This window comes from Papaver somniferum, chromosome 7, assembly GCF_003573695.1.
Source record: "Papaver somniferum cultivar HN1 chromosome 7, ASM357369v1, whole genome shotgun sequence".
NCBI lineage: Eukaryota > Viridiplantae > Streptophyta > Magnoliopsida > Ranunculales > Papaveraceae > Papaver > Papaver somniferum.
The window spans coordinates 40209774-40281862 of record NC_039364.1 but is presented as its reverse complement, the minus strand read 5'-3'; the positions used below and the strand labels follow the sequence as shown (position 1 = coordinate 40281862).

At 37.7% G+C, this 72089-nt stretch overlaps 3 protein-coding genes and 1 pseudogene across 7 annotated transcripts; 2 read left to right on the top strand and 2 right to left on the bottom strand.

Moving 5' to 3' along the window:
* The first annotated feature begins 29993 nt into the window (after positions 1–29993).
* Positions 29994–38784, top strand: LOC113297058. 3 transcript variants are annotated; one of them, XM_026545459.1, is made up of 13 exons: positions 29994–30471; positions 30989–31196; positions 32017–32146; positions 32238–32340; positions 33528–33648; positions 34925–34990; positions 35264–35302; positions 36012–36092; positions 36185–36232; positions 37089–37139; positions 37281–37349; positions 37500–37727; positions 37952–38784. In XM_026545459.1, the coding sequence occupies exons 2-13, from the start codon at positions 31050–31052 to the stop codon at positions 38210–38212; spliced, it is 1344 nt and encodes a 447-aa protein (XP_026401244.1). In that variant the 5' UTR covers positions 29994–30471; positions 30989–31049; the 3' UTR covers positions 38213–38784. The 3 variants fall into 3 exon arrangements, with proteins under 3 accessions (XP_026401244.1, XP_026401243.1, XP_026401242.1); XM_026545458.1 differs by having other exon boundaries at positions 30788–31196; XM_026545457.1 differs by having other exon boundaries at positions 29994–30499; positions 30788–31196.
* Positions 38785–51088: 12304 nt separating this feature from the next.
* On the top strand, positions 51089–52519 carry LOC113297057 (annotated as a pseudogene).
* Positions 52520–52616: 97 nt separating this feature from the next.
* LOC113297056 lies at positions 52617–57296 on the bottom strand. 3 transcript variants are annotated; one of them, XM_026545456.1, is made up of 2 exons: positions 56899–57296; positions 52617–55058 (listed from the first exon to the last, which is right to left on the bottom strand). In XM_026545456.1, the coding sequence occupies exon 2, from the start codon at positions 54969–54971 to the stop codon at positions 53211–53213; it is 1761 nt and encodes a 586-aa protein (XP_026401241.1). In that variant the 5' UTR covers positions 54972–55058; positions 56899–57296; the 3' UTR covers positions 52617–53210. The 3 variants fall into 3 exon arrangements, with proteins under 3 accessions (XP_026401241.1, XP_026401240.1, XP_026401239.1); XM_026545455.1 differs by having other exon boundaries at positions 57010–57296; XM_026545454.1 differs by lacking the exon at positions 56899–57296 and adding an exon at positions 56629–56865.
* Positions 57297–58812: 1516 nt separating this feature from the next.
* On the bottom strand, positions 58813–61853 carry LOC113294554 (protein FAR1-RELATED SEQUENCE 5-like). Its single transcript, XM_026542947.1, has 7 exons — positions 61788–61853; positions 61240–61683; positions 60278–61100; positions 59451–60143; positions 59249–59373; positions 58980–59144; positions 58813–58854 (listed from the first exon to the last, which is right to left on the bottom strand). Exons 1-7 carry the CDS (start codon positions 61851–61853, stop codon positions 58813–58815), a joined length of 2358 nt encoding a protein of 785 aa, XP_026398732.1.
* Between the last annotated feature and the right edge of the window lie 10236 nt (positions 61854–72089).

Sequence of the window (72089 nt, the reverse complement as noted above, 5' to 3'; positions counted from 1 at the left end):
TGTTTCTGCTGATTTTGGTAATTTTGGGTGTGTGGATGAGAAACGAATCTAAACCCTAAACAATGCACTGCACGGGAGTACTTTTGATTCGAGAGATCAATCTGTACAATCCTGGCCTAAACCAAGAAATGGTCGTTCCAGGCTTGCTTCGGTCACAAAGTGAAGGAGAAGGGTTGGTCTTAGGGAGAGGAAGCAAAGAGAGTGTTGAGACCAGAATGGTTAATTCTGAAGATGTGGATTGTTTTATGACTTGTATCAGAAAGTGGAACTGGCTTGCCGAGTGAAAATCTTATCAGTTCTTGGTGATTTCTGGATACTATGTTGTTGCCGACCAAAAATTTGTTTTTTTGTGGAAAGAGGTGAAGCCTATTTATACAAGTCATATTGAAACGTACCCTGGTCTCATAGGAAGTGGGAACGATTGGGTGATGGAAGTGTGGAGTAACGTATAACCGTCAGAAACCCATGCTTCCATGATGAAGGAAGTGGGTCCATTTGCATCTGTTACTTCTTGACGCCACTAATTGTCCCGCTTCATGACACTTTCTTATAACGGGTGTATTGCACGCCGCACGCTGTAAACCGCCAGACCAATACCCTGATGAGTATCCCCCAGTTTGTGACATGTTTGATGTCTTGAGTGTTTTCGTGGAAAACGTGTAGCAGGTTGCTATGTGTTGCAAGACAAGAGTCTTGCCGCAGGAAAATATCATGTGATGCTATTAGGCACGTCTTGGCTGGTCGCCTAAAGCTTGGCACAAGTCTGTCAGTTCGGTGGTGAACTTGGATGGCTGAGATTGCATCTCATGAGGAAGGGTAGCCGTTGATTATGGCTACCTTCTGTTGGCGCCTGGTACTGGCACAGTGGCATTTTTGGTGTATGCCAGTGGCACTGCGGCATGACTGGTATAGCTTGTGCATGCCAGTGGCAATGTGGTATAAGTGGCGCCTGGCGTAGCCATGTCGACGAGATTTAAGCGGCTGGTCGCCTGAAACTTGCCACAAGTCTGTCAGTTCTGTGGCGGACTTGGATGGCTGAGATTGCGTCTCATGAGGAAGGATGGCCATTGATTATGGCCATATCTTGTCGTATAGCAAAGTGGCGCCATTGGCATAGTGGCGCCTGGCGTAGCCATGGCCTAGCGGCATGCCAGTGGCGTAGCCGTGGCTACTGTTTTTGTGTATTGGTGTTAGACCCAAATATGGCTCCGGAAACATTGGACATGTTGCCACATCAAACCCAATGCTCTGGGAAACGTTACTTGGCTTGGTTGGCGTAGCAACTTTGCCTAAATTAGGGTTTGGCGTGCCAAATCCCTAATTAGTGCATGCGGCATGTGGCCGTGGCGTATCGGCGTTTTGTGCAAATGGTACCATAGCCACGCCAAAGGAACCATAGCCAGGCCATCATGTGGAAACGGCCACAGGAGTAAGGATTACCACGGGCGGCTATGATATGATGTCTTTTTAGGGTTTCCTGGGTCTCACACGGCTCGTGGCATGTTGTAGGCCCGAATTGGCATAATTTGCACCACGACTGGAAATTAGGGTTTCGACCATGCGGGGTCGTGTTTCTGGTTAGGATAACCACATTGAAGTCTGTTATGGCGTTGGCCACGAACATAAGATGGGTTGGCACGTAAGTGCACTATTTATGGTATGTTGCCACGTTTGGCATGCTTTTGTGGAAAAGTGGCACCTCTGGCATGTTGGGCATGCACGTTTGGCATGTTAGTTAGCGCATTGGAGCAACTTTTGGGAATCCAATTTTTGCATCTCTTTTTAATACTGTGGCAGGTTTTGAGCAACCTGATTGGTCGAAAGAGAGGGCTGACCAAAACACGGGCGTGGCAACACTTCTGGTGTAACTGTGGCAAGTTTAAAGCGACCTGATTGGTCGATGGTAAATAGGGACGGCAAGTATGGGCCCATCCACAACTTATGTGTTTGTGTGGCGGGTTTAAGGGACCTGATTGGTCGAGGGAAATAGGGCCGGTTAGGTAGCATGGGGCGTGGCCAATGGCAAGTGGCGCCGGCTGGCCTAAGGCATGGCCACGCCTCCCTTTGTTGTTGTTCCTATTCTGCGGTTCTTCTACTTCTTGTTTTCTGTTTTTGGGTAGGATTTTGTACCTACTAATCCATGGCGGATTAATTACCTAGTTCGTCTAAGCTTAATTTCGACAAGCAAGGTCTGATATACTGCGCAAGGCGCAAAACCCTAACTTTTGCAAATTAGTCAGGGTAATTGATTGAATTCTTTGTGTTGACGTAGAGTTCTTTTAAGTTGATTTCCAGAGAGCAACATGCTTTCTGATTGAATACCCTATGCAAAGACCTTATCTTAATACTTGGAAATTCGTGCTACTCTGCTGCAAGTGAACACAAATCGTCATGCCATATCAACATTAAGGGTTCAGCCGGGGAACATAGCACATAAAGCATTCGAAGAAACTTATATTAAGTGAATATAGGCAAGGTGCCAAAATATACAGAACATCTGGGATTGTTGCTACATGCACCAGTCTGGATAGATTTCATGTAAATATATTGAACGGCTCAATAAATATGTCAGTGGAGAGGTTAACACTCATGGCTCCGTTTCCTTACAGAGTGACATCACATCAGATGCAAGGTTTTACAATTTTAACCCTAAGCTAAAAACCACCATCAACACTTGGTATCTTGGATCTTAATGATAGAACTTAACGATGAATTAAATAATATTATCTTTAGTATTGTGATTCGGTAGTGAGTGGTTACCAAACAGGTTGGTCTTTTACTGTTTTGAAGACATTTTGAATGATTGGGTTGCATAAGTCTTCATGATGGATTATGAAGCAACTTTTCACAGTGGATAGATTCACATGTATTGGTCAGATTGGTTATAGGCATAGGGTACTGAGAAAATTTAGTATCTATGGGTAGTTTATTCGGTCTCAACTACACGAGGTTGCCGAGTAACATTTGTATAATGGCTTAATAAAAATTGTACTAGTTCCTAGATTTTTTTTTTTGCGAAGCAAGTTTTTTTTATTAACAGAATCTTGTGTATAATGCCATTACGTTACTTTCCGCATGATAATTGTTGTCTGATAATTAAAGTAATTACACTTGTACAGTAGCCCATACCTTAAATCGATTCTTTAATCTATTCTCTTGATCGGAATGAATATTAAGCCAAATATAGCCTTATCTAGTTAATTCTTAATATTTGTATGGTCGAAAAAAATATACAAGGTTTATCTTGATAAGTGAAAAGCAAAATAATTGCTGATGTGCTCGGTAAACCTTGTATTTTCAGGAACTATGATGATCAAGATAAGATACCGGATACCAAAGATTTATCAAGTAAAAAATAGTTTGATCAGTGCTTTACGTATCCCAAGTGAAGAATTTAAGTTGTAACCTAATCATGTTTCTCAAGGAGACCCAGGCTTATGGTGGACAACTCTTTGGAGTGATAAAAATGCATGCGTCCAGGGATTAAGAATATTATTTATTACAAAAAATCTTTTGTTTATACCGGTTATTAAGGCTAAGTTCCTTAAAACTCAAGCAACTCTTAATCCCTAAGTAAGTTCGTGAAGTGGTTGTCATGTCAGAAATTCCTTTTTTCCCAAGTAACCTCAATACTACTTAGAATGGTTGATACTTTAGTTTCAGCTAAATATTTTCCCATGATTATAATGTTCTCCTTCTAGATTTCTTTTCTTTGATTAAAACCGTAAGAATGAAAACCAAGTACTTTCCAAAAACAAGTACTTCTAAAGTTTAACTTCTACACAATAACATGGTACGAAAAATGGAAATTATTAAGCGTGTGAGAAGCTTGCGTTATAATACAAAAAACAAAGTGCGTACGCGAATAATAAAACTGGTTCGCGAATAATCGAGCAAATTGATACAATTTGCGAACTAATAAATACGATTCGCGAACTCAAGGTGTTTTGGAGTCAACAGAAACAACCAAATATTGCATAGTTTGCAGACTCCCAAAAGTGGATTGCAAACTCAAGTATATTATGGGGTCAACAAAAAACGTCAAAAATTGCACATTTCGCGAATATAATAGTGGTTCGCGAACTCAAATGCTAACTGGAGTTCATAAGTGTCCAAGTTATGCATAATTCACAAACTCACAATTTCAATTTGCGAACTCAATATGCAACTTAGATTCTTAGGTATCATGCGCCAAAATAGACTGTTGAATGGAATATAGGTAATTGTCCGTCCTTTCTTAACATCAAGGTCTTTTCAGCGCAATTGACTATAGAGTTAGGAAAAAGCTTCGCAATTAAGCGTGCTCGACAGGAGCAATCCAGGGATGGGTAACCTCCTAGGAAGGTGTTGTTGTATGACTTTAGCAGTGCCCGTTGAAAACCTCACAATGATGGATAATTGTAGTGGCTAAGCGAAGACAATATCGGTGGAGGGTCGGGTCATTGTAAAGATTGTACTACCCTGATTTGGCAGGTAGTTTTCGCCGAATGGAAGTAATGGTTTGTCCTTTCAAAACACCGAGGCCCTAGAGTTGGTAAAAGGTTCTGCAATTAAGCGTGCTCGAGCTGGAGCAATTCATGGATGGTGACCTCCCAGAAAACTGTTGTTCGATGACCACAACGGTGCCCTTTAAAAATCCCAAACTACCGGATAATCACAGTGGCTAACTGGGTACAATATCAACGGAGTGTCGGTATATTGCAAATGGTACCAGATCCGACGATGGGTCACATGTCGTGGGTGATAGAGTACGACGGACAGGTTGGGCAAGGTACTGGTCTCATGAGGGGAAGGGAACATCGAAGATTTGGGATTGAATAGATTTTGAAACCAATGAGAACTTCAATTTAAGGTGGTCCTACTGTAATACCTCGAACTGGAAGGTAGGGTTAGCCGAACGAAACATAAATAATAGTTTTTCCTTTCAAAACACCGAGATATTTTCAGCACAGTTGGCTCCAGAGTTGGAAAAAAATTCTTTTACTAAGCGTGCTCGGGCGGAAGTAGTCCGGGATATGTGACCTCTTTAAAGGTTATTGTTCTATGACCATAACGGTGCCCGTTAAAATCCCCACACTGCTAGATTTATGTGGTGGCTAAGTGGGGACAGTATCGTTGGAGGTTCGGGTCATTACGTGACGTCATTTACATGCATAAGAGTTGTTTCAGCCAAAGTGAAAACTTTAACTGATCTGCATCTAACAGATAGCCTATTGATTTCCTTCAGAAATATATTTGAAAATTCGGGGGTGCCGAAATACACCACCAAATTTTTCTTTGGCAATCTGTATGGACAAACTTAACACACTTCCGGGAGTTCAACTTAATAAATCTCAATAAAGGAATAATATCTAGAGTTACATCTCTATCTCTCACAATCAGAAAGATTACAGAGACTAGTCCGTGAACCTGATTTATATGCGAGAGTACTTGGGTGATTCCAAAGATCAATTTCCCAAGTAATCAATCAAGTCGTATCCATCAAACAGGGTCGGATGTATCTACTATGATTGATTTACTTACAACCTGTGATATTACAATTATAAAGATAAACAATATAATACGAAAAAGAAATAACACAGACACCAGAAGTTTTGTTAACGAGGAAACCGCAAACGCAGAAAAACCCCGGACCTATTCCAGATTGAACACCAAACTGTATTAAGCCGCTACAGACACTAGCCTACTACTAGTTAACTTCGGACTGGAATGTAGTTGAGACCGAATTAAACCCTCACAACAATTCAGTTACAGTCGCGTTCCTTACGCCTCTTGAACCTCAGCAGGACTCCGCGTAATTGATTCTCTTAGCTGACACCACACCAACTAAGAGTTGCTTCAACTCAATTAAATACTTTAAACCAATATGCCTCCCACAAATAAGCCTATATATGTGATTTCATTTTTGATCAAAGATCAAGGTAATGGAAATCGATAGCAATATACAAAGTCTAGCTAACCTCAAAATCCGAACTTATGCAACCCGAAGTGCAGCCTAGATTATTATTCACCTCACAAGATAAAACTTGTGGAATCAACAAAGTTTGAGACGAAGAGAACTTTGATGATTACTATTTATCTTGATGAAGCGAGCAGCTCAACGATCGATCAATATCAGGATACTCGAGTTATCAGATAAACAATAGTTGGACCTGGCTTCACGAATCCCTATGAAGTCTTTATAGTCGCTAAACCCAAAAAAGGTTTATGGAGAGGACGACTCTAGTAACAACTAGGATACCCAAAAAGTAATGTCGGGATTTGAAGATCCTGGTCGTTTGAGATTCCCCTTATACAGACATTCAAAGCATAAGTTGCTTTAGGTTTAAGCTAAGATAGCTTTGGAACCAAGCAAACAACATCCACCGTTAGATAAATCTTTGAATCTTATTTACATAATCAAGATATATATACACTCTGGTTAGGATGAAACGTAACCGAACCGTGTATAAGACCATACTCATGAATGGTTAGCCGAAGCTAGCCAACTGAACTATAATCTTGAGCATTTACATAAACACTTAAGACTTAACTCGAGTCACAATCAAGTGATCAAATATGTCTATGGTATTTTATAAATAAGAATAGAGATTATTCAAATGCTAATTATCTCGGAGAAATAATTTTATATGCATAATAATTTAATCGACATGGTAAATAGGCGTACAAAGTACAAGTACTTAACATGACCGTGAACAGTTATGTCACGGTACGTGTACCGGTATGTAAACCTCAAGACATAACCGAGTTCCGGAGTTCACAAAACTATTTCGGTATACGTACTGGTATGGATACCATTCAAACATAACGAGTTCCGGAGTCCACATAAAATTTGTGATATGCGTACTGGTATGGGTACCCTTTATACATAGCGTTCTAGAATCCACAAAACTTTTCTGGTACATGTACCTGTATGGATACCAAACCGGTTCTGTAACCAACAGTTCCTTTCTGGTACGCGTACTAGTTTGCGTACCAATCCTGATTCACGAGTTCCTATTTGTCGACATATAGCTAATAGGCCACGTGTACTGAGTACATGTACTATGGCTTCAGACTTATAACAGTTTTCCCAGTTTGTAAGACTGATATGTACATTGTCTTATATATGAATTTATAGTAGTTCTATATTTCTCTAAATTGATTCGAAACATTCCCGAATAACATCAGTGACACATACCACTATTCCAGGCTATTTTCGAATGATAATCTTGAATCATGATTTTGATTTCAAACAATAAATTATTTGAAATTCATCAAGTATTAAATATTCATTAAGCTTAGTCATATTTCGAGGACTAATTACAAGAAGAATCTTGACTCGAAATTCTTGATATGCTTACGATAGTATAATTAGTTATGCGACAACGTCTCAAAGATAAAAAGGTGAATATAACTTAAGAAATAGGTGGTTCGGTCTTCATTTACCTTTCGTTGATGAAGTTCTCCAAAAGATTCGGTTGATCTTCGCCTTCAAACGGTAGAACGCAATGATGACTGCCGTGATGTCCGTTTCTCAACTACATCTTTTATCCTAATCTGAGACTGAAAAAGCGAGGGTACCCAAATATACCTCAAGCTAAAACTTTTCCTACCTATAAGTCCTTTCTCCGAAAGTGATTGTCTATGGACTGAGTCGAGACAATGCAACTAATCGTTTCACACTTCGTGTGATCTTCTATGGATACGAGATCGAGACAATACAACAACGAAGTATGTTTACTTGATAAAAAGGTTCGGACTTAACCAAACACAATAGGATTGCTTATTAAGTAAATAGGAATTAACGTTTGTGTGATTTACTTTAATTATAATAAAACAATTATAATGCGGAAAATAAAACTAAATGACACAGCAAGATTTTGTTAACGAGGAAACCGCAAATGCATAAAAACCCCAGGACCTTGTCCCGAATTGAATACTCTCAGGATTAAGCCGCTATACAAAATTAAACCAACTTCGTATAGTTGAGACCAAGCAACTAAACATATAGTTAACCTAGTTCCGTCTGTATTCCCACGCCTCCAACTTATGAATAAGTCACGTACTTGGAATAATTCCTTTGGTTCGTATTCCAAACAATAAAGGAACAACAAATCTGTTTGGTATCAACTCTCTTCAACCAAGTGATGTGAGTTCGACAAAGGCTCTTCTGTTTTTCTAAATAAACTCATTCGTCAGGTTCTTAGATCTATCTTATTCTCAACTACCAAAGGTAATTGTTAAAATTTTGCAATCAATACTTTTAATCACAAAGAATTGCATTGATGCCGATCTACACAACTAATCAATCCAATCTACCACAAGGATAAACCGATTATAGTTGGATCCTCTTATACCGAAACAAGTATTGTGCACACCAAAGATTATGAACCCCAAATCAGAAATCTTCAATATCTTCTTTGTCTTCAAATCTTCTTAGATATTCAATAAACACCTGCACACAACAACTTGAATCTCTTGTGATCAATCACGCACAGAATGGAGTCTGTTAACGATGGATTATCACAAGATTGTCATTAGCACTAACAACAGTCTAAAGATCCCTGTCAAAACTTCGATCTAGTTTGAGTGAATCTTATATCAGAAGAGAAGATTCTCAAGCATAAACAAACTAGGTGCAATCAAATTTCAACCACCGTTAGTCAATCAAATCAATCGAAAACACAAGATAAACCACAATTATCTAGTTTCCCACCAACGGTACTAATAGAGCTTCTCAATCCCAAAGAAGACTTTAAACTGAGCGGCCGTAAGAGATTTTACCTAATTAGGTTACTCTCCTCTCCAAATAGGCGGCTTCACCAGTAACAACACAACCGAGGAAGTTTGTTGTCATGAAGGATTAGTTTGCTAGAAATGCAAACTTCAAGTATTTATAGACAAGGAAGTTTGGACACCAAGGAATTTCCAAAACCGAAAATATTCTCAAGATATGCAATATAATTCCAAATTCGGTTTCCATAATTCCTGGAAATGCTCTGTCCAAAATAATGACCGAAAATCTCTTTGGAAAATCTTTAACTAGTAAATGCACATTATTAATTCTCATTTTCCTAAAATAAAATTAAGACCTTAATTAAAAGATTCTTAACTTATTTATGTTTCGATCCTGGGATTTTCTTCCTTTAGCTATTAAGGAATAACTTTGAACAATTAAAGATAAACATTACTGTCTGTGTTCAAAGTGTGTCGATATCCTTACTTTGTAAGTCCTCTTTCATACTTACAACCTTGAAACTGATTTGCCACACTTTCAAACAAGTTTAGAATTGGTTCATCTGACTTTCAAGAACTATGTGATTGATCAAGAACACTCAATCACAAATCATGGGTTTAACGGTTCTACCAAAACAAGTTTCGGTTCTACCTCCATGTGAGTATTGTGCATAGTCACACTAGCTTTCCAAAATTCGGTTGACTAGTTACTAGGATTGGTTCCCCACATATATATGGTATCTAACTTATATGTGTTGCACATGTCCATAGGATCGGTTCCCCTTTGCCTAATGTTTGTGGGTAAAAACTGTTTCTGTCGGTTTTGGTAAATTCGGGTGTGTGGATGAGAAACAAATCTAAACCCTAAAAAATGCACTGCACGGGAGTACTTTTGATTCGAGAGATCAATCTGTACAATCCTGGCCTAAACCAAGAAATGGACGTTCGAGGTTGCTTCGGTCACAAAGTGAAGGAGAAGGGTTGGTCTTACGGTGGGAAGCGAAGAAAGTGTTGAGACCAGAACGGTTAATTCTGAAGGTGTGGTTGTTTTATGACTTGTATCAGAAAGTGGAACTGGCTTGCAGAAAGCTATCAGTTCTTTGGTAATTTTTGGATACTATGTTGTTACTGACCAAAAACTTGTTTTTTGGTGGAAATAGGTGAAGCCTATTTATACAAGTCATATTGAAACGTACCCTGGTCTCGTAGGAAGTGAGAACGATTGAGTGGTAGAAGAATGAAGTAACGTATAACCGTCAGAAACCCATGCTTCCATGATGAAGGAGGTGGATCCGTTTACACTCCGCCACTAATTGTCCCGCTTCATGACACTTTCTTATAACGGGAGTATTGCACGCCGCACGCTGTAAACCGCCAGACCAATACCCTGATGAGTATCCCCCAGTTTGAGACATGTTTGATGTCTCGAGTGTTTTCGTGGAAAATGTGTAGCAGGTTGCTATGTGTGGCAAGTCAAAGTCAAGAGTCTTGCCGCAGGAAAATAGCATGTGATGCTATTAGGAACGTCTTGGATGATCGCCTAAAACTTGCCACAAGTACGTCAGTTCGGTGGCGAACTTGGATGGTTGAGATGGCATCTTATGAGGAAGGGTAGCTGTTGATTATGGCTACCTTCTGTTGGCGCCTAGTAATGGCACGATGGCGTTTTTGGTGTATGCCAGTGGCACTGCGGCATGACTGGTATAGCTCGTGCATGCCAGTGGCATAGTGGTAAAAGTGGCGCCTGGCGTAGCCATGGTCACGAGATTTAAGCGGCTGGTCGTTTAAAACTTGCCACAAGTCCGTCAGTTCGGTGGCGAACTTGGATGGCTGAGATTGCATCTCAAGAGGAAGGATGACCATTGATTATGGCCACATGTTGTTGTATAACAAAGTGGCGCCATTGGCATAGTGGCGTCTGGCGTAGCCATGGCGTGGCGGCATGCCAGTGGTATAGCCGTGGCAACTGTTGTGGCATATTGGTGTTAGACCCAAATATGACTTCGGTAACATTGGACCTGTTACTAAGTTAATCTTAAGGACTTAGGAGAGTTACTGAACTTAGTTAGAATGGCAACTTTTGGCTAAATTAGGGTTTGGCGTATCGCAACCCTATTCAGCACGTGCGACATGATGGTGGCGTGGATGGCATAGTTAGCACATGCCAGTGGCACGAAGTAGCGTCTGGCGTAGCCATGGCCGCTAGATTTTGGCACATTGGCGCGGCAACATTGTCCCTGTTTCCACATCAATCCCAATGCTCTGGGAAACATTATTTGGCTTGGTTGGCGTAGCAACTTTGCCTAAATTAGGGTTTGGTGCGTCAAAACCCTAATTAGCGCAAACGCGCGTGCGGCATGTGGCATGTGGCCATTGCACATCGATGTTTTGTGCAAATGGTGCCATATCCACTCCAATGGAACCATAGCCATGCCATCATGTGGAAATGACCACAAGAGCAGGATTCCCATGGGTGGCCATGTCATGGCGCCATTATTAGGGTTTCCTGGGTCCTGTACGGTTCGTGGCATGTTGTGGGGCCCGAAGTGACATGATTTGCACCACGACTGGAAATTAGGGTTAGGACTAACGCCACTAAAGCAGAGTCGTGTTTGGAATACCCTAATTGAATATGTTATGGCGTTTGGCCATGAACAAGGAGTGGGTTAGCACATTGGCGCGCTATTTATGGTAAGTTTCCATGTTCGGCATGTTTATGTGGCAAAGTGGCGCATTCGGCATGTTTGCCATGCCAATTAGCGTATTCGCGCGACTTTTGGAAAGTCAATTTGGCATTGTGACCATCTGGCGCAACTTTGCCTCTTTTAATACTGTGGCAGGTTTAGAGCGACCTGATTGGTTGATTAAAAGAGGGGTCGGCCAAACGCGGGCGTGGCCACACTTCTGGTGTGCGCGTGGAAAGTTTAGAGCAACCTGATTGGTCGATGGGAAGGGGGCCGACAAGCAACATGGGGCCGGTCTCATTCTAAATGCGTGTGGCACATTTAGGGAGACCTGATTGGTCGATGGAAAGGGTGGACGACAAGCAAGGGCGTGGCCCACTTCCAGTGCATCGTGGCGGATTTAAAGCGACATGATTGGTCGATGGAAAGGGGGTCGGCAAGCAGCATGGGTCCGGCCTCATTCTAAATGCATGTGGCGCATTTAGAACGACCTGATTGGTCGATGGAAAGGGGGTCGTCAAGCAAGGGAGTGGTCACACTTTCAGTGCATCGTTGCGGGTTTAAAGCGATCTGATTGGTTGACAAAGGAATAAGGGTCGTTTGGGTAGCATGGGGCGTGGCCAAGTGGCGCCGGCTAGCCTATGGCATGGCCACGCTTCCCTCGTTTTTGCTCCTACTCCGCGGCTCTGTTTATTCTTTTCTTTCTGACTGAGTATTTTGCGCAAAGGCCTTAACCTTGATACTTGGAGGTCTGTGCTACTCTGCTGCGAGTGAACACAAATCCGTCATGCCATACCGATATTAAAGGTTCTGCCGGGGAACATATCACAGGAAAAGTACTCAGTGAATCTTATATTAATAAGTAATATAGGCAAGGCGCCGAAATTTACAGAACATCTGGGATGGTTGCTACATGCGCCAGTCTGGATAAATTTCATGTAAATATATTGAACGGCTCGATAAATATGCCAGTTGAGAGGTTAACACTCATGGATCTGTTTCCTTACAGAGTGACGTCACATCAGATGCAAGATTTTATAATTTTAACCCTAAGCTAAAAACCACCATCAACACCTAAAAACGTGTTGCACATGCCCATAAGATCGGTTCCCCTTTCTGCTACAAACTTGTTGCACCTCATACAAGGATCGATTCCCCTTTGTGATGTGTTGCACCTCTTACTAGGATACGTTCCCCTTTACCCAGATTCGGTCATACACAAATCACAAACTCGATCATACCATCTCAGATGATTACTTAAGATCGGTTTCACTAATAAAAGTCATACCAATACATAAGTCAGGCCTTTGTGAATAGTTTTACCAAGAACACAAACTAGTCATGAGCGGTTATACTAAATCACACATATTTGTTGTTCACAAGATATATAATGAATAACAATACCAATAACGCCTGGCGATTTCCTTTTCGATTCATAAACAAGTTTATGAACTTACTTCCTTAAAACACATGTAAAACATTGTTTCCTAGGATGAAATCCTCACCTCATACCCATACATAATCACAATAGCATTTACACGATTATGTTGATGTCTTATATACAAAGTTTAATGGTTAAGCAATAAACCTCGTATTGTATCCCTTAATACTATGTCTATCTAGAGTGTTCATGCTTCGCAGTTTTGTTTTCAATATGCACGACTTGAAAGATACGTTAGGGAATGAAACAGTTCAAGTCAAATATCACTAGCCTCAAGTGGAAGGATGATGTTGTCGTTGTAGCTTCTTACTTTTTCACTTCTTCAAGTCTTCGCAATACTTGTAATGTCTCATATCCTAATACTTTCAAGCTAACCTATACGAAGTTGACTCTAGTACATAATCAAGCGACTCTTAAAAGAGTTTTGATTCACTAAAATATGACAACCAAACTTGACATACCAACGCTTGGTGGGTTCAACCGATATTAAAAAAATGTTTAATCAATTTAAAAAAATCTTAACAATTAGGACATCTTACTCTTTGCAAAACGTTTAAAAATGTTTAATCAATTTCACCTCAAAAGATTAATCTAAGAAAAAAATATATAAATCTTGTGAAACTATAAAGTTTGGGACGAAGAGTACTTTGTATTTTCTATCAAACTTATTCCTTAATCGATAATTCTTGAATGTATATATATATATAACAGAAGAGACGAACTTTAGAATAGGCAAGAATTACGATGGTCAAGATAAAATTCCGATGGAAAAAACTATCAGGTAAAAGATAGTCTAACCAGGCTTCATGAATCCCTCAGTGAAGACTTCAAAAAGTCGTAACCGTATAAAGTTTCTGTAGAAAACCTAGGTCTTTAGAGGAAGACTCTAGTGGCAGCTAGGGCACAACGTGTCAGGATTAAGTTCTGAGTTGGATAGAGTCCCCTATTTTATAATGATAAACAACGGCTAAGTATCTTACAATCAAAGCTAAGTTCGGGAACTAATTTCCATCTTTACAAATTACTTTGATACCAAGTAAACTAAACTTCTCAATATAGATTGATCATCACCAAAAACTTTCGAGTACAGTGGTTAAGATACCCCCTTTCGTCCATAGCGCGGGGATGAGGTAGGGAAATCGATTCCCACTAGGGAAGGTTGGATCCCCAATTTTATCCAATTTCCTCTATGGATATAGATGAGATTGGGTCTTGTTGATGGGATGGCGGTTGCATTAACAATGGGGCTAGTCCAGCTTGTTAGGTCTGCTCAGGGGGGTGGGCCTAGCTGTATAATATCAATAAATAAATATATGTTGATCATGTAAGCATGTGGAAAGTTTGCCTTTGGGTGACAAAGAATAACTTGCACCCGCGAATTTATCGATATAAGCCCCATGCACAAAGATTTAGCTCAAGAACAATGGTTAAGTTGTCAGTGGACCATCAAGCATTATAGATGTTTTGGCTACGCCCTGAAACTGGATCAATTCATGAACTGGAAAAATCATTCTGTGAATGAAATAGATCTTCAGTGTTCGGGGACAAAAATTAGCACAGTCATGACAAAACAAAAGTGTGCAAGAACTTCTCAAAATTTCACAGTTCGCGAACTGGCCAAATCAGCTCGTACACATGAATTATCAAAAAAGTCCAAGAACATCTCAAAACAGCCTAGTTGGCGAACAGTTAGAATCCATTCATGTACACGCAAAATAAGAGATTCAACATTAAGAGAAAATCAAAGTTTGCAGATTGGTAAAATCAGTTTGTGAACGTGAATATATCTTATTGTCTTTAGGATCTTGTTCCGCAGTCATAGCTTGTGGAACAAAAAGTTATCCTCAACCTTTTATATGATAAGTCCTATTAAACATCCATTGCATGAATTTGTGTATCGAGATTTTTCAAGTACTAAATATCTTTTTAGATATTCATCATAAAACTTAAGCCATATGACATCATCTCAGTAGAAAGAATGGTGTAAATAATAAGTAAATAGGATAGTCAGTCTTCACATACCTTTGTTGATGAAGTCATCATATTTATGTCTTTGTTGTTAATTAATCTTCAAGGGTCATTCGGTGAATTATGATATTTAATGTTTTAATCCTAGTTTGAGACTTACTTTAGTAAACAATGAATCAAGATTCGACTACAAGCTTGACATAATAATACTTGTAGGTCCTATAACAAATAAGACTCCCAGTCTTCACTTTCCTTTGTTGATGAAGTTCTCGCCAATGTCTTCGTGTAATCTCCAGCCTTCAGTTTTCAAGCATATTCGGGGAATTATGAGACCCAACTGCCTAAATCTATTCCTGGTCCGAGATTGACTCTTGTAGACTTAAATCAAGAAACAATTTAAGTCATCTAACATTGAAAACAAGATTGACATACCAACTGTAACACCCCGAGTTCCGGACCAGGATCAATGTAACACCCCGAGTTCCGGACCAGGATCAAACCCGTATGGACATCCGAACTCGAAGCGTTACGGGTCGGAAAGAGACTTATTCATATAACTCTTCTAATTTATTAATTAAAACAAACATAATTTAGCCTTTCAATTATGAATCTAAACATATGTATTCTCTAATCATTTGTAACAACATTTCCAACAAACTTATTATTTCAAATTAAATTTCAAACAATACAATAAAACAACTCAATCACTAACCTACTCAATCCTATCTTCCGCTGCGCAACTCTGATAAATCTGCAAGGAATGTCAATTGGGGTGAGATGACAACTCAGTAGAATGCGTTCCCAATCTCAAAACAGCTTAACAAATTCAATGAGTCAAATAACATACAACATGAACATACGACATAATTTCAAGTAATCAATGACATATATTTTCTACCATGTATTATTTTCTTCAAATCATCCAATTTCATTTGTTCAATCATGATTTCACCATACCAATATCAATTATAACTAATTTATCAAATTAGATTTCAACACTTGAGTTCATAGCACCAATAATATTTTCAATAATTCATACAATTAGATTTCACGTATGAGTTCATAACACTATTAATATTTCATACAAATACTTCAATTCATATTTCAACGCTTGAGTTCGTAAAACCAATAAGGTTTCCACAAACCATTCAATAAAGACTTCAACACACGATTCACAATTTAATATTATTACCAATAAACCATGAATTTACAATACCAAAATATTTGTCAAAAAGTCATTCATCAATGGTTCAACACATTTATTCACGCATTATTATAGTCACGGAGAAACCATGAGTTCACGGTACGAAAACCTTGGTTCGTACACCCACCTATCGTTTATCGGCACAGACAACCTCCATCGACGGTCAGGAACAAAAGTTCCTATGGGGATCATACCCATCTGCTCTCGGGGATCATTACCCGTTTCATTCACGGTACGAAAACCTTGGCTCGTACATCCACCTATCATTTACCGGCACTGACAACCGCCATCGATGAAACACAAGTTCCCATGGGGATCATTACCCATTTAACTATCGGGGATTATTACCCGCCGTTAGCATGAAACATGTTCCATATAGCGGTAAAAACATGAACTTATTTCATTTTATAAATCATTTTCACAAACAACACAAGCAATCATGGCTTAACAACACGAATTTATTTCAAGCATTTATGCAAACAAGTTAACTGCAGCCATATAACATTATATGTTCCATGGTGATAACTTTATCTGATCATCTTCAAACTTTACAAGGACATACATGAATCAATAATATACAACATATCAAAAATCACAGTAAACCAACGGTTCAAACAAAAGATGTTGAATTTATAATGACAACCTAAAAACTGGGCAGATTACATGTTATTATGTTATACCAAACAATTCACCATAAATTCATATTAGTCTCAAATTAAGAAAATCCAAAGAAAAATGAAAGATAAGACTGCCCAAGAACATCAAAATCACAACATTTTAACTTTTGTTAAGACCTCAAATCATTTTAACATCATTAAGACTGCCTAAGAACATCAAAATCACAGCAAAACGAAATTGTCCAGAATTTCAGAAATTATAATCCAAATTACAAGGAACATTCAACGGTGAATTTGTATAGGAAAATTCTCAAATTTTAACAAGAGATACCTAATCATGTTTTATATCAATAGGAGAATTATGATCATCAATAAGATATATATATATTTATTCAATTAAATTGCAGAAATCTAACAATTCAAAGGCATACGAAATAAACACTAAAGATAAACACCAAAAGAGAAAGGGTTTCACATTCTACCTCAATTCCATTGATCCTCACTGATTTTCCTAATTAAAATTTCTCCTCAAGAACCCTAGCTCCAATTCATCTTCTTCCTCTCCATAGCTTTTGGTTTTCTAACTTCTCTAATACTTTTCTCCCTATTTATATTTAACCTATACTAATTATCATTATTATTAGTATAAATCTTATATCTATTATTCAACTTAATTCTTTTATTTATCTTTTCATTTTTCTCCATTTTTTTTTGTTATTAATCATGTTATTTCCACCCTAACTTGTAGTATTTCTAGTCCAAGCAACCCACATACACTAAGGAAAACAATAAGGTTAGCTAATTTGTGTAAAACCCGACTCGAAAAGACAAATAAAAATACCGGGTATTACAATCAAACCCACATGAAAATCCGAACTCGAAGCGTTACAGGTCGGAAAGAGACTAAAACGTATTTTTTTTAAATTTTTTATATTTCTTTCACCAAGCACAACTTAACTTTTAAATACATAAATTAAGTATTATAAATTCATTATTACAACATTCACAAAATAATATTTAGATAAATAGTTACACTTCAGCAATTATAGGCAGAGCAGTGCAATAGTCAATTTAACTTACTTCTAAGTCCCATATTCCACAATTTAAGAAATCTGCAAAAAATGTCATTTGGGGTGAGTTGACTGCTCAATAGATATACTTTCCCATCCTCTAAAACATACATAGAAAACACGAAGAATTTCACAAACCCAAAACATGAAATAACAATAAAAGCTTCATTGCTTACAACAACTTATAAATAATTTCAAAGGATCCAAATTCTCAATTATTATTCGAGTCATTTTAACATATTAGCTCATAGCACCAATATCATTTTCAGCAATTCATCAAACTAGATTTCACATACGAATTCATAACACTATCAATATTTCCTACAAATACTTCAAATCATATTTCAATGCTTGAGTTCATAAAACCAATAAGGTTTCCACAAACATTCAATAGAGATTTCAACACACGATTCACAAATTAATATTATCACCAACAAATTATGAGTTTACAATACCAAAATAATTGTCAACAATTCATTCATCAATGATTTAACACATCTATTCACGTATTACTATACACATAGAAACGATGAGTTCACGGTACGAAAACCTTGGTTCGTACACCCACCTATCGTTTATCGGCACTGACAGCCTCCATTGATGGTCAGGAACAAAAGTTCCTATGGGGATCATACCTATCTGCTCTCAGGGATCATTACCCATTTCATTAACGGTATGAAAACCTTGGTTCGTACATCCACCTATCGTTTACCGGCACGGACAGTCGCCATCGATGGTCGGGAAACACAAGTTCCCATGGGGATCATTACCGCCCGTTAACATGAAACATGTTCCACATAATGGTAAAACATGAACTTATTTCCTTTTATAAACCATTTTCACAAACAACGCAAGCAACCATGGCTTAACAACATGAATCTCTTTCAAGCATTTATGCAAACAAGTTACCTGCATCCATATTACATTATATGTGTCATGGCAATAAATTTATCCGTTCATCTTCAAACTTTACAAGAAATTCTAAACACATTCATATATTACATATCCAAAATTCACAACAAACCAACGGTTCAAATAAAAGATATTTGTTTTATATGATCAATCTAAAAACTGGGCAGATAACATCATATTAGAAAAATATTCACATCAAATTCATATTAATCTCAAACTGAGAAATTCCAAAGCAAAATGAAAGATTAGATATTTTTCTACAACTTTTGTTAAGATCTAAAATCATTTCAACATCATTAAGACTGCCTAATAAGAACACCAAAACTACAGCAAAGCGAATCTTTCCAGAAATTTCAGAAACATCATCCAAACTAAAACAAATATTCAATGGTAAATTTACGGTGGATTAACCTCAACTTTTAACCATAAATACCTAATCATGTTATCTATCAATATTAAAATATTGATCATCAATCGGGTGCATAAAACTATACAGGTAAAGTTCAGAAACCTAATGATACAAGATTAAATGAAATTAAAATCAAGTATTAACAAAAACACAATGAGATAGGGGATTTAACATTCTACCTCTCAATTGCTACAAGCTCCTCTTGATTTCTTCTCTAAAAATCTCTAGCTCCATCTCTTTCTTCTTCTCCTTAGCCTTATGTTTTCTAACTTGTAAAATTCTTTTCCTAAAGTTTTAGTTATAAAAACCTTAATAATACTAATATTCATTATGATAACTAATATTTATATTTTTTTTATTTCTTTTATTAATTGTATTTTCATTTTCTATTCATTTTATTTTACTTACTAAAATAAATTAGGTGACTTTATTTCCACCCTAACTTGCAGCTTTTCTAGTCCAAACACCCAACTAGACTAAGGCAAAAAGAACAACCTAAGTAACAAACTAAGGCGGTTATAACCCGACCCGAAACGGTAAATAAAAATACCGGGTATTACACCAACACTTGTGGGATCAACTGAACAATGATCTACCACTTAATCCTTAAGTCTTGAACAACCTTATAAAGACAACTTTTGAGAGAACATTAAATTAGATAAATAAGACTGCTTAACAACAAAGTTAGTCCCTAATTGTGGCAACATTTTAGCTTAAGCCTTAAGCAATATATGTTGGATGCTTATATATCAAACAAATTTGTTTATTATAGAAACAATATATCTTGATAATAAAAATAAGAGCTATTTAAGGTGGTAAGTTAGCTTAAAATATAAACAGTGTCTTGGTGTACATCAATATCAAGGACATCCTTCAGCTTTACAATGCATTATCCCTTGCTCCCATAATAGTAGCTACATATAAGTTGTTTATTCTTAAACTAAGAGTGGGAATTAAAGGCTTGTTTTGAGGATCGATCGAGAAGCTCGATAAATATATTGTTCTTGTAATTAATCTTATTCTTGAGGGAAAACCATTAGCTTGATTATAACATAAAGAGAGATATACTCTCTAAGGAAGTTTCAGTATATATGAAAATCCCAAGAGAATCTTTCAAGATAAATCATTATACTGATCATACCTAAGACGTATATTTCCGAATGAGGTTTCAGAATATGTGATAGTCCTTTAAGAGGTATTTGGGATCCACTAGTAATCTAATTAATCATGAAGATAAGTTTAATTATGAGGAACTGGACGCTCGCATGATGTGGCAACATGAACTTCGATGATCATACAAATACAAAGAAACACATATGAGAAAACTTCGCTCAGAGAAGATCGCGACCTTACACACGGAATAACTGTGTTCATTACTAAGGAGCAGTTACCAACAAACCTTTCAGAGCATCGCGAAATCCTTGGAGGTCCACTATCGTATGACCAAACACAACAATCGACAGGCTATGCAATAGCCATACCCAATTTAAATGACTGACCATCCATTTCCAAAAGACTATACGTCACCCAACTTCAAGACATACAACGAGCAATTGAATGCTCGAGAACACATCAGCCGCTTCGTGTCCTCCATGGATGCATTCGCGACAGAACACAACTTATTCTTGAAGGAATTCTCAAAGTATCTTTCTAACACATAGTTCACATGGTACTACAACTTGAAATCCGGGAGTATCGAAACATGGCAGAGATGATCCGACAGTTCCTAAAAGAGTTTTACTCCGCCAAGAAGAAAGTTACATTCATTGAGCTGGGACTAGGCAATCACAGGAGGCGCAGAGATCGAGAGATTATTACATAGTTTTGGAATTTATCCTTGGAATACGTAATGACCCGACCCTTCACCGATACTCTACTTAGACAATGTGGTTATCCGGCAGTGTGGTATTTTCAACGAGAACCTACGCGGTCATGCAACGGTAGCTTCCCGGAAGGTCACTCATCTCTGGATTACTCCTGCCCAAGCACGCTTAATTGTAGAATTTTTTGCCAACTCTGGAGCCAATTATTCTGAAAACCCTCTTATAATGTAGACGTTTCCTGTCCCTTGTGAGACCAATATCAATATAACCACCCAACATACTCTGTCACCTGAGCACAAGCAACCCGTCCCTAATTGTATTCCAAATATTATCGATATTGTTCCCACTTTTATACCGCGGTTATCCATCAGTGTGGGATTTTTAACGACACTATTGCGGTCATTTAGCACAAGTTTCCCAAGAGCTCACCATCCGGTGACTGCTCCCGGCCGAGCACGAATTGAGAAATTTTCTTCTCACAACTCATTCAAGTGTGCCTATTAGGCGTCGGTATAATATAGACGATCCTTGCCTCTTGTGAGACCAGTATCTGGCATAACAACCCAACATACTTTTCCACCCAAGCACAAGCGACCTGTCCCTAGTTATGTTCCAACTAATACCGATATTGTTCCCACTTATCCACGCGGTTCACCAGCAGTATGGGATTTTTAGCGATATCACTATGATCATCCAGCAACAAGATCCCTAGATGTCACCCATCCTCTGACTACTTCAAGCCGATCACGCTTAATTGAGAAGTTTTTCTTACAACATAGTCAAGCGTACCCATTAGGCCTCATTGTTAGGAAATGACAAGCCATTACGTGTATTTCAATCGGCGAGCCCTAGTATTACAATACCTCCACCTTAAATTGGAGTCGTACTCGGCTCAAAATATATTCAAGCCCAGATCTCCGATGTTTCATTCCCCTCATGAGAGCGGTACCTGACCTATCCCGTCCAGAGTACTATCTCACCCTCGACATGAGACCCGTCGACCATTGTCGGCTCTGATACCATTTGTAATGACCCAATCCTTCATCGATACTCTCCCCACTAAGCCACTATGGTTATCCAGAAGTGTGGGGTTTTTAATGGGGACCTCTGCGGTCTTCTAGCAATAGCTTCCCAGGAGGTCACCCTTCCTGGATTACTCCTGCCCGAGCACGCTTAGCTGCAGAGTTTTCTGCCAATTTTGGAGTCAATTGTGCTGAAAATTCCTCGGTTTAATGAAGACATTTATAGCCTCTTGCGAGACCAGTATCTGGCATAACCTCTAGTTGTATCCCAATTATCATCTATATTGTTCCCACTTACCCACTGTGGTTATCTAGCAGTGTGGGATTTTCAACGACGCTATTACGGTCATCCAGCACCAGCTTCCCGAGAGGTCACCCATCTCGTGACTACTCCAGGCCTAACAAGCTTAACTGATAAGTTTTTTTCTCACAGCTCAGTCAAGTGTACCCATTAGGCCTCGGTATAATATAGAAGTTCATTACTTCTTGTGAGACCAGTTTCTGGCATAACAACCTAGCATACTCTCCCACCCAAGCATAAGCGACCCATCCCTAGTTATATTCCAACTAACACTGATATTATTCCCACTTATCCAATGTGGTTCACCAGCAGCATGAGTGTAACACCCCGTGTTTTTAGCATAGCGCATGCTAAAAGATGCGTCATTGCTCGAGATGAAGCTTCATCCAAAGATTCCGTTGCATGTGAGATGTGTTTGGCTCAGGGCCAATATCCGGTGCCAAGTAAGGCACATCGCGTATGCATATTGGCTAAGGCCAATATGGCATTAGTTGGAGGCTACATTGGCCAAGAGCCAATTTTGCATCAAATGATGCATTAGTCCAGTTGGGTAGATGGCCTAGAATATGTACAACCAACATGGCTGGACATAGGGTGGAAAATGTACAACCAACATGGCTGGACATCGAGTTGGCAGTGGACAACCAAACACGGCTGGGCATAGGAGTGGCCTACGGGCCAAAGCTATAATACAGCCATCCTGGCTGAACATCGAGTTGACATTTGAATGGCCTATAGGCCAAAGTCGGAAATACAGCCATCACGGCGCTTCACGGGACATGGCTCAGTAAATGTTCAGCCGTCATGGCCGGACATTGAAACTGGCCTGTGAGCCAGAACTGAATGTATAACCATTACGGCCGTACATCGCAGTTGGCCAGAATGGTAAGGTACAGCCATCATGTCCTGGGGAGTTGATGAATGATTTTTGATCCCCCAATTTGAGTTCTAAAAATGTCAAATTAACATATATAAGGAGGGGTAGTTGGTTGAAGGTACATATGCGGGCCATGTACCAAGTAAGTTTCATAGCTTAGCCGGAAGAGTATAAATGATGCCTAAGGCTCATTTATAGTTGTGTAGCCTTTCGAAGAGGGCATTTAATGCTTAGGCATCACTATGCCATGTCATAAACCAAGTATTCATCACTTGGATGCATTTTGACGGAACGACCTATACGGACTAGGTCATTACCACTATTGCTTGGCCACGACCATGCAAACGAGTTGGCATAAGTTTCTGTCCCTTCAAGGATGAACTACGGTCTGTGCTTGATCCCTTTGGAGTAGGGAATGGTATGTAGGCAGCCGCAATGAGTTGCAGCATTTCCGGTCCAGCACGTTGGCCCCTCATATCATTTAAGCTCGGTAGCTCGATGCAAGAGATGACTGCAACCAGACTTGATGAGGAAAGTTGCATGCCAGCAAGTGGATGCTCATACTTCCTATCAAGCTACGAAGAGTCGGTAAAGCAGAGTAAGAGAATGGAAATAGGCTTAGAGCGGCCTATGCCTAAGTCCATGGCTTATGCCTTAAGTCTGGATATGACTCGGACGCTGTCGATTGCTTATCTAGATAGGAAATTCAGTGATGAATTCCCTACGTTGTGGCACAGCCAGAGATGCGTGCAATGCGTATTGGCCATGGCTTCTATGGCTTGAACTCTTAGCAAAGACCTTATGGTCTTATACCCTTCTTCGAACGAGGGTGACTTTGGAACCGTGTGGAAGCTAAGTTAGCTGCATCATGCTCCACGAGCATGCCTGCAAGGGCAAGATGGACGTGCATTTTCCTGGGGATGAGGCTCGGATCGTAGCTTCATCATGGCGCACCGGGGAAGTTACGGCCTGCAGGGCGACGCGCCAAAGGCGTAATTTTCCGGTCCGTCGCAATGAGATTTTTAACGACACCACCGTGGTCATCCAACAACTGCTTCCCGAGAGTTCACCCATCATGTGACTACTCCAGGCCGAGCACGCTTAACTGAGAAGTTTTTATTAAAACTTAGTCAAGCTTACCCACCAGGCCTCGGTGTTAGGAAATGACAAACCATTACGTATATTCTACTCGGTGAAACTTACCTGCCGAATCGGAATATTACATAATGTCATGAAGTCATTGTTGAAGAAGCCTTGGTAAATATCTGTGTACGAGGAATGGTCGTACCATTCCGATGAAATCTAGTGATTTCTGATTCCCTACTTTCATAGAACTTGAGGAAGCATCTGCGAGAATATCAAATTGCCCTCGCATATTGAACCTGATGCAAACTTGGCAAGCATGACAACACTCGGTCAACGCGGTCTTCGGGGGACAAAGTTACCGAGGAAAAGACCAGATGTTATTTTTGGGTAGAAAAAAATGTAATATAAAAGTACTTCTTTGGGTTCGAGAAATCAAAATCGTACAAGACAAACCTAAACACAAAATTGGCCGTTCACGACTTGCTTCGCTCACAAAGGTGCAGATGATGGGTTGATCTTAGGAGAAGAAAACAGAAAAGGTTGAGAAATCACTGTCTGACGAAGTTTATAGTATGTAGTTGTTAGGCTATGATGAAGGCTAAATTTATGAATGCTAATCTTGTTATCTCTAAAATCTCCTTATGAACAAAATAAGTCATCTATTTATAGTGTTTTTGCTCCCTCATCCTCTCAACTACTCTTAACTGTCCCACTACTTATTACCTTCTCGTCATGGATGTGTTATAAACCGCCAGACTAATACTCCAATAAAAATCCCCTATATGATGTATTTAGGGCTGGCAACGGATAAATATCCGTCGGATATTGGCAGTTCCGATTAGGTTAAGGTTAAGGGTTATCGGATATCCGATATCCGATAACATCCAGCGATATCAGAAAATCTAATTCGATAACGTTAAGGTTAAGCTATCGGATATTGGATTTTTATCCGTTAAAATCCGATAATTAGGAAAAAAACTAAAAGCTTGAAAAAAACAGAGTCTTTGTCTTTTTAAGTTCAAAATGTTCAGTGAAAAGTACAAACCCACACAATCACAATGTTTAGAGTTAAAGAGTTTACTCCCAGTCTAGTGAATGCAAAAGAAAGTACACAACAGGCTACAACAAAGCCAAAAAAGAAAAAAAAAACAATGTCTAACAGTCACAGATTGGCTGCCTGGCATGTTGTATCATTGCATCAACTTCACTTCAGTCCACGATTTCCGTATCTGCATTCACAAATCACAAAGAATCATTTGATAAGAAAATTATGACATCTCGCATTTCAGTTTCTCAAAGCTTTCACCACTATAAGAAACAATGCAACACAAGGTGAGCAGAAATTTAATAATAAAGTTGCAGATGAGAACAAACATTGCTACAAAATGTCTTTCAATGTTTCACAGAAGACAAATGCAGCTGAGGGGCCTGGTAAAACACTTGTTACCCCCAAGATCTGGTCTAGCTAGTTAAAAATGAACTGCATATGCCTTTCTAATCTAGCCAAGGGTCAATTCTAGGGGGTTCAGATTTTCAAGCTTTCACATTTGGGGTTCTACAACAGCAAATCCCAAGTCATGGGAACCTTAAGGTCATTCTCACTACTTTAAGGAACTGAATCACCTGATATACCACTACTATGAAGAGTGTAAACAAGCCAAATGCATAGGCTTTCACTAAAAAAATCGATATCTAGTCTTAATTTTTAACAAAGAACTAAGCAAAGGAAAATAAGATTTACCTGCATCAAAGAAGCCTGGCAGCCAATCACTTAAGTATAGCAATGCTTGGACTAATTCTGGACTTAATGAAGCTCTGTGTGTTGTTGAAACCCTTCCACCATCGCTGAACGTGGACTCTGATGCTACACTGGTCACCGGAACAACGAACACATCCCTTGCTATCTTTGATAGAATTGGGTATTTAGCGACACTTAGCTTCCACCAACTCAATATATCAAAATTGTATTCATCTTGGGGTAACACAGTTGGAAGAATTGGTTCTTCTAAGTATGTCTCTAACTCAGATTTCTGAACATCATATTCATCATTTTCCAACAAAAAAGTAGCATAATCTGGGTTAGTTGTACATGGGCCTCTTACATCCATGCGCGAGACGGAGTTGCTAAAGAAAGAAGGAGCTGAAGTGTTGTTTTGAGATTCATATGCCTTGAAAATTTTGGTCAAGTATGTTCTGAATTTCTCATACTCAACTGTTGCACGTTCATTATCCCAAAAAATTATCTTATATGTGAACCTTACCCATTTTGCCTTATACCTTGGATCTAAAACTACTCCAATGCTCATAATCAAATTACTTTCACTCCAATATGCATTAAAATTTTCTCTCATTTTCAACCCCATTTCTCTGACATATTCAAAAGTACTATCTACCCAACTTTTGATGCTTTGGTTAATTTTATATACCCCATTGTAATAAAGATTCGTAGTTTGATACTTAATCCCTGCAAACTCAGTTGAAATATTATTAAAAGCCTCTAAAAAATTACAAATTTCTATTCCTTGTTCCTACTGCTCACTTGATGGCAGAATATCGAAGTCAGAATCAAAATCACTAAGTCTTTCAAAACCTTCTCGCAGTTTAATTGCATTCTTAAGCATCGTAAAAGTGGAGTTCCACCTTGTGTCCACATATAAACTAAATTCTCCAGAAAATCTACATTGTGTCAAACTTCTCTTTTCTAGCTTGTGAAGATTTTACATACTTAACACAATCTCTAATACCCTCTATAAACCCAGCAACTACTTTCATGCCATACAATATAATCAAATGCAGTATGTGGTGGCTACACCTCATGTGAAACAATTTTCTTTGAAGAAACAAACAATTCTTACCATTTAGCCACTTAATAATATTTCTCATCATAACACCATTAGCTGGAGCATTATCAGCAGTCAAAGCGAAAAACTTCCTATCAATGTTCCATTCCAATGTGCAAGTTTTGATAAAATCTGAGAGAACATCTCCTGTATGCGGTGATGGCACTAAAATGTAAGCTAAGGTTTTGGCAATCAAATTCCACTCATCATCTATAAATTGGCATATAACACAACAATAACCATCTTTAGTGTGTTTGGAAGTCCACATATCAGTTGTGAGACTACATTTGGAAGTCAAATTCTCTAATTGTAATTGCAATTCACCTTTCATTTCAGCATAACACCTCAACACATCAGCTCTGCTTGTATTCCTACATGGCATTCTCGCAGCAGGGTTCAAAGACTTAACAAACTCTTTAAAATAGAAATGCTCAACCATGTTAAGTGGGTAATCATGTTTAGCAAGGCAGTTCTTAGTAACTACATGATCATACTTGTAATTAAGTAATTCAACTTGGTTAGTACCTGCTTTTTTAACTGTAGTAGTAATCTTCATCTGGTCTGGCTTGTTTTCAGGCTTCTTGGGGCAGGTTTTTAGATGTTGAGCCAAGCGGGTAGTTCCTTGTTCACTACAAGCAGGTACCAACTTTAGACAATGATGACATTCACCCATAAGGAGAGCCACTTCCTTACCCGGATTTTCTTTGTCAGGCTCTACAATGATTTTCCTAGTGAATTCATCCTATGACGGTGACCTTGTTGTGCGCAATTTCTTCAATAAATCAATAACAAGTGGATGATTTTCATCTGCTACTTCTGCTAATGAGCTCTTATTACTCGAAGAAGGTGTTGTTGAAGCAATTGTTGAAGCAACACTTTGATCTTCTTGTTCTGGTTGTTCGGAATTTGGTTGACTGCAGCTTGAAGTTCCAACTCTATTGGATGCTTTTTCACTTTGAGACATTCTGAGAACAACAACAACCCAGAAATAATCAATGAAACACATGGCTTTGTCCTGATGTCCACATCCTAGTTGACTAGATCTATCATAAAATACAATATAACTTTTATCTCTATGTAAACTACTTATTGTGAATGACTCTAGGTGCTTTAAATGCTCCTACTTCTTTTGAAATTTACAAAACATTCTATATGTTGCTTTACTAAGACCTTCTCTCCTCAACAGTTAGCATTAGACAAATCAGCTTCAGATATAACAACAAGCACTAGTAGATATGCAGATTTATGTTACAACAAGAAAAATGTATCTTCAGCTAAGCACTAACCTTCAGGCAATCCTCATAAGTTCAAGTCCAACACAATATTCAGGCAAACAATCACCAAAACTAAACATGTTAGGTTTACTTATTGTCAAACATGTTGAGGACCAAAGATTAATTCAGAGTCCACACTCTACGTACACAACCAAAGAGTAGCCCTGCAATGGGTAGTTAGTTGCCTTGTTTATATGTTGAGAGACTTTAAAAGGAAAAGGAAACTGCTTATGCCACTAAATGCATTTCAGAAAACAACAACTAGAAAGTATTATATGGCTAAATGCATTTCATATTTCAAGGAATTTATTTTGACAATAAAAAAAAGGACTCATAATTCAAGGAGCAGATACAGGGGACTTTGTGAAGTTATGCACCAACAAAAACACAGAAAAATACTAATAATACATGATAAGCTTTAAGACACATGAGAATACAACATCTGGCTAAACTTCACATCATTTTTTTAATCAAAATACTAACAACACTTGGAGATTACAACTTACATTCTTCTTCTTAAACTTCTTTGCTGCTACTAGAGTTTTAACACCTTTCTTGGGAGCCTGCAATAAACATTAACAACAAGAGATTAGCCCAACAATCAAGTACTCAAATTGATAAACCCATTTCTGAAATTGTTAAATCCAACATGACCAACTTTCCCTTGCTTGCATCAAACATAAAACACAAATCTACATAATAAAATTAATAACCATTCCGATATCCGATATGTCGGATTAAATCCTATAGGATATCGGATCTCGGATTTCGACTATCCATTGCCAGCCCTAGATGTATTTGATGTCTCGTCGAAAAATAGCAGAATCATGAGTATTTACTATTTTGATGAAATTAGGACAATATGCTAAATAGATCAATATCAAGTCTACTGAAAATAATAAGTCTAGTAAATGGCTTAGACTTTAATAGGTCAATCTTGACGAGTTTGGGAGTAAAATGTACTATTATGTCATGACTGGAACATTGGAGTTCTTGGGACAAACATTATGTTTTGGAGCCATTTGGGTTGGGTATGCAACTGCACAAACCCATGCTCTAAACTGGCTGCATCCCTGCCCTCAATTTGAAGCATTAATGGTGATGATTTTATTTAGTTGGAGTCCAGTTGTCCTCGAAAGAAATAATAACAGCGGAACGGTGGACGTCTTAGCAAAGTCGGTTAAAAAAGAGTCCATATCTAGATTTTACACGGTGTGACGATGTCTTCCATAAAAAAACAAAAAAAAAAAAAAAGCAGAAGAAGAGAACTTTGTAGTTTGCAACGGACAATGTACCAGCTTATACAAATCCAGTCTTTCGATAAAACAAGAAGAAGGAAAATAAAATAAAAGAAATGAGTGAAGGTGATGGAGTTCCAATGGTGAGACGTCATATTCGCACTCCTGTTGTGTCATTGGCTATTTGTCGTCCTTGATATCCAACCCAGATCTACCGAAATCATCAACAGAAAAACAAAAACGATATTATTCTCCTCTACCCCTCCCTCCCTGTGTTTTCTTTTCCCTCTCTTCAATTCATTGTCCACAGTAATAAACAAAATAAAAAGTGTACAGTACATAACTCTGACATTGACCGTATCACACGTTCCTCGTCTTGTAATGGTTCCAAAAGTAACTTGAAATATTCGAGTACGTATTATTGACGTATTTATACGGTGAAAATACGGACTGTAAAAAACAAAAAAAAAATAATAGGAAAAAAAATGTGGTACATCGAATTCGAAGCCCACTGCATGAAGAGAGAATAGAAAGGAAAGACATTAGAGAAGAAGTACTCGTGCTCCCCATATTTTCATTCTTCTTCTTCTTCCTTCGTTTTTCCGAACCCTGAAAAAAATCAAAACATCTCTTGGTTCTCTCTGAAATCTCCTTCTTCAAACTTCGAACCCTGAATTTTTGTATCTTCATCGTTTCCAATCTCTATTACGAACCCTTGTTTGTTTTATTTCCCTCCTTCGTTCGTTTCGATTCAAAACCCTAAATCGTCCGAGTCTGCACCGATTCGGAACGTTGTAACTCGTCTGCCAATTATTTTTCCCCCTTTTTATATAACTCTCTTGCTAATTCGTTAAACCTAGTTCATTTTTAACGGTCTAAATCTTTGCTCTGGTGTTGTTCATCGATTCCCCTCGAGTTTCGGAAGGCTGTTCTTGTTGGAATTTGAAAAAAAAAGGCGGGTTTTGTTGCTCAAATACGTAAACCTAGGTTCGTGTAAACTATTAGGGCACCAATTGTGAGTTTCTCTTGCTTATTCAATTTAGGGTTTTTCTTTGTTAGTGTCTTCTCAAATATCTAGGGCACCAATTGGATTCGTTTTCCTAAAACTAGGGCACCACTTAATCTGTCATGACATTTGATGTCTTGACTAACTCGAGTTAGGAAAGACGTTGATTGGTGTTTCTTACTACGTTGGAGCTCAAATTTGTGTATTTCTAGGGTTTCAAATTTTCAAATTTTCATGGTTGCGTAAGGTCTACACTCTTGCATGAGCTGAATTTCTCGTTTTATTTTGTTTGTGCAGGTAATTCGTGTTATTGGACATTGAAATGCGGTAGTTTTTGAGTAGTTTGTCCAAGGTTGAATTTTGATTGTGAATCTGATATTGGTTATTGAGTTAGTAGCTGGTTGATCTGCAAGTGGACGTAGTAATTTGATATTCGTTAATTGGAGAGATTAGTTGAATTTTATTGATTGTTGTCATTGGTGATTGCACATTTGGAAGGGCAATGGGAGTGGTTTAACTGATGAGAAAAAGATTTGATTCAACTGGGAGATGAGCGGACATGAGTAGGCTGTCATTTAGGCCTCGTCCTCTCGACATTCATAAGAAGCTTCCAATTGTTAAATCTGTTAAGGAATTCGAAGATGATGATAATACTACCTCCACACGCAATTCTATATTCCGACTTACTTCTGAGGTTGAGAATGAGGTAACGTACTTTATCTGGATGTCCTTTTCTATTCTTTGACAGTACAAATTGCTGCTGCTTTGTTCCGTTTGGCATTGAACTGTGATACAGACTTCCAGTTTCTGCATGAATGCTTTCGATGCTATAAGATTTATTTTTTTACAATAAACCCCAAATTTTGTACATATCCTGTTCTTCATTCGTTGATAACTTTACTTGCAAGTTAAAATACACTGGAAATCAGATACAAAGATAATATGATACTTCTATTCGTCATGTGAATTTGGTATTACCAACTAGGTTATTTATTTCTTAACTTTGTTAAGGTTAAGGTGTCAACCCTCAATTTATATTTCTTATTTTTCCGAACACCATCTTAGGAAATATTGTGCACTAAGTTTGCGATGTTTTATATAGCCTATACTGTATAACCAAGATATGATGGCAAAATCAAGCATTAAAATCTCCCTGCAACATGTCAACATCCTTATTGACAATGCTACGTGACTGAGGAGGCAGTATCAGTGTTGTTAGATGATGATTGCGTTTGAATATATATTTAGGAACTTGGTCATCCATGATTTCCAAATACATCGTTTATCTTTAGATGTCATCTCTAAATTCTAATCTTGTATCTGGCATATATATATATATATATATATATACCAGTAACATTGTGTGGCTGAGAATTCAAGTTATACTATGGCGTAGGCTTTAAGAGATGTCCTGATAAGGGTTTGGTCTTGTTTTTTTTCTTCAAATTTATTTGATTCGAATCCGTTTCTACACTGATTGGATATGCGATTTACTCTCAAGTCCTAACAGAATAGTCGTATTACAGGTTCCAGCAACGCCCACTAAGAAATATGCTCCCGAGATACCTACTCCACAGTTTGATATCGTGGATACATATGAAATTGATTATACCCCAACATTTGGTCAGCCAACATCTTATTTACGAGGAAGGGGAGGTTCGTTGCTTTGAAACATTTTGGAAAATAAATGAGATATTTTGTTATATTAGTTGCTCAAAACTAATGGGATTTTTTTTACTATCTGCAGCCCGGGCTGAAATTGGAGAGTTCGTTGAGTACGATCTGGACAACGAGGATGAGGATTGGCTTCAAGAGTTTAACAATGAAAGAGAGATTCTTACAGCTGAAAAGTAATATTTTTTTCCCCTAATTGTTGGTTGAGATGTTAAATTTACACATTCAAAGTAAAATTTATCAGTTTATGGACATGTTCTGTTTGTTCTCTTCTGTGCTCCTCTATGGCTGCTGCAGCGGCGCTGCTTTTAACAACATTGGTACTCCTTTGCTATGGATAGGTGTTGCATATCTCTTAAATACTAATGCATCAATTTCAGGTGTACTTGCATGTTCTTTTAGTATGGAATCCACATCCATAAATCTTAATGGGATTTTTGAAGAGTGACGGTTCTTTCAGATTTTAGGTCCACTTTCAGACAGATCTTTAGTTCTTATCTAGGAAAGCAAGTGCCCTGTCAATGAAAAATAAAAACGTGGAAAATGTAGATGCAGATTCTTCTAACATCTGAATTGAATAAGCTTAAATGTTTTTATGATCGGTAATAGTAGTGGGCAGTTCTGTCATCTGCTTTCCACTAGTAGAGATGTCTTTGTTATTGAGGTTGGCAATGGCATCCATGACGTTGAAATGGTTCAGTAGTAACTTTAAAGCAGTTGTTGAAAGCAAGTGCCCTGTCAATGAAAAATAAAAACGTGGAAAATGTAGATGCAGATTCTTCTAACATCAGAATTGAATAAGCTTAAATGTTTTTATGATCGGTAATAGTAGTGGGCAGTTCTGTCATCTGCTTTCCACTAGTAGAGATGTCTTTGTTATTGAGGTTGGCAATGGCATCCATGACGTTGAAATGGTTCAGTAGTAACTTTAAAGCAGTTGTTGAATCATTATCGCTAGATGGAGCCGACCCCCTCACATGTAGGCCTGTAGGACAGTGGGTAAACTAGATTGGGTTAGACCTCGAGGTCTCGAATGAAAGGACATATTTAGATAGAACAAGTACATCTATCAACGGGTTTTTAGTAAAAAGTTGGTGACAACAGTTTATATATATATATAATGCTTGATGCGGGTACTTGTATCGTCTGATGTTTGTGTAAATGCAAGGACATGTGTTTGTGACCAACTTATAATTTGAACCAGCTTAAACTAATCATTGTCAAAACCAACCTTATGATCTATTCATGTAAATTTATAACCTCATTCCTAAAATGACCACATACCGTCATATTTGTAACTTAGTATTATTACTATATTGCTGTTGCATTGCTTTTAACCATCCAAATATGCTTTTTAATTCAGGTTTGAGATTCTTCTTTTCAAGTTAGAGGTCTTGGATCACAAGACTCGAGAAAGAGCAGGAGTTATAATACCTCTTGGTTCACCAGTTCCTGCTCTTTTACAGCTTGATGTTGCCATTGAGGTGAGCTTTAATTTCATGAATCTGATGTGATAGTGATACTTACCATAAATTGTTTTTCCTTTTTTCTTCCTCTTTTCTTTCACTTCTACAGTAGTCTTTTCCATGTTCTTGTTACCATGCTGATAAAGCTCTGCTATGGTTTAAGCAGGTTTTAAACTCTAATAAGCTCAATTTTGTTGGATCTATAGAAATAATTAGACCCTCTATTGTTAAACTTGTTGGGTTGTTAGGGATTACTGAAATGGGTCTCAATTTTCCAGTGTTTTGATTGTTGTCCTTGCACAAGACACTTGTGCCTAGAAATGATAGAATAATGGTTGTCAATTTAAGTGAACATCTGTACCTAGGTTTTCATTCTATACTCATGATGTATTTCTGGTTTCATGAGTCTAATGGAATCAGGGAGATTTGGGGAAACCAAATGATTGTTATTTGAAAACCAAGCAAATGGAATCACATGTTCGCACGTATAGTCACATCCTTTTTGCCTCATATTTATGGCTAGGGTGCAGTTACCGTGATCCTTCGTTTGTAGTGTCCTTTCTTAAATCTCAACCAAGAAAGTTGAGCCACTCCTTATATATGTAGGGAAAAAGTATTTGAGGGACAGCAAGCATAGCCTTCCTCCTTGGCTTCATTATTGAACGAATGAAGAGAAAAAAATTTAACCAAATTAAAAATGCATGCAACTTTAAGGTCAATAATTGCACACCTCTGCATGAAAATACAGGGAATCAATGTGTACCTGTGAACAATGTCAAAGAAGTTTCTACGTAGAGTATTCTCTTTGATTGAACCCATGTAGCTTATGGTTATGACATTTGAAGTTTTAAGTTTAAACTTTTAAAACAAGTTATCATCATTGCCAGTCCATAAAATTTAAGCAAATGTAGAAAACTGGGCTTACACACACATTTACGTCATGAATAAGGAGTTCACAGAGTATTATGCGGTAATTTTGTTTTTAATCCAGTAAGAATGGACTACTTTTTCCAACTGATCCCCATGGGTTTAATATTTAATATGTGACTCTGGTGTGCGTGAATCTCGTGCAGGACATTGCATATGCAGAATCACTTCTGTTAGTCCGTGTATTATAGTTATGATGGTGGAGATTTGTTATTTAGGTTTATTTAGAATTATTGCAGCCTGTGTTTGACGTTAGTTTGCTGTGTCTAATTGCAATCATCTCAGGCCAATTCGATTTTTTTTCCTGTTAATATTAAATACGTCTGTTTGAATCTTTTCTTACTGGTCATATTTGTTTATTTTGCAGCTCTTGTTAGCGCAATCTGTACGATACAACGTTTGTCAATCTGTATATAGCTACTGGAAAGAAAAGGTTAGTTTCTCATGCATGTTAACTATTTTCCTTCTCAGAATCTGATAATATTTTGGTGCTGTTATCTGGGAGTATATTTGTGTTCATGGTGGTAATAGGTGCCTAGGTGGCATTTTTGTTGGACATTTAACTGTTTAGAAACTTCTTTATCTTGATAGAGATTTTCTTTTTTCTGTTCATCAATATGCATATATTGGAATTATATGGTTCAGCAACTCCACAAGTCTTATCTTTAGTTGTAAAATCTCATGTATCATATCCTTTTATTAACAGAGAGACCGGTGGCACAAGCCCATACTTCGTCGGTTGCAGGTGAGTTCCGATTTAAACTGAGAACTCTACTTTTGAATCATAGTCCAATGAGCATGTTTTTTCTCTAGTCTCTTGTTATGCATCTGAATAGGTTGATTGCATAAATTGACATCTGGATCAAAAAAGTATCAGCAGCTATTTTTATTACTACATTAGATGTTAAATAAAAAGACGTGCGTGGTACTTGTGGATGTCATTCTTATACTCAGTATGTAGCTTGTGGGTCTGCTTTCAAATGAATATGATACATTCCAGATTGGTCACATGTGCATCTTCTTTCACAAAGACTTATCTGCTACTTGATTTAAAGACGATGGTACAACCTCCTGTTTTAACTGATTTCATTTGTTTTACGTGGTTGAGTATGATTAGGTAAGGATGTTGGTGAAAACCGTAATGTTACTCAAAACTACCCGAGTTTAGGATAGTTTTGGGATGTTTTCCTTGAAGATTGGATTTCATTTTCCTTGCAGTCTTTATCTATTTTATTTATTTTGGAATTTGTATGCGGCTTATTGTGTTTCATATGATAGGGCAATTCTAGTTATTATTCCTAGAAGACGGAAGCATTTATTTGCACTCCAACTTGCCTCTCTGTTTTTGAGCATGGAATTTATATTTTTTTGAATTATTCTGTTTAATGAAAACCTTGTCGATTAATAGTTTGTTCACGTTTCTAATTGATTTATGCACCTTTTTGTTGCTGCAGCCCCCACCACCAGTGAACGATACCAATCCGTACAATGTATTTAGGCCCAGGGAGAAAGCCCATCGATTACACACTAGAAGGGTAAATGTTTCTTATATTTTTACGATTTTCCAGTTATATTATTTTTTTAAACAAAATAATGGTGAGTTCTCAAACAATCTGTGTTCTTTTAGATGCAAAGGAGGGAAAACAATGTTCAATCATTTGAAAAGCTACGTCAGGTAAACTATATGATCTGTTTTGTTATTATTGCACACTTTCCCTTTCGATGAATTGAGAATGTTTCTAGGAACTATTGCCTTATGCGAGTAGAAAATTAGTTTGCAAGTCGAGAGCATGTTGGCTTTTCATGTCGTGCACTGGCGTTTTTTTTTTCTGGTAACAGTGATTGTATTGTTTGTACAGTGAACCGTGTAGTGTAGCTTATTCTTTTAATGTGTAATCCCTAACGGTGATGATTCTCCATGCCAGCCCTCCCATTGTCGTATACGGTACATATACTTTCAGATCAAGTATCCGTGTCTTCAGTTTAGGGAGTGACTTGTATACCAATGATGGAGTCCAATATATGCTTTCTTGATGGCACTTAATAGTTTTTATAGTTACTCGGGGTGTTTAAGAACTTACAATAAAATGGCCGTCTAGTTGTGAATCCTCCTAGCAGAAGTTAAGTAAGCAATTAGCTTAAATGCTACTTTTTACCTACCAGGTAGTAGACTAGTAGGAAAGTTTGTGGCAAATACAAGATGTTGGGTTGATGAAGATAGGTAGAAGAGAAAGATATCGAATACTGGTTGATGTAATAATCCTTGCATCACATTCGTTACATTATTGGGCGGAAATCTATCGATCACATTTGCTTGTTATGTCAACTAGGAATTAACGGCAGTGCTCGTTATCTGGTGATAATAACTAAACCGGCATTATGAAAATTTGGTAATTCATACTATTATAAAGAAAAAGATTCAAGCCCTCTGCAAAATATTTTTCTGTTAGGTGATACTTTGTTATCTGTTGTGGGAGTTTATGTTTCAATTCTCTTCTTAGAAAGGGTAAATTTGAATTTGTGGCATTCAGGTCAGGCGCAACCTGGACCAGGCTAAAACAGTAATAGAGGCTTTGATCAAGGTACCTTCTTTTTTCCCTTTTTTTTTTTTTACTTTTTCCCCCCTCTTTTGTCAGTCTTAGATTGCTCTTGTACTTTCTTGCTCATGTTTGGGTCAAAATTCTTTAGAAATATATTATGGACTGGTTAATCCTTGTTTGCAGAGGGAGGAGAAGAAAAGAGAGGTTATGGAGAGTGAGATCAGTCTTCAACGGATTCAAACCAAGTATAAGGTATGTATTTTATAATGTTTGTACTTAGTCTTCCTTTTTTGTTAGCAAGTAGAGACTCAGCTCATTGAAGTAGATGTTTTTTTTGTGGTAAAGTGATTATTGGATTTATGTGCGTGTGAAATTAGTTAACATATTTTACATTCTTTTCAGAATGAGACTCAGCTCATTGAAGATGGTTTCGACTTACTGGGGGCCTACCCTCCAAGATTCGGGTCCGAGGATGATTTCATGGATTCAGATGACCTTTCAAACGGTTACTCCCGAAGCACTCAACCGGTTGCAGCACAGACTTCTCCTTTCACGGATTCTAAGCTCATGATGGTTCCGACAAGTCGCTTGAGTAGACGACAACCATATCAGGGATGGCTTCAGAGAAGGGTATATATACAATTTCCCTGCATACCTTTAAGGTTTTTAGTTTTTGCGTGTTACTTGTTAAACTTCTTGATCGCAAAAGATCTTCATTCTGCTTTAGTACTCTTCTTTTTTATATAAGCTTGTTGTTACTGAGTTAGTTGAAGTCTGATCATTTTCTTATTGCACATAGAAGATTCATATCCCTGGTATTAATTTTTCTTATTTTTGATGGAAATCAAATGCAGGATCCAAATGAGCCAGTTTTATTATTTACCAAACCTTTAGATTCGGAGAAGTTGGCCAGTGCAGGGATTGTTCCTCCCCCAAATCCCCCAATAGAAAATGGTGGTATGTCTTCACCGAAATATTGTTTCCGAGGGCGGATTGGAAGAGGTGGCAGGATCGTGTTTGATAGGTGGAATCCCCTCCTGCAAACCCCAATTGCTCATGATAAAACTTCTTCATATGTATCACCAGGTCTCAGGCTCCCACCTCATCATGGTTAAATTCATACTAGTTATTCTACAAATTTTTTTTACTCGGGGCTCAGCACCTGAGTTAAAAGCCAAATCCAGGTGGCCATCCCAATGTGGTAGGCTGGTGAATCCATGTAAGGGATTCCCGTTTTACCTTTTCAGTTCTACTGGTGGGATCCGAGAGGCCAGAAGTTCATCTATCTTGGGAAGCAAAGCCTGGTTCGGGCTATTTGTTATTTTTGCACAGGCAGTGGAAATGCAGTGTACCACGATGACCAAGCAAAAATCGGAGCACCAGCAAATGAATGAGACGGTGTATGTTGACATGAGCCCTAGACTTAGGTGGCTTGAAACCAGTTTTAGGGCAGTTGTAGATGTTGATGGTGATGTTCATGTCCTCTTTGCTGTTCATTTTTGCTGTGTAGTCTCTCCCGTGACCGGTGGTTCCCTACCCCATACCCGTATTGTACAATTATGTCATCTCCACCTGTTTCTTGTTCTACTTCAAGTTAACTTAGAACTCTCACAGAAATGTGATGTATCCTCTCTTAAAGTTCGATTTTGTTCATCATTTAACCCAGTGAGGTAAAAATTTCACATCACTAATCAGGTGTTCTGAATTTTATTCGAAGACAAATGAAAATTTTGAAATATGAAAGCAGAGAGAGACAACCGATCACGAGCCTGGGCTTTCCCATTTGTGTAAACTCGAGATGACATCTAGATATTTTTCACCTTTAATATAGAGACCTGTTTTGAGGCATACTCAAATTAAGAGCCGAACCTATGGTTTTTGAAATTTTACCTAGGTTCAGTTATCAGCCGAACTTAGCCGAATGTATGCCTCAAAACAGGTTTCTTAATATAAGTGCTTTGAGTGGGCCCTGGTTATAGGTGCTGTGACCTATCGGGCTGCTGCCAACCAATGAGTAGATACGAGCAGCTCACCTGGTATCTCACCTAGACCGGTCGGATGTTAATAAATGACTGGGAATAGGTGAATTGTCGGTTGTGGCAGATTGCTGATTGTCGGTTGTGGCAGATTGCTTTGTTTTTTGAGGAACATAATTCTGTTCATTTTTATTATTTTTTTTTTATCTTTTTTATTTCAGAAAATAACCAACTTCAATTCCACATACAAGTTTTTTTTCGCTCACCGAATCGGTGAGATGAGTTAACTCAGTGCCATTAAAATTTTTGCTGTCTCTTGATTTTTGATTTTTCTTTGTTCTCTTAAATGCATTATCATATTCCATCATCATTCTTTTAAACATGCTTTTCTCAGTTCTGTTTTTCTTTCATCATTTAATCATTATAAGAATCTTTTTTAACCCGGTTTTATGTATCTAATGGAGAACTAATCTTTCCCTATTTTTTCCAAAATGTATTTACAACTTATATTGTCTCTAATGGTGTTTGCCTACCTGTGTTTTGTGATTAAAGCGTTTGCAGAGCTAGTTAACAATCGTTTGATTAAAAAGTTTGTTTGTGATGATATCATTGGGAAGAGTTTGAAGAATCGAAGAATTCACACCGATCCACCGATCCAATCTTATCATAAATCCCGCCTGTGGAATTTTTTGAATTTTCCAAAATTCAAAAAAAAAAAACAGTTACCATATAGCTGTCTGTTACTTCTTTTTCGGCTGGTCCTTAGCTAATCTTCTTTGTTACCATACCCAGAAAGATATTCCTCCAACCAAAATAAGAGATAATTATCTTATTTTATTCGATAATATCTCTACTCAAAACAATCTCAATCCCAACCTTTATAGTAATTTGTTTCACTCAAAACTATATATAAACACTTCTCTTGTAAACCCTAAAATAAATCAATTTTATATCCATGGAAGGTGAGGGCAGTAAACCTATTTCAGGCCTTTCCAACAAGTTCAAACAAGCATTGTTAGACTTAGGTGATACAAATGAAGTTGAAATCTGCAAATATAAAGATGCAGAAGGAGATGACGAATCAAAAAAATGGGAAGCATCTGTCATTGGAAAAGTTATTATAGAGGGTCGTATGCGTGTAGAGACGGTTGAAAAGTGGATTGGATTTACCTGGCCTTTCATGTCATCTGAAGATCTTCAAATTATAGAAGTAGATTCGAATATAATGATCTTCAAGTTCAGCAATTGGGTTCTTCTCAACAGAGTTATTAATGAAAGACCTTGGAGTGTGAACAAGCAACTGCTGGTTGTTCATGATTATATCCCAGACATGATTTATACTGAAAAGCACTGGGGTTTTCAACAGTTCTGGATGCAATTGAGAGGTTTGTTACCGGAGCACATGAATGTCGTTGATGTGACCAAGATAGGAGAAATTATGGGTGAGGTTATTAAGATCCAACCAGCTGATGCTATACCTATAGGCAGTGACCCAGTCAAGGTATGCGTCAATGTGGATCTTACTAATCCTTTGAGAAGGGGAGTCAATGTCATTAAGCATTGCAAAGTGGCTTGCAAGGATGCTGCAGACTTCTTAACCAAAGCTCATGAAAATCCATACTTCTTTGGCAGCACAAACAACATAAGGAAGGCAGTTATTCCCCTCTCGACTTCGAAAGCTCCTACTGCTAGAAAGATTCGAAAGAGCTATGTCAAGACTGCAGTTTTTGTACCACCCAAGGATGGAATTGCAGTCAACATGGATTTCCTTCTTAAAGGAGCAGCTACTGATGAAGGTGATGAATCCACTAGACTTGGTAAAAGACATAGAGTCATGAATGGGACTGACATTATTCAAAATAATGAATATGGTACCTCTTCTGATTCCAACAATGATATCAACACAAACATTCAAACTGCTCAGAGAATCACAAATGGAGACAATGAAGCAGTTAATGCAGATAAGGAAAATCAGGTAAACTCAAAATCCAGTACTTTATTTAAGTTAAATTCAACTCTTTTGCATAACATTGAGTGTTATTTTTTCTTTGGTAGATCCATTGATTTCATTGGTCATTTAATATTTGGTTCCTACGTAATTCTCAGCTCACGTACCTTTTTTTACATGCACAATTAATACTCATCTGTGTCGCAATCATTCATTTCATTTCTCCAATATGAAAATCATCTCTTTGAATGTCCAGGGTTTCAAAAACCCAGACACTAGAAATCATTTGAGCGATTTGATTAGAACTCAGAACCCAGACATCATTTTCTTGAGTGAGACAAAGATTGGTAGTCATAAATGTATTCCTATTTTAAAACAATACCAGTACCCTAATACTGCATTTATAGAACCAAATGGTCTTTCAGGTGGTTTAGTTCTCTTGTGGAAAAATGGGTTCACTTGTGATATAGCTGATAAGGCTTACAACATGTTTAATATTATTGTTCAAGGTGATCTTTGTAAACCTGAATTCTTATTAACTTGTATGTATGGCCAATCTAATTATGCTAGGAAGAAAGAACAGTGGAACTTTATTCAAAGAATTAGATGTGAAAACAATAATCCTTGGATTGTGCTTGGTGACTTAAACTTTCATATAGAAAACAGTGAGAATGAACCTTCCTCTTTCTTCAGATGGTTGGGTGAATAGTTTAGTAGCAAACTGTGGCCTAGAAGATATAGGATATGTGGGCAAAAATTACACTTGGACTAATAACAACTTAGGAACTGGTACCAAAAAATATAGAATAGACATGGCCATTGGCAATTCTAGTTGGTCCCTGAACTTTCCTAATAGCAAGTTATTTCACCTAAATCAAGTTGGTAGTGATCACAGTCCTATAATGCTAGTCTCTAATGATTCTACTACTAACTGTTGGAAGCCTTTAAGTTTTTCTTAACCTGGCTTAATGATGAATCTTGCTCTGTTGTTATTGATAATGCTTGGAAATCAAGCATTCATGGTTCTCATGCTTTTCAGCTTGTCAATAAGCTTCACATCACAAGGAAAATGTTGTCTTTGTGGAACAAAGAGCATTTTGGGGATATCAACCACAAAGTTGACAAGATGCAAATGAAGTTAACTGAATTACAAGCTAAACCTCAAGATGAAGATATTTCTCATGAAGTCATTTCTGTCAACAATGAATTAAGCAAGTGGCACAAAATCAAGAGTGATTTCTACCAACAAAAATCAAGAGAACACTTCATTAAAGATATGGATAACAACAACACGTATTTCCACACCAAGGTTAATAAGAGGAAAACTAGAAATAATATTGACTCAATTCAAGATTATGATAACTCATGGCTGCATACAAGAGAAGATATTTCTACTCATCTGACTCAGCACTTCAAATCTATCAGCACCACCACTAATCCATGTCTTGATGAAAGATTATATATGGTCATCCCAACAATAATATCAGATGAAGATAATTTGCAGCTAACAAGGATACCCTCTAATGAAGAAATACATGCTACTCTCAAGAGCATGAAGAAATGGAGTGCCCCTGGTCCTGAAGGCTTCCAAGCTGGTTTCTATAAAAGTCAGTGGCATATTGTTGGTGAAGATGTATGTATGATGGTGAAAAAGTTCTTTGAAACCAAGCACATTCTCAAACAGATCAACAAAACATATATTTCTCTCATTCCAAAGAAGAAGAAAGCTATACGTGCTAGTGATTTCAGGCCTATTGGATTGTGCAACACATATTACAAAATCATTTCTAAAGTCATTATAAGAATAATGAAGCCCTTAATTGGAGAAAATCATTTTCGTATTCCAAGCAGCTTATGTCTCAGGGATACTTATTAGTGATAACACAGTAATTGCACAAGAGATCATTCATCCTATGAAGAAGAAAAGAGGAGAAACAGGATGACTAGCTTTAAAACTTGACATTTCAAAGGCCTTTGACAAGTTAGAATGGCCTTTCTTAATTAAAGTTATTCAATACTTTGGTTTTTCAAATGACTTCTGTGACCTGATATATCAGTGCATTAGTACTACATATTTATCAGTTCTTCTCAATGGCTCTCTTTGTGAAGAGTTCACTCCTACAAGAGGAATTAGACAAGGTGATCCTCTTTCACCTTATCTTTTTATCTTATCTATGAAATATCTTTCAAGGCATCTCACAAGTGCTCTTCAGAATAATTCCATCAAAGGTATTAAAGTGGATGTTATTTCCCAGCCGTTAATCATTTGCTTTTTGCAGATGATCGCTTGATCTTTACTCAAGCAAATGTTACTTCAGTCAATAATTTATTGGAACTTCTACATCATTTCAGTACTCAATCAGGTGAAGTTATTAATTTTGAGAAGTCTGCAGTTCACTTCAGCAAGAAGACTAAACCTGAAATTGCTAATACCCTGACTCAAATCCTGGGTGTCAAGGTAATGAATTCAAAGGAAAAGTGTCTGGGCTCTCCACTAATTCTTGGTCATTCAAAGCAGGAATCTTTCAAAAGTATTAAGGAAAATTTTGAGAGTAGATTCTCATCTTGGTCTAGCACTTCTCTTTCACAAGCAGGAAGAGGAACCATGATTAAACATGTGCTTAATTCAGTCCCTATATATCAAATGGGTACTTTCAAGCTTCCTAATAATCTTCTTCAACAACTCACTTCAATTGAGAGGAAATTCTTCTGGGGTTATAACAATAACAAAGGCTCAAATCCTGTGGCATGGACAGCTGTTTGCAAAACCAATAAACAAGGTGGTTCAGCATTCAGAGATCTGGAGAAATTAAACTTAGCATTGCTTACTAAACTGGCCTGGAGAATATGCAGTGATTCAAGCAGCCTTATGTCTCAAGTTTTAGGTAGTAAATATTTCAAGGAAGGTGATCTCTTGCATCAAACCATTTCAACTAAAATTTGTTCATACACTTGAAATGGTATTACAAAAGGCCTGAAAGTGGTGAAGAAAAATTATTTCATGGAGATAAACAATGGGAAGAAAACAAAAATTTGGAAGGACAAATGGATTCCAGGCATGAATCACCCACCAGTCCCCATTAACGATCTTCACAGGTTCTATGAAGAAGTTTCTGAGTTGTATTTGCCTGATTCTAACCAGTGGGACATCAATCTCCTCAACAGACTTTTTGATGCTAATACTTCTCTCAAAATTCAATCTTTATTCATAGATTGAAGTAAGGAAGATGTGATGTTATGGATGCCCTCAAAAGATGGATCATTCTCAGTAAAGAGTACCTACAAAATGCTAACTCATACTGCACATGAGGTCCAAGTAAACAGAGTTACTATCAACTCTAGAATATGGAAATCACTGTGGAAAACGCAAGCAACAAATTATATAAAACTCTTTATATGGAAGTGCATTAGAGGAACTAATACTACAAAAAGTAGAAGATCTCAATACAACCCAGAAGTGGAAACTCACTGTGATATCTGTGGTCATGGTTTTGAGGATATAGAGCATATTATCTTTGCTTGTAAACATGCCAGGGCAGTCTGGAGGGGCATTAATGTTAATATAGATGCTGTCAGAGAAAATTGCAACACATTTGCAGATTGGATTCTCAGTTGGTTTACTCACTCAGACTCAAATCAGGATCAAAGATGGCTAATTACTTTGATGGTTGGAATTGTGGGTTTTGTGGAAAGATAGGTGTGAAGTTGTATTCCAGGGAGTATATCTAAACCCTCACAACACTGTGCATAGAATCCATTATCATATATCCTCACATATGCACTGCATTGACTCATATCAATCTACACTAAATATCGTTAGCATGAACATCTCTAACTGGAAACCCCCAATTAATGGTGTTGTTAAATTTAATGTTGATGGTTCATATAATGAAGATTCTAATCATTTTGGAACTGGTATTGTCTTACGCAACAATACAGGTGTTTGCCTTGGAATCAAAGGGAGCAATGGAGATGGAGCACTGAATCCAGAAGAGGTGGAGTGCATGGCTGTCAGGGAAGCACTTTCTTGGGCCAAAGATATGAAGATCTCAAATTTATAGATTGAAGCTGATGCTAAGCTAGTAGTTGACACCATTAATGGGAACATTCTACTCATTCAATGGGAGAATAGGAATTTAACAAAGGAGATAAAACACTTAATCTCTAGTTGTTGTTGTTTTTGTGAGTTTATTCATGTAAGTCGCAATGATAATCAAGTGGCAGATGTGGTAGCCAAGCATGTCGGGCAAACAACATAAAATTTTCTCTTTATCAAAAAAAAAAAAGGAACATAATTCTGTTTCAAGGGATTAGTCCTGATTTGCGGAAAATAAAGAAGAGGATAAGTCAACTGAGTCTGACTCATGAATATGGCGTTAGACTAAATGGTGATATGTGGAATACAATATATAGCTTAAACATTTTTAATCAGTTTAACATTGCTTGTAGAGAGGTGAAGAAGCAGATGGTTAAAGCTGTTGAATGTCTGTTCAGGTTGCCTGTGAAAAATAAGTTGTTGTTGTGCTGTGAGAGGGTCCCCACTCCAGGGGTGGTAAATCCTGATATGCCTGGGTATGGGTTTATTGGCAGATGTCATAATGGTGATTTCGTGATAGCTGAAGCCGGAGGAATTGGTGCGGCAACAAATTACATTGCTAAGATTATGGACAATTGCAGATCACTTGGACAGATTTCTACTTCTGACTGGCTCAAAGGCTGACTGTCAATGCTGCCAGAAAATTGCCTTGATAGACCTCTAATTTTGTAATTGGGCAAATGCCAAGATAACAATAAAAATAATCTACTACATAATCCCCCCGGCTCGCCACTATGGTATAATCCTAATCTGTTAGATTTTGTATAATCTCAAACACGTATAATAATGAGTTCGTGTCTCTTTCATTCATTCAACTTCCACTTTATACAAGACGCACAACCCTAGTTTTAGACCCTAGTGTTCGACCTGACATTGGACTTTCCATAACAGTTTAGACATTGGACTGTGAAGTAAGCCTAGGTCTCAAGCCAACAGTCTTGAGCCCATATATAACTCTCATAATACCCTCCCTCAAGACGGAGCATGGAGATCACACATGCCCATCTTGGAAATAAGATACTGAAACTGAGCTTTCCCTAAAGATTTAGTAAAAATATCCGCCAATTGCACTGTTGTAGGAGTGTAAGAAGGCGTAATAATCTTCTGCATGATAGCATCTCTAACCAGATGACAATCAACTTCAATATGCTTTGTTCGTTCATGAAAAACCGGATTCTGAGCAATATACAAAGCCGATTGACTATCACATAGAAGACGCGTACCATGTGGATGATGAACTCCCAAATCACCCAGTAATTTTTTCAACCATTTTAATTCACACGTATCCGCCGCCATATATCTATATTCCGCTTCAGCTGACGAACGAGAAACAGTATGTTGCTTCTTAGTTTTCCAGGAGATTGGAGAATACCCAAGAAGAACAAACCATCCTGTCAATGAGCGTCTAGTTAAGGGAAAACCAGCCCAATCTGAGTCACATCATCCTTTCAAATTAAGACCACTATCAGAGCGCAACAGAATTCCCTTCCCAGGATTCTTCTTCAAATATCGAACCACACGAAGAGCCGCTTCCCAATGTGCTATTCTCGGCAGTTGCATGAATTGAGACAAAATATGAACGGAATACGCTAGGTCCGGCCTAGTCACGAACAAATAGATTAAACGCCCAATCAGTCTTCGATATTTTTCCACATCCGTGAACAAATCTCCTTTGTCCAAAGAAAGACGATGATTCGTTTCCATTGGAAATTCTGCAGGTTTTGCACCTAATAAACCTGTTTCCATGATGATATCCAACGCACATTTGCGTTGACATATATAAAAACCTTTTGCACTCCGTGCCACCTCCAAACCCAGAAAATACTTCGACTTTCCCAAATCTTTCATCTTGAAACATTGTCCCAAGTAAAGTTTGAATTGATCAAGCGCAACTAAATCATTACCCGCAACAATCAAATCATACACATAGACCAAAACGTTAAGTTGGATTTTTTCCTTAGTCATAGTAAAAAGAGAATAATCGGAATATGATTGTCGAAACCCATAATTCTTCAAAGCTGCAGACAATTTTGCAAACCAACACCGAGGAGCCTGCTTTAAACCATATAAATATTTTTTCATCCTACACACCATATTAGACTTACCTTGAGAAAATCCGGGTGGTATATTCATATACACTTCTTCTTCCAAGTCTCCATGAAGAAATGCATTATGTACATCCATCTGATGCACTTCCCAATTCTTAATTGCTGCCACAGCTAGGAAAGTCCGCACTGTCGTCATTTTCGCCACTGGTGCAAATGTCTCATTGTAATCTAACCCTTCTACTTGATGATTCCCAAAGATCACCAGTCTAGCTTTGAGCCGCACCAACTGTCCATTCTCATCATACTTCTCTGTGTAAATCCATTTACTGCCAAGAGCTTTCTTTCCCGGCGGTAATTCTTCTAATTCCCATGTTCATTGTTCTTCCAAAGCTCGTATTTCTTCTGCCATTGCTTTACGCCATCCTGGATGCTTCATGGCTTCTTTGAAATTTTTAGGCACAGACCCAGCAGTAATTGCTGCAAGAAACTTTTTATGAACTGTAGAGAATCTATCACAACTAACATAATACGTCAAAGGATACGGCGTACCTGAGGATGATGACTGTGGAGAGTGAGCATGAGATGGACTAGTTTCTCGTACAGTGTGCGTTACAAAACCTTTGAGACGACTAGACGGAATCTTCTGTCGCCTTCCTTTACCCATACTAGCTTCCGTCACTTCTTCCTTCGAGACCACAGGGTTCTCAGTAATATATTCTGGGTTCTTAGTATCATCTTCCGGGTTCTCAGTAATGTCTTTCGGGTTCTCAGTAATGTTTTCTGGGTTCGCAGTAATACCTTCCTGGTTCCCAGTAATATATTCTGGGTTCTTAGTACTGTCTTCCGGGTTTTCAGTAATGTATTTTGGGTTCTCAGTAATGTCTTTTGGGTTCTCAGAAACATATTCTGGATTCTCAGTAACGCTTTCTGGGTTCTCTTTCTGCACTATTTCTTCATCATCACTCCAACACACGTCATTATTATCCCGAACTATCTCAGTTGGCTTATCAGGTACCCTAGATATGTAAGGAAACTGATGTTCATGAAACTCTACATCCCTTGAAACCAAAAATTGTCTTTTGTCTAAGTCATATACTTGCCATGCCTTTTTCCCAAAAGGATAACCAAGAAATACACACCTTCTTCCTCGACTTGCAAACTTATCCCCTTTACTACTTTGATCATGTGCATAACACAAGAAACCAAATACTTTCAACTGATTATATGGTGCCGGTTTCCCAAATAGAACTTCATATGGAGTTTTGTTGTTTAGAACCGGTGTAGGCGTACGATTAATCAAATACGCTGCTGTCAAAGCACATTCTCCCCAAAATCGGATCGGTAAATTTGCTTGAAATCTCAAAGCTCTTGCCACATTCATTATGTGCTGATGTTTTCTCTCCACTCTTACATTTTGTTGAGGTGTTCCTACACAGGATGTCTTAAAAACTATTCCATTAGTCTTAAAATATCCACGCAATGCATTAAATTCAGTTCCATTATCACTTCTAACAATTTTGATTTCTTTACCAAATTGACGTTTCACAAGCGCAATAAAGTTAAGAAATATTGTTTCAACCTCAGTTTTGCTTTGAATTAAATAAATCCACACACCTCTTGAAAAATCATCTACTATTGTTAGAAAATATTGTGCTCCAGAAGACGAACGCGTCTTATAAGGACCCCACAAATCTATATGAACCAAATCAAAACTACAACTGGATTTGCTCAAACTACTAGAAAAACTACTTCTACGATGTTTTGCACGCGGAAAAATATCACACGCATCATTATTCTTCTTCAATAATCTACCCACACCCGGTAACTGTTGTAACACTTTCTCTGATGGATGTCCCAATCGTTGATGCCACAACTCATACGTATCATCACTCACCGCAAGCACTTTAACTGGAGGCACACCACAGAACATATATAGTCCACCTCGTCGCTCACCCACTCCAATCACCTTCTTCGTCAACCGGTCCTGTATAAGACATAAATTGTTAGTACATTGAACATTGCATACTACCTCATCAATGAGTTGTGTAACTGAAATCAAGTTACAAGTTATCTGTGGCACATAAAGCACATTGTTCAATCTCAAACCACCAGGAAGAATAACTGTTTATTTTTTCTCAGAGTGAGCATATTTTCCGTCCGGCAGTCCCACAGAACATGCTCTAATATCTTTCACATTTATCATATCATCTCTTTTACACGTGACATGATTTGTAGCTCCTGTGTCTATAATCTAGGGTGTTTGATTTGTCTTACCTTGGAGCTGGGAACTGAATTTTCTTGAATTTAAATATTCAAGAACCTGCTGAACTTGACTTGCAGTCACGCCTGTCAGTCCTGATGCATCTCCTGAAGACCCAGTGGCAGGATGAGATGCTGTTGCTGCCGAGATGTTCAAATTATGCGCACGTATATTGCCTTGTCCTCTACCTCCTCTGTTGTTCACAAACCCGGCACCAGCACGTCCTCGACCACCAGTTCTGCCTCCTCGACCATATCCTCTTCCACCTCTTTGTCTGTCACCCCACCATTCCGGGTATCCAATAAGCTGAAAACACCCTTCTTGTGAGTGCCCTTCTCGGCTACAGTGCTTGCAATATTTGTTAGGATCATACATATTATTGTATGGACGCTGATCCGACTGAACCTTGAACGCCATAACATTGTCCTGTGTCTGAGACGCCACAACTCCGTCCCCCAATTTTAGACGTTCCGAATTAACCACTGCTTGATAAGCCACATCTATAGATGGCAGTGGATCTCTTGCCAGTAATTGTTCACACAGGGAGTTATACACAGTATCCAAACCAATCAAAAAATAGTGTAAGAAATCTTCTTCTCTCAACGTACTAACCTGTGTCGCAATGTTACACGTGCACTGGCCACAGCTACACTTCGGTATCTTCATGTACGTCACCATCTCATCCCATATCTTGTTCAATCTCCCATAGTACACGGCAACTTCCTCAGTTTTCTTCTGTTTGCACTCGCTTAAGGCAGCTTTCAACTGGCAGATCCGAGTTCCACTTACAACACAAAATCTCCTCTTCAAGTGCGTCCATAACAAGCTCGCATCATCATAATCCCCCAACGTTGATCTAATAGATGTCTCCAATGTATTGCTGATCCAAGAAACCAGCATTGAATGCACTGCAATCCACTCCTCCAACTCCTCAGGTTCCTTTGGTTCTTTGACGGTTCCATCAACAAAACCAAATTTTCTTTTGGCTATCAATGATCTTCTCACTGCTCTAGCCCATTCATCATAGTTTGTTCCCTTTAACACAATCGGTGTGATGACAATCCCTGGTCCATCACTTGATCCCAGATGATATTCTGGTTTCTTCTTTTGCATACCGTTTTCTACCTCTTTTCCTCTTTTAGATGATTCTGTATCATCCGCCATGTTTACTGGTCTAGGGTTCTCTTATTCTTGTTAATCAACTCTGGCTCTTGATGCCATGTTAGATTTTGTATAATCTCAAACACGTATGATAATGAGTTCGTGTCTCTTTCATTCATTCAATTTCCACTTTATACAAGACGCACAATCCTAATTTTAGACCCTAGTGTTCGACCTGACATTGGACTGTCCATAACAGTTTAGACATTGGACTGTGAAGTAAGCCTGGGTCTCAAGCCAACAGTCTTGAGCCCATATATAACTCTCATAATATAATCTCATTCCTATATAAGCTCCCAAAGTTTGAAATTCTGGCATGTCCCGAACAACTATAATCAGTAGCCTAATAATCCATACCAACACCTTACTTCAAAACCATCTTACAATGGAATCATCATCATCACAAACTGGATTCCAGTTTATGTTCATGGCCTTCTTCATCATTTTCGCTTCTTTGGTTTCTAAAGCCACGTCTGGCAGAGTAGTGTTATCGTCACTAACCATGGCTGATAGACACCAGCAATGGATGACTCAATATGGAAAAGTTTACACGAATTTAGCTGAGAAAGAGAAACGTTTTAATATTTTTAAGGCGAATGTTGAGTTCATCGAGTCATTCAGTAGAGCAGGAAACAAACCATACAAACTGAGTGTTAATGAATTCTCTGAGCTAACTAGTGAAGAATTCAGGTCTTCTCGGAACGGGTACAAAAAGTTGTCACCAAGTACCAAAACATTACTGCAGTACCTTCTGCCATGGATTGGACAAAAAAGGGAGCTGTGACGCCAATCAAGGACCAAGGCCAATGTGGTAAGTAGCCAACTAAGAATATGTCAAGCAGCAATAAATTGTTTAGTTGTGTATTGAACATGTAGATAACAGCCTCATAGTTTTAGACTGCTTTGTAACAAATTCTGGTGATTGGAAACAAAACCAAATTGCAGAATGTTGTTGGGCATTCTCTGCAGTAGCAGCGATGGAAGGAATTACACAGCTTACAAATGGTACACTAATCTCTATATCTGAACAGGAGCTAGTAGATTGTGACACTAGTGGTCAAGATCAAGGTTGCGAGGGTGGTCTTATGGACGATGCCTTCGAGTTCATCCAACAAAATAAAGGCCTCACAACCGAAGCTAACTACCCTTACAAGGGGAGTTCACGGTTCTTGTAGCATCAAGAAGGCAGATACCCATGCTGCCTCGATCGACGGGTATGAAGATGTACCAGCCAACAGTGAAACACCATTGCTAAAAGCTGTGTCAAAGCAACCTGTTTCAGTCGCAATTGATGCCAGTGGACAAGATTTCCAGTTCTACTCGAGCGGGGTTTTCACTGGAACCTGCGGAACCGAATTAGACCATGGTGTTACTGCTGTTGGGTACGGGACTGCTAGTGACGGAACTAAATACTGGCTAGTCAAGAACTCTTGGGGAGCTTCATGGGGTGAGGAGGGATATATAAGGATGCAAAGAGATGTTAATGCTAATGAAGGTCTCTGTGGTATTGCTATGGAAGCCTCCTACCCAACTGCATAAATTAGAATGAACCATGAATGGAGACTCGTCCTTGTTTCTTTTTACTTGTTCATGTACAATGTAAACTTCTACTATATATGTATCTGTAAAACTTGTGCAATGGATGTCTGCTCGAACAAGTAGGCAATGAAATTACATGAAAGTTGGGATATGAGCCATTACTTAACTCTTGCTGCACGTCCTTTCAATGATTCATATTGAGTTAATCATCAGTATAAAAGCAAGATAATGCAAACACATGCTCAAGTTGGAACTAAACAAATTGTCAAATTTATAGGTGTTTAAAAAAATAACATTCATTGCACGGGGTTCTTGAGCACTGTAAAACGGTTATTAGCCAGGCATATACTTGTCAGGAACCAGGGTATGGGACTTCCTAAGACTCTTAGAATCGAGCACGAGCACACTTCAGATCAAAATTAAGAATTTCCATCAATCTGATTCAAAGCAGCACAATGATTTGTTAAAGAAATCCGCAAACTGGATCTGTCAAAAGGAACTTTTTAATCGATATACACTGATTTACATATACATTTGAACATATGGATTACAGGAGGTGAGACGAAACATATGAGACATGTCTGATTTTATCTTGCTATGGCATTCTCATCTAAAAACACAAAAAAGTTATGCATAGCAGATTCACACCAAAAGTGATAAGACAGATTATATATATTATTACATAGCATCCATACCTTCACCAGGATTCGATTCTTCCGTATGCGCTATTACTTGGCTAACTTGTTCTGGTCAACTTGCAGCACTGAGAACCTTGCTAGAGTTCTTAAAACTCAAGCAGCACTGATCCTTCCTTCACAATGAGCGGAGGACACTGAAATATACTTATTTATTTCTCTGGATACAAAAGTGTCAAAGCCTCTTATGACTTTTCGTTTTGAGTTTCTCAGTTCGATGATGTCACAGATCGTGTTCAGGCTTGTACTTCACATCTTTTTGTTCAGAGTAATGATTGACCAAAGCCCATTCGCCCACCTCTGTATCTTCTTTAGGCATTCAGGGGAACCAAGTTAGAACCCATTCTAGCTATCTTCTCGCTTTTGTATTCAAACTTTAGATCTGTTCTTCTATTTTTTGAACTTGATTTTTATGGCCTTTCCAGTCTCCACTTGATTGATTGTTTCATTTGGGATTCTGGTTTGGTGATCGGTTTCTAATGCCAACGGCTTGACATAATCCAATTTATTGTGCTTCCCCTGGCCCTTTCTTCTTTTGTACGTTACAGGTGGAAAAGCACCATCATGTAAGCCATCTGAAGCAGCAGAAGAATCATGTAGCTTCTGAGATCCTCCAACATTGAAATATCTATGCCGATTTATTCGATCAAAAGAAGTTGGAAACATTTCATGCTTTCCACTTCCAACATCTGCTAACCCAGACCTTGAGTCTGAATATCTTGGATACGCAACCACAAGCCTTCCTGAGGTAGGTACCATATGCTGCTCCTCTTGGTAGTAGCCCTTCTCAACCTGGTAAGGTTCCGACAAAAGATGCGAGGGTTCTCTATTTTCCCGGACCAAGCTCTGCCAATCATTTTGCCGTCCATGGGCATATTTCTTCATATTCAGGGAAGAAGACACTCTTCCTCCATTAGAATTATAGACATCATGAGCCATTGTACCAGGATTGCCTTCAAACACGTGGTGTTCTTGTAAATCCGTGAAAGCTTCAAATGATGGATCCTTGGCTTGTTTCTTCTTTCTAATAGATTTCTGGAGGTTTCTGTTTAGGCTAATTGAACCATTTCCATACTCTACTGTCTGCCGATCCATGATAAAATTAGGTGGTTCAGGATTCCTGTAAGCTTCTCTACCAATAGCATTGTGATATAGAAGTGAATCCTCGCCAGTTTTGAACATGGAGGGCTCCATGCCGGCTGGTTGCTGTCGAACCAGAGGGACTTTAGGCACTATCCTCAGTACACCCTTTGGTTGGGGTCGAGATGGTTCCCACATATCAGGGGTAATTGATTGTTGGACGTGTTTTTGGAACGTATCCGTTCCCCCAGCCTTTAGTTTCAATACTCCCTTCCCATTGGGTTTTGGAGCAGCAAGTTTCACTCCATTAGCAAGAACAGGGGGCAAAAATTGAATTTTTTCTTCTTGAACTTTTATATGCTTCACCTTCTTCGACAAAGGGATCATGACTGTTTTCGTGTTGACCTCTTTCTCTAACAAATCTTCATTCATAGGATATGCATTAAGATCAAGAGAATTTGTGCCCTTCTTCCTCGACTTCCATATATAAACACGTTCCTCGATGCTAATGCCCAATTGGCATTGATCCCAAACCCTTTTCATGTCCCCTAAAGTTCGAACCATATTATCGTGGTATAACCCTATTGACTGATAGTGAGCTCTTCGCTGTAAAAAAGTTAGACCTTCTCTGAAACGAGTCACCTTTGGAGGATAAAATCCACCTTTCAATCTGTCAAAAAGTTTGGTCACTGGACTGCCAAAAAATATGTTTTTACCACCAAGCAGCTCTGCCATGGTCAGCCAGAAGGTTTGTTGGTCCATATCTGGAAGGTATGCAGAGAGGGAGAACCTTTCTCCGTCAGTTAAACATGAATTCCATGTTTCCAAGGATAGTATCTCCTTTAAATCTGGAAGATCATAGAGTTCATACGGAATGCTAAAGGCCTGACCTCCAACCATACTAAGCTCGCAGCCAACATCTGCAAGTTCCTGATCAGAATCATCTCCTGAATCTGCCCCTGCAACTGTTGCTCCTTCTTTCTCTATCTTATCAATATAAGGAGACTGAGAACTATTTCCAGAATAGCTGCCATCTCCGGACGCCCTATAGCCAATCTTGACAATACCCATTGACAAGAAAGGACCAAGACGTTTAATTTGTCAAAGTAGGAAATAAAATTCCCAGTGTAGGATCCTGAGAAACCGTGGAGAGAATGCCTGCAGCACAGCAAAACATTTACCCGTCAGAAGAGAAGAAATCTTGTCCAGAAGAGTTCTTTAATCAGATGTTCAAGTAATCTAGAGAAAAATATGTACACTTGGTCAACTATCCAGACGACAAAAAAGAATGGCAACTAAGTACTTTCATACAGATGAATACAGCCATTCCACAGTTTGAATTTTGTAACAAGAGAAGTCACGAGAACTATGAATACAGCCATTCCACAGTTTGAATTTTGTAACAAGAGAAGTCACGAGAACTTAGACAAACTTACTGAGAGCATATGAAACCAAACTAACCTAAAGAATGAGAATGCAATAGTATGCTTCCTAAATTATTTGAGATAGGTAAAGTGGAAGATAATGAATGAGGTAATAGGTGTTGAATGTATAAGACCCACGGGCCACAGCATTTTGCGACTTTACTATAGATATTGTAATAAACGTCAAATTGAAATGTTAACAAAGTGTAAAGACATTAACAAAGGTCGACAAATCTAGACACCACTTTCCATGTGTCGAGACAATTAGAGTCAATATTATGTACAAAGCGCGTAGTTGGTATGCTGATAAGCAATGAGAGCATATGAACATATATAAACAAAAATGTAAAAAAAAATGGAAGTTGTAAGAATATCGTAAGCACTATTATGTGAAGATTTTCTGGCAGGTGCACAATATTTGGCATGTCGATTCTTCCACAAAGCAGACGGGGCTTTCTGAATGGGTAAGGTTTGATGGGTCCAAGACAATGAACAAGTCTTGAGCACCAAAGTGCAGACACGATTGTCATCTGACAAACGATTGCAATCCTACCAGAAGGAATAATTGGATACTGCATAAATTATGCTATAAGTTTTGCACAATCAAGGGAAAACATTCTTATGGAATGGAAACAACAAGAACTATTAAGTTGGGTGAATTAGCATTAGCTCCTCATTGTACATGCACGAGGTATGCTGTACGCATTTAAGACTTTGTGAACTTTTACGAGTAACAACCAAGAAGGTATCCGATGGATCTACTTATTATCAAGATCAACCAACTCCTGCTAAGAACCTGATTCCAACTAGTGAAAAATAACTTACCCGGGGTTAAAAAGCTCTCTCAGAGAAGAACAACACAAAGTTCAACACCTATCTTGGTTTTCTAATTTACTGATTAGAAAACTAGTGTGACCATTCAGCAACAGCTACTTTGATACACACTACCTGCTCAAAGATTCTAGCAACAAAACCTACAAGCAAACATGCTGAAAAAACTTCTTCTTCCTAAATTCTAGATTTCCAGTTTACAACTCTGAGTCCAAACATATGTCAATTAAGACAACCAAATCCTAATCAAAAGCAATTTCATTAAAAAAAAACAGCAAAATCAAACAGATGCCCAAATTCCTACAAACAACCAGAGATTAAGATCCATGTAACTCTATACCCAGATTACTAACTTGAGATTTCAATCAAACTACCAAACAAGATCTAAAAAACATACCACATGAAAGAACTAAAACTAAGATAACACAAATGGATCTAAACAACGAAAACCAAGGGAAGGAACAAAAACTTACCAATCAAATCAGATGAGAAGACGCAAAATAAAAGCGAAGCTCGAGTTAATCATGAGTTAAGAATCAATTTGATATAACCATACGCAAAGAATCCAAAATTTGCAGGTGGATATAACAAAATGAGATATGCCCTAGAAAGAGTAAATAATAATACAGACAAAACATAAAATATGAAAGATTCAGAAATTCATTGCTGTTCATACTTCATACCATAATTGTTTGTTGTGGAAAATATAATATCATCAAATTGTAACAGTGAAAAAAAAGTACCTATATTATGGAATTTCTGGGCTATAGTCTGTAAAAGAGGCCCAAACCCATATCTCCATTTTCATTAATTAAGTTGTTCTGAAAGAAAGAAAGAAAGTTTTATATTTTTACCTGGTTAATATTGAGTCCTGTAATGGTAGAATCAAGTCTGAAGAAGATTGAGATCCGAGGTTTAACTCCACCCATTCGTTTGCCTTTTTCTTTTCTTTTTTCTATTTTTTGTTTTTTCTTTTGTGAAGTATTCTGTGTGTTTCTGCAAACAATTCCAGAAACTGAAACAATACACCACAAACACCCTGTTTTTTCTCTCTCTAGATTTGGTTAATTCAAATTAATAATATATTAATGTTTGATTAGTAAATGAAATTTTGCTAAATTGTACTGCAAATTTATTAGTGGTATACTTTTCTTGTAAATAGTAAAGGACATTATTTTTCTTGTTCTACTATTATCTAATGTGGGATGTATACAGTATACAGTTGTATGAGACTGAATCACCCATTCTTCTCTTTTAAACCATGTATTAAAGCTTGTAATGTATAAAGTTTTCTTTTGGTCCCAAGTCTCTTTTCTTCTCCGGTACAAAAGAGGAACAAGCAATTGCTTGTAATTGTATACTTACCACCTAAATAGTTGAGTGCAAATTTGTGCACCCCTTGATTACCGGGGTGCACGTTCCTGCTCCTCCCATTGGTCCACGTTAAGAGATCTGGTTTCCGGTTTCCTATCTTAATCTTTATGTTTTCCTTTTTTTTTTATCTTAAATTATATTTAAAATACCAGAAGTTGAAGTCAGCGTCCTAATTTCTCTCAATTAAATCCATGTTTATCTCTCTTCACCCCCGATTGAATCTCCACCAAAAAAATTTCTCTCTCTTCGAAACCCACTAAGAAATCACTGAATCGACAAAAAAAGAAAGAAAATGGTATGTTAATTGGCAGAGGAGATACTAATCTCTTAAGACCGAATACTTGTGGAAAGGAAAAAACCCGACAGTTTTGAATGTAAAATTTTGTATTGGTTACAAGGAATCTTTTCTTTTTATCATCAAGAACGATGAGTGTGTTCATTGGTTTTTTTCATTTTTTCTTTTTAGTATTCTTCATACACCGGAAGCTAATTTTTTTGTTCAACTATGTACATATCTCTGCTCCTGCACCTAATGAAACGCTTATGCTCGCCAGTTGGAAAGACATGTCCGAAAGTCATCGCGTCAAAGAGTAGGAAATGCTTCTTAGCCCACGTGAGATATGCGAGCATGCACACGAACATGAGATATTGCAACCCTATCTGTAGGATTGGAGCTTCAACGAAGTTAACATTAACTCATGTGAACATGCTTCATTGAAATTGTACACTTAACGTAGAAAATATAGTTTTAATTCTCTTTTTTTTCTTGTTTTAAGTTCTGGAATCGTGTGTAGTTTTTTGTTTTCTTTGTGTTGCAGTGCAGATGATAGTTTTATACCCACTACGACTACTACGGAAATTTTCCATATTCCGTCTGCAACAACGAATGCCAGTCTACCCATATGGCTTGTCCAAGTTCTTTTTTATGTCTGCGACAAGTCGTAACTATGACTGCAGTTTTGAGGCTTGGATGTAAGTTCATTTTTTTGATTTTGAACAAGAAAAGGTCTTTTTTTTAATCCACGGAACCAAACAGAAATGACTATTGCATTAATGCATAAAAGGAAATTGTTGATAAGAGTAAAGAAAGAAACAAGTCTGAACAAGAAAGGAATTCAATACATTTTTTTAGCATAAATCCCTTGGGAGTTTCTGAAACTAAATGTTTAAACTGAACCATAAGAAGTCTGACAAAAAATGTTGAAACAAAATAAGTTTAGATTGAGCCAAAATGATAAGAGTGAAGAAAGAAACACGTCTGTGCACAAGCACTCTTCTAAGTTCTAACCATTATTGACGTCTAAATGCCCATTATCATCAAGTACCTGTAAACAAAACGCACCAAAACTAACTGTTAGAATCTCGTTTATAAATTGATTATCACTAGGATAGTAGTTGTTGGCGGAAAAATTAGAACACCAAAATTTTATTATATGTTTAACAAATAAACCTGGCCACCAACAACAATGCCGATACCCAATTTCCCAATTTCTTTTTTTCTTGGGCAATTCCGAGTATCGTGACCTCCCTTGTCACATGTTTTGCAAATTCTTGGTTTCCTCTTTGTCGTAGAGATACTTGTACCAATAGACGTAGAGTTTTGGGAACGTGCTGCCTATTCATGATATATGGAAACAACTTAAGTGTATTGAAATATTTAGACACTAACACACACGTATATAAATTTGATGTTAATATATATACAAGTCTAGTTTTCACCTGCTGTGTCAAAAGAGATCCACTATGCAGTAATAGTCTTTGATGATCAACAACTCCTTGTGAGGCTTCTAGTCCTTCTGAATTATACACCAATTGGTTCATGGTAACTTCATCCACTGTGCGACCTGAAATGGTGTTCTTGAGAAATTTTCTAACATGCTAACACAATTAGAAATGCATAGGTAAAAAAATGGAGACTAACCTTTTTTAACTGAATTTTTTGGTACTCCAGTGTCAAACGGACCCTTTATCCGTTTCCTTGATTGGCCTTTAGAAATCTTTTTTTGTGGGTCTCGAAGTACTTCCTCCTCAATCACATTTGGTACCGGGGTCGGGGCATTTGATGTACTATGTGGAACATTAGACTCTTGTTCCTTTAGTGAACGTATGTGTGCCTCCATCTGTTGTTCCACTCTCAGCAGTGACAACTTAGTCAAATCAAATAATTCTTTTGATTGTGAACAACACTTGCTAACAATTCTTTGAGAAATATGTGACAACTCACTGTAACACTGTGTAGCAGATGGGTCGTTGTCATTTGGGATTAAATCGCCAGAAGCGTCGAACACAACTTCGTTTGTAGCTTTTTTAGACCATCTTTTTAAGTAGTACTGCGGGGGTAGATTTTTGTACTGCAAGTCATGGAAGACTTTTAGTGCATGGGCACAAAGAATTCCACTAAATTCGAACTTCCTACAAGAACATGAAACCGAATTCTCGATGCTATTGTATGTGAGTGTACGTATCCTTCTCATATCGTCAATATCTTTTGCCTTATAAATACGAATGCCTCCATCTTCTTTTTCCATTTCCAATAACAACCCAACAATTAACTTGAGCTCTTCTTGAAAGATACTGAACATTTTTCGAGTATAAAATTTAGCTGCTTCACGCGCTACATTCCAATAAAAAAAACATCAGGCGATGTTTGTTGCGTTTTAAATTCCTCCTCCAATACCTTTTCTCGTCGATCAGTCATAGCCTTAGAATATTTATGAAAAAATTGTCGCAGAAGAATTTTTCCATTACAGAAGTAAGACTTCAGAAACTTGTTAATGCTCTCACTTCTCTGTGTTGTGGTTATTCCAGCACAAAAATAAGAATGACTGTAAACTTGAGCCCACTTTTCTCGCAAATCATATATCCCTTGCAACCACTCATTATTTGTAAGCTTATAATCCTCAAGCATTTTTTTCCAGTTTTTTTCAAATTCATCAATTGTTTCCGGATCATATATGCAAGATTTGAAATCTGATGCAAATGATTTATACTCAGAAAATGTTTTACCCAAATGCTTAGCTGCGTTTTGACTGATATGCCACAAGCATAATCCATGGTGAGAATCTGGAAACACTTCTTCAACGGCTTTTAAAATTCCTGGTGCTTGATCACTAAATATACTTACAGGTCTCTTTCCTTCCATAGCCTCCATGAAAGTATTAAATAACCACACCACAGCATCAGTTGATTCACCATCTATTAGTCCACATCCAAAAAGTGTTGTTTGCCCATGGTTATTTATCCCCACAATTGGTGCACAAAGCATGTTGTAATTTTTCGTCCGGAACGTCGTGTCGAAACATACGGCATCACCAAATAATGCATAATCTCTTCTCGACTGTGCATCACAAAAGAAAACACCACGTGTTTCTCCGTCTTCATTTGTTCGAAAACAGTAGAAAAAATGCTTGTTTTCCTGTTTCTTTTTCTTGAAATAGTCTAAGAGACATTGTGCATCACCTTTCTTGAAGAATTCAAGCCTTTTAATCCTATGTATAAAATTGTTAGAATCAATTCTAGTGAAGTTAAGGTTTCTAGCGCAACCAGATTCTTCACGCATATATGAGAATTTCTGCCGGTTTTATACCAGAATCGTACATTTTACTGATAATCCCCTGTTGGGGAACCTCGATTTTTCTTTGGGACTTCAGATAATGGGAACCCCATGCCGGTACGAGATCGTGTGTATGATTCGCGCAAAAACCGATTACCTCATACTTGTCACCATCACAAAGTTTAATCTCAAACATAGCTTTACATCCAAATCTTCGTTCAGCTCTTTTCTTCTTAGGTGTTCTAACCTTCCTGTATGAACCTTCACAATTACAAACCAAAAGTTGCCGACGAATTTTCTCGGTTCGGTTTCTATTTGTTCTTTGTATCCTCACACTAAAACCAACCTTTCTTGCGTATATGTTGTAGTATTCATAAGCTTCGTCTATTGTGTCAAATATCATTCCAATCTTTGGATCTTCTTTCGTCCTAGTTTCAATACCATCTGAAAATATTTCTCTCGTTTCATGATTTTCAACCTTTTCACAGTACTCATTTACCATTTCACAGTCACTTTCAAATCCCAAACTATCTTTTGAACAATTGCTATAATTACCATCAATGTCACCTTCATCTTCGCTAACGTTACATGATTTACTTACCTATGAAAACCATTTCAAGAGTTATATGAATCCATATATTAGCCAGCAAACAAAAAACACATATAAATCAGAAGGAAAAAAAACAGAAAAATCATAGAAGTTACCTCAATTATCGAATCTCCACGAGGAGCAATATCGACATTAGCTTCATAAAATTCTTTCAAAATCATGTTGTTGCTGGGGTTTTGAAAAGTGATAGAGAACAAGACTGATTCAGTAGACTTTCCGTATTCTTATTCTTCTTTTTTATTTGGAGAGAAGAGAGATAAACATGGATTTAATTGAGAAAAATTAGGGCGCTGACTTCATTTTCTGGTATTTTAAATATAATTTAAGATAAAAAAAAAAAAGAAAACATAAAGATTAAGATGGGAAACCGGAAACCAGATCTCTTAACGTGGACCAATGAGAGGAGCAGGAACGTGCACCCCGGTAATCAAGGGGTGCACAAATTTGCACTCATTTTCTGGTATTTTAAATATAATTTAAGATAAAAAAAAAAGAAAACATAAAGATTAAGATGGGAAACCGGAAACCAGATCTCTTAACGTGGACCAATGAGAGGAGCAGGAACGTGCACCCCGGTAATCAAGGGGTGCACAAATTTGCACTCTAAATGAGTAGTTCCCATTAAATTGTTATAATTTCCATAAAAAAGAAAATGGTCATTTACAGTTTGGTTCTTAGATTTTGACGGGAAGTTAGTTTGGGTTTAACATTTGTCCAACTTAAACTTTGATATTTATAAATGATAATGACCATTTTTTACTCAGTTAGGGCTAACTTTGTTAACTTAGATCTTGATAGTAAGATCCGACGGTTAACGTGCAACCCATAAATCAAAGGCTATAAATAAAATTCCTAAAATTCACCATCTTCTTCCCAACTTACCTTATCTGGTTAATTAACCCACCACTAGGGATGCACATGGGTCGGTTTGGGTCGGTTTTGGCCTCACCCACCACCCGACCCACTTATGGCGGGTAACAGAAGTTGTCACCCGCAACCGACCCAACAACACAATGGGTCGGTTTTCACCCGACCCATTGTGACGGCGGGTTTGGTCGGGTGGGTGGTGGGTTATCCACCATAAAATAAAATGACATTACATTAACAAGGAACAGAGTTATTGAGTATAACTGTATAACAGTATAAGTGTATAACAAAGTTGATAAAGCTAACAATAAAAAGGAACAGAGTTGAATTGTTCAAAGCTCAAAAGATAAAAGAGTGCATTACTATTGAGTATTGTCTACTATACTAAAGCCTAATTTCATATAAAGCGACCAACAGCGAGTCGCTGCAAGCCTGAAAGTTTGTGGATGTTTTACCTCCGAATGGCTGAAAGCCTGAAATAAAACGAAGTCTGTAAATGAGTTACAGTAACAAAGATGAACTCAGAAAGATCAAGCTACTGACAATGACCCTTGGCGTCATTACCTTGTCTAAGCCAATAGGAATCAATCATCTATGAGTCTATGACGATAGAAGAAGCAGCAAGGTCACTGAAACTGAATAGCTCTGCAAGCGAAATGAACAATTAGAATGAATGAAAGGGTAGATGAATTTCTTGAAACAAGTAAAATAGCTCTGCAAGCGAAATGAACATTTTAGTTTATCCATCCACAACAACAGCAAGTACCAACACAAACTGCCCATCAGTACACCGGACAGTCACTGTAATTAGATGAAATAGTACACGGTAGTTACACGTGTTTTACAGTTTTATTGCAGCTTAGAAGAATAACACCTCTAAAAACACATAAATATTAACAACGAGGTCCACACTCCACAGTAAGACTTCTCCCTGATATTATCATATATACAAACAAGTTAAACCCTAAATTGAAAATGCATGAATCAACGAGGTCCACACGGCATTTATAGACTGTATTTTAAGTTTCAAAATTCTAATTGACTAGGTAATTTTCACAAACAGTTATAGGCTACTCTAAAAAATCAATTAGAACTTGCTAGGTAATCAATTCAAGGCTTGATTTATGATGGTAATAATAACTTATTTGGCTGCCTAGATTTACAAATCTTCATGAAATCATTTATCACATTAAAATATATACACATCTTGATATTAAGAGTTAAACACAAAGAGATTAGACAATTTCAAGCTAAATATGTCGGTGTGCAAAATCAAATATCAGACTTACAAAAATTATTAAGTTCAGTCCATATAAACTTATAAAAATCTCTAAGTTCAAAAAGGGACCAAAATAAGCAAAACAGTTGGATATACCTTCTTAGTTTTCGTAAACCAACTCTGATTAGTTCTTCTTCAAACTCTAATGAACTGAAATTCAGTTCTTCAATCTTGACAAACCCTACCATGGAATAAAAAAAAAACATTAGATTCAGATAAACAACAAACCATAAAATGGAAAGGACATATAAAAGGAACCTAAATAATCAAAACAATTTCATAGTTGGATATACCTTCTTAGTTCTTCTTAAACCAACTCTGACCAGTTCTTCTTCAAGCTCCAATGAACTGAACTTCAGTTCTTCAATCTTGACAAACCCTAACATGGAAAAATAAAATAAAGGGTATTAGATTCAGATAAATTGAGCGCTGCCTAAACACATAAACATTCAAGAATCCTTTGAATCTACTGATTAAACTTTTCATTACTGAGTTCTAACATAGTAACATCATACCAATTCATTCCAAACTGAAGTTAAAAAACAACACCCTAAACAGATAAACCCTAAATTGAAAATTACAAGAAATCACATCATCAAAAAATTACAAGTTTACAACGGTTCCTAATCTTACCTTCCGTTATTGGTTTGCTTCTGGTGATGCCGATGATCCACAAAGCGAATCTGAGACTGAGCGAATAAAAAAGAATGGAGTTGGAGACTTGGATGGAGATTGGAGTCTGTCTGAGAAGAAGAGAAAACTCAGAAGAGGCCGCGGAAGAGAAAAGAAGGAAAATGCGATTAGGTTAGGTCTTTTACTTTTATACATCAATTCAACGGCTCTGATAATTCATCCTAGGTTAGATCTAAGGGTCAGGAATCCTACGTTAGTTTTGGGCGGGTGGGTGGGTCGGTTCGGGTGACGGAAGTTTCTACCCGCAACCGACCCAAAATAGGTGGGTTATGGCGTGCCTCACCCATAGTCGACCCATGCCTCGGCGGGTTGGGTCGGGTGCGGGTATTTTTGGTCGGGTACGGGTTGGGTCGGCGGGTTGGGTCGGGTATGTGCAGCCCTACCCACCACTATGGGTCGTCATAGAATAAGAAATAAATTTTATCAATTTTTTTGATGTGTCCTACTCCTTCATGCTTTCAGCACATGATGGGGTAGGTTAGCATTTCCAAACTTGAGTTTGTGGATCTCCTTAAATAGATAACCTTGCTGCTTTATAAGAACTTCTTGCAGTTGAGAAGTTTTGGTGAACGATTCCGCAAGAACGTGCAACTTTGTTTTGGCTTGAGCACAGAATTGAGTCATTCTCAACACATTGTTCTTTCTTCATCAGTCTTTGTTTTTCCTTGTTATTAATCCAATCCTTCTTCTTGATATTCTTTTTCGGTGCAGTTTTATTCACCATCGAAAGATGGTGCAGTTTTCTTTAAGAAGAACTTTTTCAGATCAAGCACCTTCAAAATAGAAGACAACGAATTTTGATCTGTAATTTAGATATGAAAAAAAACTATAGCAGAGGATATTCTATATATCTCCGAAATAGTAGGCGATGCAACTATTAGTGATGGCAAAAACAGGAACAAGTAGTGGTAAGTGTTGTAAATTTCATGTTAGTTTATTGTTTCCATGCATCCATGATATAAAAGTAATTGCTTTTTAGCTCTTTGGCCGGATAAGTTGATGACAACGTCATAGTGGATATAAAGCTACCTTATCAAAGTGACCAGATAACGTGACTACGTGACAACAACGACTCTCAGCAAAAGATTGCTCTTGGTGCACAATTATAAATTTCTTAGTCATTAAAGAAAAAAAACTCTTAATCATTGAAGGAAATAAACAGTTATAAATCTATTTTGATTATTTCTCTTATGCAGTAAACAAACAATTTGTTGTCATAACTGATGTAGGTGAGTCGGATCAGAGTGGCAAGGAAAGCATCAATTCTCAAGATAATGCCATAATTAGTGGCAATATCATTCCTCGTCGAAGCCCTAGAATTGCTGAGCAAGTTCAGGGTTGAGAAAATTTAGATGATATTGAGAAAAAATGAGGCAAGAAACGATGCCACGAATCAATGGATTCAGATAATGAAAGTCACGAAACAAAGAGACAGAAAACGCGTCGTACTGCACAAAGGGCAAGAAGAAGTTCACTAACTGAAAAGGAAAGAGAGAAAATCCTTGAAAAACGGCGTTCAAACTTATGAAATGAAAAGAAAAAAAATATGTGATGCAACTAATAATAAGGCCATAATGGAAAAAAGTAGTGGTAATTCTTCTCCCTGCTACTATGTTTTTCTGATTTGTGGAGTTCCATATTTGCTATTAAATAATTCTGCAAATTAATCTTACTGAATGGCTACAGACAAATGCAAATGCTAAAAATAAAAACATTAAATTGACTGAAAAATTTCCTGAATAGCATGTGAGAAAATATGGATAGCACCGGTATTCAGAATTAAATTTCGAAATTGGACTGTTGTTTTGGGAAGTTTCCTACCATAGTACAGAACTTGGGTTAGAAGTTAAAGTGGTAATAAGTCCATCTTGATCTCTTTTACTTTATTTTATGGCTGAAAACTCTTTTCTTTTCAAGTGCTTCATTGATTTTTAATTTGTTGCTTCCTTAGTATATTTGTACTCTATCTGTCTCTGATCATCTCACTTACAATTCGGAAATAAAACAAAAATATAGCTTGGATTGGGTTTGGTAGTATGTGAAAGTGCCTAATTATAGAGTGGTGTCTAATTTCTTAAATGCTCTTTGTGCTTTCTAATTTTTTGTTGGTCCAACTTTTACAGCAATGGAGGGCACTCGTGTTGCTGACTTAAACCTTCATAGAAGTCCTCAACTCACACAACACTTTCAAACACAACCTGAAATATGTAAGTGGTTTATCACCATCTTCTAATTATTTTTTTCTACTAACTAACTACTTTGTAAATGAAAAGTGTATTGAAAATCAACTTTTTCCAGCCAATGAGGATGGTATGCCACCTCCTATAACACTCCGAAAAATCCTTGTACTATCCGCATAAGATCAAGAACGAATACATACAATAATCGTTGCCGGTTGAATTTATTAATAGCTCTGATTTTGCTGGCTTTAATTGTTTTAGTTTTGACATTTTCTTGGTTTTCGTTTGTAGGGATGGAGAATGATCAGGTCCAAGTTTTGAAGCCAACAAATCAAGCTTACAAGGAGATTAATCCAACTATTAAATCCATATTTTCAACTCTAAGGTCCACTTTTTCTCAGATTACGAAAATCTTTGTTCGAATCCAGAATGGTCGCATAGATTTCTTCGTAAGACAACATTAACTATACTAACTCAAATTTAAACCATACTGTAAAAGTCATTATTATGTGCTCTCTCTGTTTTACTTAGTGAGATGCCTTTAAAATTCATGTTGGACCAATTCATGTCCTCAATGAAACTGGGAAAGAAACGACAACACAAATTACAACTAACACGGAGACCAGTAAGAGATTATATACAGAGTTCAGTGGACGAGATTTCACAAAAAGGGTATGTCTCTTATATTTTATATACAGCTCACATCTCAAACACACCCTTAATGAGTTTGATTTTAACCTGTGGTGTTAAAACTACACCTTGCATCTATTGACGAAGTTTAGTGATTGAAAATGAAAGCATCAAACCCTTGAACCACGCCATAAATCAACTGAAATGGGAAGAACAAGAGTACGTAATGCTAACGTAATCATTCCACGCAGCAGTCCTAGATTTATTGAGCAAGTTCAGAGCCAAGATGAGCACGCTGCAGAGGAAACGTGAAACCCATAATTTTCATCCTTTAGGACGTCGTCAGTACTAATAACGAACTCTCGAATAATTTGAGGGAGTTGTACGCGATATTCTTCCAATACCGGTTTTACTACCTTCCACGGACGACCTCTTTTCTTCACAAAATCTCATTGACTTGCTTGACTCTCAAGAGGTGGAGTGTCATTTGGATTCAAGTTTGAAACCGTTGGTGTAGTTGTTTCTTTCCTCGGACGACCCATTTTCTTTACAACAACTTCCACACTTGCTTGAATCTCAAGAGGTGGAGTGTTATTTGGATTCAAGTTTGAAACCGTTGGTGTAGTTGTTTCTTTCCTTGGGCGACCCTTTTTCTTTTTAGTCGGATCCTCTTTGTGTTCCGCCTCGGTATAATCATGTAATACTCAAATACTCTTTAATTTGTTCCCTTTCTTCCGCCCTTGTCTTTGTGGTAGGTGGTTTACCCGTTGGATCTTGTTTCTCCGGTTCTTGAAGTTCTTCCATAAAAGGGTAAACAATCGGCATCAACTTGAGCTTCATAGTTTGTTTGTCCAACCTATTCAACGTAGGGTACTTGTCGAGGATTATTCTACCAAGTTCCATGTCACCAAACTCTTCACCGGGATCTTCTCTTGGAGCCGGTTTGAAAGATAGTTGCTTCCAATAAGGATCAATATCTTCAATCGGAATGGGAGTTTTATACCTAGCAAGCATATGACAACATGGAAGTCTGATAGCCTTCACTATCCTACATTTACAAGGAGTGCTCGGGTCGTCATACTCATCATAAAACGTATTGCCCAATGCGAGACGTTGCAATGTGTAGGATCAGAATCTCTCAATGATAATGTTTCAGCGAAATTATCAATGACACAACATAACAGCGTCGCAGAACAGTTTCAGAAATGATAGAATAAATGACGTCATCTAAGATCACGAGAAAGATGTGATAGTCCTGCGAAGATTAGAGAGTTTGCGAAATTAACAATTGTAAGGTTGCGAGAATATCGCAAATCATATCCGAAAATAAAGGACAGATTAGCTGTCGTCCACTATGTATTTTCTTATAAATAGTCGTTCGAATTGTAAAGGAAGAGAGAGAGATCTTTTTGAGTAAGAAACAAGTAAATAGGAGAGAGAAAGTTCAGAGCAGAGATTATTCTTGACTTCTTTATCTTTCTTGTAAGAACATTCAAAGATTTATCAATAAAATTAAGAGTGTAAACCTAAAAATGAGTTGATCAACAATGAAATCATATGAGGGGTGTAGTGTAGGATTTCCTGCAACTACATAATGGCGCTAAAAACAGGGAGGAGTTGAAGATTATTCTAGAAAAAGCTAAAGATTGATATTGAGATTTGTGAAAATTTAAAGTGATTGATTTATAATTTTTCATAATTTCTTGCAATACTGTTAACATTGAAGAAATGTCTAGAAGAAGATATACATCCGAACAACCGACTACTATTAGAAGAAGCAAAAGAATTGCTGGAAGAGAAAGAAGTGAAATGGGAGAATCTACTAGAATGAGAAATAATAGAGAAAATAAAATTCAACCGCCAATTCAACAAACACTAGTTCAAGAGAGGAATACAGATTATGACAGGGTGAGCGTACACACTTGGCAATCAAGTTCAGCAGAAGAAATAGAAGAAGAGCAACAAAATAGAGATTATAGACAGGAAGAGAGAAATCAAGAAGCATATGAAGGAATAATTCATGGAGGTGAGGAAATTGGAGCGTTAGAAACATTGAGACGAAGAATACATGAAGAAAGAAGAGCTGAGGCAGAAGAACGTGCGAATTTAACAAGGCAAAATCACGAATTAAGGATGGAGAATATAAGACTACAAAATAGAAGATCGATAAGTATTACAAAATCATATTCAAGATCGACTAGAAGAGAAATGAAGCAAAATTCACCCACAATCAATGCTGGAAACAATATTCAAGAAGAAATATCAAATCCTAATGAAGAATATCGCGAAAATAGAGAAAGAACTGATGATCGTTACATTCCACAAAATGGAACTTTTGATGATGGGAAAATTGGAGGAAATCAAGAGAACGGACAAAATCAGGGACAAAATAACCAAGATGGCGAAGGAAAACAAGAGGAAGGAAGAAGAATTTTACATGTGAGAGAAACCCAAAGAAATCAACAGACAATTGAAGAAGAAATTGAAAGACATTATGCTAACAAGCAGGTTTAATCTGCGAACGTGAAAGATTGAGAGCGGAAATGGAAGGACGAGAACTTCAGGAGACCATTCGCCAGAACAATCATGATAATCGAGAAAGAATGCGTACACAAAACCGGAACAACGACAATCTCAATGAGGAGTATGATAGAGTAAAGAAGATGGCTGAAAGACAATGAATTGAATTGATAAGAAATGAACAAAATTATGGAGGGGAAAATGAAAGACATCATCATTTGCGAATTCAAGATAGAGATGAGGAAGAAAATCTCAGAAGAAGACGAGATGAGGATAATGAAGAAGAGATGCAAAATTTCGCGAGAGAAGATAGACGTGAACGCAAAAGAAGAGAAGCAAAATTAAAGAGACCAATGGATCAAGATTCAGGTGTAAACAAAAAAATCTTGAAAGAATTAGAAGAAATGAGAGGAATACTGAATAACAGAGGAGAAGTAGGTAGAAGACAATTGGATGAAGCAATAGAAGAAGCTGCGAAAACTCCATTTACAAGGGAAGTCCAATTAGGAGGAATACCACCGAAATGCAATTTTCCCGCATTAACCAGCATTTTTGATGGAACAACTTGTGCAATTCAGCACATTAAAGCCTATGTGGGGTGCATGTTACAATGGGAAACTCATGATGCGGTATTGTGCAAATATTTCGCATCCAGCTTAACAGGAGAAGCGTTAAAATGGTTTGAAGGTCTACCAAAGAACATAATAACCTCCTTCAATCATTTGCAGACTACATTCTTGGGGGCATATATAAGTAATAATTCCTCGCGACCTGGTATAGAAGATGTGTTTGGATTAAAACAAAGGATTGGCGAAAGTTTGAAGCACTTGACTAAAAGATGGAGAACTATGTGTAGCGAAATGGCTAGCCGTGTAGATGAGAGATATCTCATATTATCATTTATCAATGCTATGTTTGCAACAAACCTATTGTATGTCCAAATTTTTAGAACCAAGAATACGATTACAATGACTGAATTGCGAGAACTTCAAGAAGAATACATTGCTCTAGAGGAAAGGCAAAATGAAATGGAATCATATCCAATTACGAACACCAGCTCACAAACAGCGAATGGAAGCTTATTACCCAAGATAATAAACACAGTGGCGAATACTTCGCAAGTACAACAAGAGAAGGTGATAAGTAACAATCAGCAGAAATTGGTAGCTATGGGGAGCCGAGATCAAGAAGAGTATGAAAGAGAAAGAAATTTCTACAATCGTGGAGGAAATAACAAGATTCAAAGGCTCGATCAACCGCAAGAAACTTATGGAGGTCAAAGAAAAACTATAATAAAGGACAAGGAAGTCACAAGGTAATATGGGAAGAAATCAAGATGCCACATCTAAATGAAAGTGTGGAGAAGATATGGGAAGCTATAATCTTGATGGAAAATATACCAACACCGTGGAACATGGGAACGGAACCACCCCCAAACCACAGAAGTCATGAATTTTGTTCTTATCATCATTTTCATGGACATACCACAAACGATTGCAGAAATGTAAGAAAAATAATTTTGAGAATGATAGATCAAGGAAAACTAAATGACTTTCTGGTAGGGCATCCGCAATCTCAACCATTACCACCACCAGAACATCATAAAGTGAATACGATGAAAAAGAAAGAAACATTCTTCATAGAAGTTGGTGCAAAAGCAAAAAATCTATTCTGTCACTCTATCGTACATTCATATAAGACAATTGAATATTTTCATGATAATGTTTTGAGTAGAGTGTTCGCAAGAGATAATGATGGAAGAGAAATTATGAATATTGCGAAAATCTCGCCACTAGAGGAATGGCAGAAACAGATCATTTCTTTTACCGCAGAAGAAATTCCCGAAGGAGAAGAGGTGCATGACAATCCATTGGTAGTAAAATTAGAAATTAATCCAAAACCGAAAGAAGATGAGGATGAAGAAGCTGAAGATTCATGGGAAATTAATAGAATTCTAATTGATACTGGAAGCTCTGTGAACATCTTATTTTATCATACTTATAAAACCATGGGTAGAAGATATGATGATCTTATACCATCAACATATAAGATATATGGTTTTAATGGTACTGCTAACAAGCCTAAAGGGGAGGTTACTATGCGAATCCCGTTGAAGGGAATATCTTCTGAAATCTTATTCTGTGTCTTTGATGTAGAATCACCCTACAATGCGTTAATTGGTCGACCTTGGCTACATGTGATTCTAGGTGTAGCTTCAACTTTCCACC

Bases quoted from the DNA above. Each gene is read 5' to 3' on its own strand.
- LOC113297058 (XM_026545459.1), top strand. From the start codon at position 31,050: ATGAGTAGGCTGTCATTTAGGCCTCGTCCTCTCGACATTCATAAGAAG. The intron at 31,197-32,016 runs GTAACGTACTTT...GTCGTATTACAG, and splicing joins CTTCTGAGGTTGAGAATGAG to GTTCCAGCAACGCCCACTAA. The intron at 37,350-37,499 runs GTATGTATTTTA...CATTCTTTTCAG, and splicing joins GGATTCAAACCAAGTATAAG to AATGAGACTCAGCTCATTGA.
- LOC113294554 (XM_026542947.1), bottom strand. From the start codon at position 61,853: ATGATTTTGAAAGAATTTTATGAAGCTAATGTCGATATTGCTCCTCGT. The intron at 59,374-59,450 runs GTTAGTCTCCAT...ACACCATTTCAG, and splicing joins AAAAAATTCAGTTAAAAAAG to GTCGCACAGTGGATGAAGTT. The intron at 58,855-58,979 runs GTTTATTTGTTA...TTTTGTTTACAG, and splicing joins GCATTGTTGTTGGTGGCCAG to GTACTTGATGATAATGGGCA.
- LOC113297056 (XM_026545456.1), bottom strand. From the start codon at position 54,971: ATGGGTATTGTCAAGATTGGCTATAGGGCGTCCGGAGATGGCAGCTAT.